The sequence below is a fragment of the Papaver somniferum genome, chromosome 3 (assembly GCF_003573695.1).
Source record: "Papaver somniferum cultivar HN1 chromosome 3, ASM357369v1, whole genome shotgun sequence".
Taxonomy (NCBI): domain Eukaryota; kingdom Viridiplantae; phylum Streptophyta; class Magnoliopsida; order Ranunculales; family Papaveraceae; genus Papaver; species Papaver somniferum.
The window spans coordinates 65839841-65911929 of NC_039360.1; the positions used below are offsets into that span (position 1 = coordinate 65839841).

General features: G+C 37.3%; 1 protein-coding gene across 1 annotated transcript; it reads right to left on the reverse strand.

Annotated features, from left to right (window-relative positions):
- Positions 1–19003: 19003 nt before the first annotated feature.
- On the reverse strand, positions 19004–36408 carry LOC113359531. The gene is made up of 47 exons (XM_026603146.1): positions 35928–36408; positions 35681–35752; positions 35525–35593; positions 35354–35425; positions 35192–35263; positions 34605–34676; positions 34392–34463; positions 34228–34299; positions 34023–34094; positions 33839–33913; positions 32874–32942; positions 32655–32720; positions 32497–32556; positions 32360–32398; positions 32231–32280; positions 31742–32103; positions 31427–31622; positions 31195–31332; positions 30606–30721; positions 30257–30467; positions 29887–30124; positions 29172–29325; positions 28628–29037; positions 28098–28190; positions 27629–27789; positions 26746–26824; positions 26551–26619; positions 26380–26451; positions 26204–26275; positions 25547–25618; positions 25375–25446; positions 25190–25261; positions 24968–25039; positions 24791–24865; positions 23891–23959; positions 23669–23734; positions 23520–23579; positions 23389–23427; positions 23257–23306; positions 22764–23134; positions 22432–22627; positions 22172–22324; positions 21611–21720; positions 21256–21466; positions 20889–21126; positions 20118–20268; positions 19004–19608 (listed from the first exon to the last, which is right to left on the reverse strand). The coding sequence occupies exons 1-47, from the start codon at positions 36002–36004 to the stop codon at positions 19198–19200; spliced, it is 5868 nt and encodes a 1955-aa protein (XP_026458931.1). The 5' UTR covers positions 36005–36408; the 3' UTR covers positions 19004–19197.
- Between the last annotated feature and the right edge of the window lie 35681 nt (positions 36409–72089).

The following is a 72089-nucleotide window of genomic DNA, read 5'->3' on the forward strand; positions in this document are numbered from 1 at the left end:
CATACCAAAAATGCCTCCTAAAGCTGTCAACTTTGTCAAGTGTCTCGGAAATACCTAAGAGGGTCACTCCTTAGATGATTCTTCCGAATCCCGAGGTAAGAAGATTGTTCCATCCTGTGTTGGTCATTCTTCCTCCAATGAGACATTGGACATAATGGCAAAGGCTGAAAAGGATCTCACCAGAATTTCAATTTTTTTTACAGAGTTTGTTGATTTCAAGGATCATGTACAACTCATTGATGAATTTGAAAAGTCTATTGATTGTGAACAGGTACTCTATAACATTATAGGGTCATTCTCTAAGGAAATTGAGAAACTTCTTCAAGAAAACAATCTACAACGTGAAAAGATTTTTGATCTTGAAAAGCTGATTAAAGAAGGCTCAATTAGAGAAAAATGTTTGATCAAGACGCATTCATCTGATCTAGACAGACTTCGTGAAGAGAAGGAGAAACTTGAAGCGTCACTTTCTCTAGCCCATAGACAGTGCAAATCCTTGGAAAAGGAAAACTCTGTTTTAAAGAAAAAAATTTCTGCACAAACTAATTCTCATGAGTTACCGTACAGAATGAAATTTTCTCCAGATGAAGACTGTGTCAAGAAAAGTTTTCATAACTTACAATCTTCTCCGGTGGATTTAAACAAGTACCAGTTGTTGCTTCTCCTCCACGAATCTGTACCTTATGTGGAAAAGGAAATCACTATGCTAGCCATTGTTTTGCCAGAAATAAGCAAATTTCTAAACTTCGTAATTCGCTTCTATCCACCGTCAATGGAACAAATAGTCAATCGACTACCGCAGTGAACCAAATACCCACAGAAAACCAAGATTCTTATAAACATGAATCTCTTCCTAGAAGTTGTCACAGGACACAGGTACATTCTAACCAAATAAACTCTCATGTTACTGATGAATGTACTCCATATGTTTATAAGAATGCTTTTGGTAAATCTAAATCTAGAAAATGGATTCCCATCCATTGTGATCCACTTGAACCAATTACAAGAGGTCCCAGATTTAATCCTTAGAGAAACCCTTCAAAAGGATATGCAAAACAAGCTATGTCTTATTCTTCTAAATTGAGTGATAATCAAAGAAGGAAGGCTAAACAAAAGCAATGTCCATTTAATGAGCTGAATGCTCATACTTGTGCTAATTAATCACAAGGTTGATATCTCACCCACCAAAAATCCTAGTTGTGTGAGAATTGAATAGGTATACTCTGTGCAAAGTAACTGTGATTATCTAGCTATTTTCTTATCGTTCTTAGATAGATAATCAGTCGCATACTTTTACATGAGTATTTTATCATTTCTATTGTATTGTTTTTTGTTTGTCTTGACTTTCAAAAACTACATGTTTTGTGTTGGGCCCTCGTAAGGGTACATGTACGGTTTTGGACTTAGTCCCATATACCTACCTTTAAACCCTAATTCCCTCAAAATGTTTATATACCTTTCCTATTGAGTTAAAACTTACACTATAGGTATCTTATCAATGGTTTCTTCTTCATGGGATTTGCCTGAAGACTTTGTTGATAATGATATATATTTTGAGTTTGATAAAGAGAAGGGAACTCTTGTTGAAGTTGAAGGATCTTTTCCTCAATCTCCTGTTTCTTACTCAGATATTGGGGAGAAGATTCCAACAAAGGTGATCATTAATTTTCAGCAACTTGTTGGAACAATAAAGTGTCTTGATGCTGTAAAAACTGAGTTAAAAAAAGGTTAACTGCAACCTTGTTAAAGAACCTCTCAAAAAGAATGTTTCCTCAAAAGTTGACGAGGTTGCTGTCGCTCATAAGCTCGATGATCACAAAACTCATGAATCCCCAGAACCGTCCATCTGATTGTTAGTGTCTGGGTTTTGGCCTAAGAGTCTGTTTTTTGATTTAGACACCTAGTAAATCTTCTTTTTGATTAGTTGGAAGAATAACTAGCGTTTTGAATAGCGAAGATTGTGACCACACATAACTATTTTTGTTTTCATCTTCTTATATTATTTTTTAGGTTTATTGGTTTTTAAATTCTAAAAATATTTGGAGGATGATATTATTGCAGTATTAATCTGTTTTGAAGTATTGCAATATTTTTATGGGATATGTATTGTTTGCGTCCGTGAACTTGGAGGTCCCATATTGTGTCAAAAGTAAAGTCGATCATAAATTGATATTCGTATTGATGAAAGGACGAATGGACTTTTGACAATTACAAAACTTATGCCTATGCAATCATTTATTTGATGGAAAATAAGATGAAATCTTTTGTTCGACAAGGATAAAGTCTATTATGTCGTTATGCAAATAGTGATGGAAAATAAAATAGATCCTTGTATGTTATCCACGATATTGATCTTCATTGATCCATTTTGTTATGTTTTACCCTGAAGGCTCCATTGTGTATCTTATGTTGAGCACCTTACAACTATGTCGATTAATATTGAAAGCCCGAGTGATACAAAGAGTTAGGACACTCTATCTCTCGCAGAATGAGCCGCTTCCTACGGAAACAGAGTACATGATTCTTACCTCTGGCATTATTAATGAGTAATGGGAGGTTCCAGAGCCTTGTTGGTTGTTCCATGAGATGCTATATGTTGAGCATTTTTGAACTAAATTAATCATCTTGATTGGTTATTTAGTTATTTGCTCCAAAAGTCTTCTTTTGTCGAGCAAAATCTTTTGACAATTAAATTGATTGCTTCGGTGATTAGTTTGGTTGTGTATTCCAATTATATTGATTATAGGTTCTCTTGTAATTAATCCAGTTGAGTTTTTCATATATTTCACAAGTTCTTGTGTTGAGTATATGAACGGCTATACTAATCATGTTCTATTGGTTGATGTAGTCGTATATTCCGTAAGGTTTTCCTTATGTTGAGTATTTGAACGATTAAGGTAGTCATCTCCGTGTGGTTATCTTAGTCGTAGCTCCGTGAGTTTTCTTATGTTGAGCACAATCAATTAAATTGATCACTTTTGTGGTTGATTTAGTTGTGTATTCCAATTAAATTAATGGGTTTACTTGTGATTAATTTGATTGAGTTTTGGATATAAAAAATCATTTCCATGGTTTTTGGTGTCCAATTAAAAAAAAATCTTTCTTTTCTTTCGAAATTAAGGTCGCTCTTGTTATTCTTTCGGGAATGACATCAAATGGGGGAGAGTTCTTTTGAACTTGTGCTTAATGGTAATATCTTGCGGGGTGTGTGGCTGTGGAATTTTATAGGGGTTATCTTGTATCTTAAAACTCCTTTATGAATGCATTTAGCTTCGGCTTTATGATTGCATCTAAATTAAGTTGGTATGTATTTTTTCTTTCAGTCTATGAAATGTTTCTTGTGGAAATTTCATTATGATCCCGTTATTTTACCTTTGCCAATTTTTATTGACAAAAAGGGGGAGAAATAATGAAGTTCACACTACAAATACATATGGTTTTCGGATCATCGTGTAAGGGGGAGTGGTTTCCATGATCGAGATGGAGTATTGACTAAGGGGGAGTGATACATATCACCATAGTATTATTGTTATAGTCGTGATGCAACTGGACTTTGATGTTACATAATGATACTATGACACTGTATAATAATGATCGAGAATCTCGATTTCTCTCATTGTTATAGATACGGATCTTCAACAACGGTGGTGCTAAACTTACAACCTTTGGGATCATTGGAGTACCTGAAAGGACGAAGATTTCAAGGAACATTGAAGATTAGACTATGGAATATGAGCCACTAAAGTTTATCTTTTTTGTATTCCATATGTATTAATAGTTTTGTCACTAAAATTGACAAAGGGGGAGATTGTTAGATCATATCTCGGTGGACCTCGCATGCGTTGCTATATCAAGCATGTTTGTCAATGTTAGTGATCAAAACTATGAGTCTTGATTTCTAGTCTATTATAGCTAAGTCTCGGACTAGGATAGAAAAGTGTAGTTGAGCTCAAGGACTTCATGGAGATTCATCATACAACGACGAAGATCTACTCAAGGAACCGTGTAACTTCATCAACAAAAAGGTATGCGGAGACTTGAACTTATCTATCACTCAAAAGTCTATCTATTTTATCTCCTACTTCTTATGAGACAAAAAGTCATATGTTATATAGACTGGAAATTACACATTTGACATTTCGATCTGAGTATTCACTACTTATATTTTTCTCAAAATCGTGTGTTGGTAAAGCATTTCGCTTTGATCAAGTTTATCTTCACCTAGTGACAAAAGTCATGAAAAGTTTCAATTACTTTGAGAATTGCTCTGACGTGAAACATTTTGTGAATAACGGCTATATAACGTCCTCTGAGAATGTCTCAATGATTGGAATGAGAGTTTAGATTACATAAACATGTATTCCTTAATCCGAAGTTTTCGAACTTTGTTGATTGAGAGAAACCGGAGGAATTGGCTTTGCCAAGTCCGCGAACTCAGTTTGCGAACTCAGTCCGCGAACTCAGTTTGCGAACTCAGTCCACGAACTGACGGAAATTCTCTTGCCGAGAATTTCTGCTGGGATTTTCCAAAAACTCGTTTGCGTGTTTAGTCCGCGAACCTAGTCCGCGAACTGGCGGAAGTCTCTTTGCCGAGAATTTCTGCTGAGTTTGGAAAAATTTGCCAGTTGCCTTAAGTCCGCGAACTTGTTTGTGAGCTTAAGTGGTTATGATCTAAAAATATGCTCTGAACATGAAACTTAAATTACTAAGGAATGCTTTATGCAAATCGTGGCTATAAAGTTCATGAGCCGATTCATCGAATTGAATCATCTTTGTTTCAATTTTTTCTTGTATAATTACATAAGATCTCATAGCAATTGAACAACTCTCTAACTAGTTCATTTGAGTCAATTGAACTAGTTATGGTGAAGAAGAACTAGGTTAATATAAATTGCTCATATGGTTGACCTTTTGGGTTACTATGTTGAACCAACATACACGTACACGTTTGGGCATGGTTTTCACAAACCCAGTAAACGTCTACCCAAGTGTGTGTGACAAGCTAAGTTTTCGATCTGACGGTTGAGAAATATTAGCTTGAATCTAAATCAGGTTCATCTAAAGGTGAATATGGATTGATTTGTAACTAAGACAAAACCCTGATTTGAAGGCTATATAAAGGAGACATCTAGCATTGTGCAAAACTAATCCCCACACGTCTGTGTGATGCTAGTGCGCTCGCTAGAGTCGATTCTCCTTTAACCTTTAGTATTCTTCTCTAAAACCAGGTTAACGACTTAAAGACTTCATTGGGATTGTGAAGCCAGATCGACACTACTTTTATCGTAGTTGTGTGATCTGATCTTGCATCTTCTATCGTACGAGTACAATCTTTGATTGGCTTGAGATCGTGAGAGTTCTCCGATAGGCAAGATAAAGAAGTCACAAACATCTTCGTCTCACTGTTTGTGATTCCTCGACAAACCGCTTGTGTATTCAAGAAGGATTGTTGAGAGGTGATTGATTAATCTAGGCTGTTCTTCGGGAATATAAGACCGGATTATCAATTGGTTCCTATTCACCTTGATTTTATATCTTAAGACGGAACAAAACCTAGGGTTTTTCTGTGGGAGACAGATTTATCCTTTGATAGACTATTCTGTGTGATATAGATTTGTTTGTTATCAAGTCTGCGATTTTGGGTTGCAGAAACTCTTAGTTATGGGTGAGATCAGCTAAGGGAATCAAGTGCGCAGTATCCTGCTGGGATCAGAGGCGTAGGAGTACAACTGTACCTTTAATTAGTGGGAGACTGCATGGGTTCAACTATAATCCAGTCCGAAGTTAGTTTGGAGTAGGCTAGTGTCTGTAGCGGCTTAATACAGTGTGTATTCAATCTGGACTAGGTCCCGGGGTTTTTCTGCATTTGCGGTTTCCTTGTTAACAAAACTTCTGGTGTCTGTGTTATTTCTTTTCCGCATTATATTTATATAATTTAAATAATACAGGTTGGCGTTAAAGATCATCAATTGGAAATCCAACCTTTGGTTGTTGATTGATATTGATTGATCCTTGGACATTGATCTTTCGTACCGTCCAAGTTATCTCGCTTTGATACTCGCAGATTTCCGTTTGCTTGAGTAAAGACCAAATAGAGAGATTGAGATATAAACTCTTTGATATATCTTTTTATTGATTGAGTCTAACTGTCTAGTTGATTCTCATAAAAAGTATATTGGAGTTTGTCCATACATATTGCTAAGCGAAATATTGGGTGGTGTTGTTAGACCCCCGCTTTTTCACTCTGAACTTCTGCAAGCGTCTTGAGATATATACTCTCCAACAGAGATTCATAATCCGTGCCTTCGTTCTTATTCTGCGGGTATTGCGACATCCCTGGCGAGTCTGTCTCCCTGTGAAACTGCTTCGGCCCCTCATCGCTGGTCAAGTTTCGTTGATTGTTTCCTTTCGGCTCGTATCCGATGTGGTTACCTGTCCTGTCTGTACCACCGTTGCCGAAAGTACAGATCTCACATAAAGACCCGATATCATATTTATCGTTAATGGTGTTCTCCTGAGTGTTAGCCGTCTCCTTCCACAACCGGCTTATCATGCTTCTCAAAAGACAAAGCATCTCGTTCTGACGTTTGGCGATATCAGCCTGACTTGTGAGGACATCTTTTAACACCCTAGATATGTCTTCCGCGGTGACTGCGCTTCGATCATTCATGGCTTTCGAAGGGCTTGGATGACAAGGATGTATCATGGAGTGGAAGCTGATATTTGGGGTTTGAAATGAAATCGGATTAACGAATGTGTTTAGACCTAAAATCCACCCTGAGAAGATTGATATGAAATTGAAATTTTTTTTTGCAACCGAGAGATTAATCTCCCACTATGGTCGCAATTGTTTATGGGTAAAAACTGATTCTGATGTTTTTGGTAATTTGGGTTGTGTTGAATGAGAAACGAATCTAAACACTAAACAAATGCACTGCACGGGAATGCTTTTAGGTTGGAGAAATCAATCTGTAAGACTCTGGCCTAAACCAAGAAATGACTATTCCAGATTCAATTCGATCACAAGGCGAAGGAGAAGGGTTGATCTTAGGGAGGGAAGCGGAGAAGGTGTTTGAGATCAGAGTGTTGAATTATGAAGGTGTGGTTGTTTATGACTTATGTATCAGAAAATAATTTCTGGCTACTTGTGTTGATAACACTTTAGTTCTTATTTGAATAGGTTGAAAACCTATTTATACAAGATATTTGAGCGCAACCCTGATCTCGTAGGAAGTAGAGAAAGTTAAGTGGTGGAGTAATGGAGTTGTGTAAGAGGTGGTGAACATTGCGTGATCACACCTTCATTCACTACTCCATCATTGTTAACCGTTCGTCTTTTCCTAACACGTTCTCGTAACGAGCGCGTTGCACGCTGCACGCTGTAAACCGCCAGACCAATACCCAGTAAGCATCCGCCAGTTTGTGATATGTTTGATGTCTCGAATAAGTGGGTCAAGTCGTGGGACCCACCGCGGAGAATAGCATGGTGCTATTAGGTGAAACAACTAAGTTGTTTATGAGGCCAAAATAAAATATGTATGTATTCGACGCATATAAAGCAGCCCAAATTAATCGATGTGTATGAAGCATCATTGTTTTTGAGATTGATTGAATAAGTCGCGAATATGCGTCTTAAAAGTGGAAGCGTGATCGATCTCATTTGGGCGATCTTTTGGTGGCTCTAGGGGCCCGCCATTACTTGGCTAATCGCCTCATGTGGAAGAAGGATGGTCGGTCTTTACAATGTTGCTTTGCTTGTTTTCTAAAAATAGATCTATACCATCCAACTAGGCTGGCGAAGTTGGATGGTCGTGATCGTTTGCGGCAGTTTCATACTGTCGTTGACGCAACTCTAGGGTATAAGGAGCCGTGTGGCCCACCCCTCTTTGGGCGGTGTTTCAAAATTTGCGCGTTCGTCCTACTTTGGGTGAATGATTCTATGTGTTCCAAGCTTTCTATAAGCAAGTCAATCGACCAACGATGGAGTTGGGTCGACGGTGAACACGTTAACATCTTGTTGGTTGTCTAAAATCGGATCTGGGTCATTCAACTAGGCTGGCAAAGATGGACAACCATGATTGATTTGCGGTAGTAATGCATTGTCGCAAACACCGATTAGGGTTTTAGAGCATCCACGTCCAAGCTACTTTGGGCAAACGATTTAGTATGCTCTGGTTTGTCCATGGAGAGGTCGATCGACCAAGGGAGAAGTTGGGCCAACGGTGAACACGTTGGCACTTCTTTGGTTGCTCGAGGTACGATCAAAGTCGTCTAACTAAGCCGGTAAAGTTGGACGGACACGATTGATTTGCGACAGTTGTAAACTTCCACAACCCAAATTTAGGGTTTTGAATGCAGCGTGCCTGCTCGAGTTTGGGTGATCGATTTAGTGCCCTATAGGTTGCCGCCGGCAAGTCGCGTTCAGGGGGATAGCGGGGCTGCTAATGATCATGCTGATGCTTATTTAATCATTTGTGGGAAGATTTAAGCCGTCCAACTAGGCTGGCAAAGTTGGACGGTCGTGATGCATATTGAGACTCTTCTTAACAGTCTCGGCTCGTTCGAGCTATTTTTGTACAGCGTGATTACCCATATTTGGGAGTTGGCGTTTAAAGCGCTTGTGGCTGATGGAGTGGAACTCGACCGACTAGGGCACTAGTGGGCCCGCCGGTGGTCATTGCGGTGATCGCCTAATTCTGTTAGGAGTAAGCTATGCTTGTTAAATCGTGCGTTCAAGTTGTATGGCCGTGATTGTTTTCTGAGACTGAAATTAATAGTCTAGATTTTCTTTAAGAAAATTAAACGTGTTCGATTGTCTTTAATTAAAAGTGTGTTAATACGAGATTCTTGTAGCCTATGCGGGTATTTTGTGCAGATCTCAACTCCGGCACTTCGGGAGATTCATGCTACTCTGCTGAGAGTGAACACTTATCGTCATGTATTGTCAATTATGAGAGTTCGGATGAGAACATAGCACGGAAAATACTGGGCGAATTATGCATTAATTATTAATGCGATATGTTGAAATTTATAGGGTATCTGGGATTGATGCACCGATAAACTTCATAAACGTATCGAATTGCTCAACACATGTATATATATAAGTAAAGAGGTTTGAAAACTCATTACTTTCTAAATGGCCTTTACTCCTTTGCAGGATAACAACGCATTAAATAAGGGATTTTACAGTTTTGACCCTAAATTGAAAACCACCGTCAACAGTCATTTACTTTACTTTTCCGCATTATAAATATTTTACTATAATTAAAGTAAATTGCACTTAGATGTTAATTCCTAATCACTTGATATTGATCATATAGTAAATCAAGTTGACCATAACTATTATCAAGTGAATATCAAGTTGTCGTATTGTCTCGACTTTGTCCATAGACGATCATACTTGGTATCGGACTTGTAGGTTGAAACAAAAATATTGTGGTGTATTTGGGTACCCTCGTCTTTTCAATTGGTATCAGGGTAGGAAAACACGAAAAGATCTAACAATCTGTGTTTGGTGCGATCAAACCTATAAGTAATGAATTCGAGTTCTCACGAATCGATTTTGGTTAACGTACCTCAAATATTTGACGGAACAAACTATCTATGGTGGAAATATGCTATGAAATATTTTCTTCAATCGTGCAATTTTAATACTTGTCTATTAGTCATTCATGGTTATAATCTCCCGAAAATTGAAGGTTCGGAAACCGAGTTTAAACGCTTAGTGGATTATACAGGCGAAAAAAAAGGCATTTGCAAAGCAGAACTCAGATGGTTTGAATGCTATTATACATGCTGTAAGCCGTGACATACAACATCATGTATCCACATGCCGAACTTCATAGGAAGCTTGGAATAATCTTCAGATCGTATTTGAAGGTAACACATCAGAAAAGGAAGCTAGACTTCAAAGTCTTACTTCTGATTGGGAAAACCTTCGAAAGGATGAAAACGATACTTTTGAAGAGTTTCATATTAAACTCTTTGAGATAATTAATGCTTCTTTCTCACTTGGAAAGACTATTTCTAAAAAAGACATAGTATGCAAGATTCTCAGATCGTTTCCATCTAGATAAGAATCTAAGAAGCATGCAATCATGGAGGCAAATGATCTTTCAACTTTCTCTCGAAGCACACTTGTTGGGAAGTTAAAGATCTTTGATCATGAATCACAATCTATTCAAGCTAAAGGAATCACTTTTAAAGCTGAAAATTTTCCAAAAGCTCATGTGGAGAAAAATAGATTGTTAGATGATTCTGATGAATTGATTGCAGAAGATTATGATAATGATGTAGAACTAAAATTATCACTGATTACAAGACAATTTCGGGATCTCTTAAGGAAAAGTAATAAGAGATTTGTAAAAGATAATCATCGTACTTCTCTCCCTCATGATCGAGTTCCAATCAAGAACAAAAAGTATCAAGAAGAAGATGATGAATATCAGCCTAAATGCTTCAAGTGTAAAGGTTTTGGTCATTTGGCTAAAGACTGTCTGAATCTAAGGAAATACACTGGAAGCAAGGCATTAGCTGTAACTCTAGATGAGACCTCTGATTCATACAACTCTGAGGAAGAGGAAACAACTAATATTGCACTAGTTGTTAATTTAACTCCCTCGTATTTCATTATTGATTTAACCATTTTAAAAACGGGCATGTCTTCCGATGATGAAAAATCATCTAATGGTGCAAGGAAAAATAAGACAAAGTGCAAAACTGTCTCAAAAACAAGGATTGCTAAGAAGTGCATATGCAATTCCAACCAATCTCCGGAAACTTCGTTAAATCGAGGTACCAAGAGAAGCTATTTGAATCATACATCACTAGATCAAGAACATCTTGTTGGTTCTGCTAAATCCCATGATGAGAGAAAATCTTATACCAATACCACCTAATCGGTATTAGATTGCATCCTCACCTTGTGTGCCGACTATGTGTGTGAGGAAACAAAAATCAAGGAACTTATGTGTAGATTATGGGAATAAATCTAGTAATTGAAAATATATTTTAAGATATTCGTATTTATAGGAATATTATATTTTCGGTAGTATGAAAAATATCTTTCAAGATTTCAAAAGGATTCTTCTTATCCTCTGGTTATTACTTGTCTGAACCATGAGTAAGGATCCAATGTCTTCTCTTGCAATGGTGCTTGATCTAAAAGAGTTCTTTAAGAATAAGTCGGCACCATCTCTTGATGCAGATAAACCGAAGAGAAAGATCAAAAAGAGAGATTGGCTTAGCAAGAAGGAAAGAGAGAATATACTGAAGAAAGATCAATGTATTGAAACAGATTCTTCCTTTGTTGTTTGGAATATGATCCAAAGGCCTTTCTATTCACGTGCGTGACTCTAGAAGACGAAGACGTTGGGATACTGAGGGAACTAAGTAGCTAGGGGTAGTCTTCTTGGTCTCAACTATACGAATTTTGTTTAGATTATGTATAAAGGATTAATTCTGAGAGTATTCAAAACTGGACTAGGTCCCGAGGTTTTTCTGCATTTGCGGTTTCCTCGTTAACAAAATCTTAATGTTCCATTTACTTTAATTTTTCGCATTACAATTGTTTTATTATAACTAAAGTAAATTACACTTATACGTTAATTCCTAATCACTTGATATTGATCCTATAGTAAATCGATTTCGGACCGTAACTATTATCAAGTGAATATCAAGTTGTCGTATTGTCTCGACTTTTTCCATAGACGATTACACTTGGTATCGGACTTATAGGTTGAAACAAAACGATTGTGGTGTATTTAGGTACCCTCGTCTTTTCATGTAGCATTACCAGTGTACTTGTTAAATGATTCATCATATAACAACTTCAATGAACCAACAAGTGGTGCCCGAGTACATGTACCTGAGAAAGAAAAGAAACTTTTTAGGGACTTTTGCAATACTCATTAGTTTTTCTTTTCAATCTTTATAATGTTATGTAAAAGAAAAAAACTTAAATAAACTTAATTTAAGAAACTTATAAACCAAATCTTTAATTTTTTGTTTTTACCTAATTTCACTTTACTAAATCTTTTTAAATAAACTTAAACCGTTAAAAGGGGTATGTATTTCCTTAAAAAACTTATACTTGATAGGGGTCCGGTGGTGATATCCAGTTTGTATCTTCCATAAATCTTGAGTCACAAGAGGAGGAAGATATGCATAGATCGAGTAAAGATATCGTTTACTTAATAGTGCATTAGTAAAGATATTAGAACTTCGTCACATTGACTTCTATAACGAGCGACATATGTTAACCGAAGATAACTAAAACCTGGATTTGCTGGGTTTCTGTATAATCTTGGAAATTGATGTCCTGGATACACTTCTGGAAAGTTATTGTTATTGTGTCTAAACAGAGTATCCATCTATAAAAGAATAAATATTACCACATTAGTATTTCATAAAAAAACAACAACAAAAAAGACAAATAGAGGATTGGTGTTTTTCAAAATAGAAACCATCGTAAAAACAAACAAAAACAGAGGATTGTTGTGTTTCAAAATAGAAGCACAAACATAGAACAAGGAGCTTACGTGATAAAGGAGCTTACTTGATTTCTTGATATCTAAAGGAGCTTACCCAGTCTGTTTTAAACGGGGAATTATGGCTCATTTTGTTTAGTTGATATCAAAAAAAGCCCACTTAGTTTGTTTTAGAAGGGGAATCATGGCTCATTTTGTTTAATTGATATCTAAAGACATGTGATTAATTACCTCAAACACCTCTTCCTCAAAAAAAAGAAAAAAAACTCAAAAAAAACTCAAAAAAAACTGAAGATATATCTCATTTAATAGTGCATTAGGAGTGTTTGGTTCACTAATATCCAGAACTTCGTCACATTGGCTTCTAAGACGAATGACATATGTTAACCGAAGATAACTAAAACCTGGATTTGATGGGTTTCTGTATAATCTTGGAAATTGATGTCTTTAGATACCGAATAAACAAAATAACTAAATAATATGAGCCATGATTCCTCATCTAAAACAAACTGAGTAAGCTCCTTTAAATATCAAGTAAACAAAATGAGCCATAATTCTCCTTCTAAAAAAACTGAGTAAGATCCTTTAGATATCAAGAAATCAAGTAAGCTCCTTGATATGTATGTGTGTGTTTCTGCTTTGAAACACAACAATCCTCTGTTTTTGTTCGTTTTTACGATGATTTTTATTTTGAAAAACACTAGTCCTCCGGTTTTTGTTTGCTTTTAGGATCCTCTATTTTTTTTTAAAGTACTAATGTGGTAATGTTTTTTCTTTTACAGATGGATACCATGTTTAGATATCTTTACTCGATCCATGCATCTATTTCTCCTCTTGTGACTCGAGAGTTATGGAAGATACAAATTGGACATCACCACCCCTATCAGGTATATAAGTTTTCTAAGAAAATAAGTACATCTTTTAACAGTTTAAATTTATTTAAAAAGATTTGGTAAAGTGATATCAGGTAAAATATAAGATTAAATATTTTGTTTATAAGTTTTTTTGAAATTACGTAAAAAGAAAGATTAAAGATTTGGTTTATAAGTTTGTTAAATTAAGTTTATTTAAGTTTTTTTTCTTCTTTTACAATAAATTAAAAAGATTGAAAAGAAAACTACTGAGTATTGCAAAAGTACCTAAAAAGTCTCTCTTCTTTTCTTTCTCAAGTGCGTGTTCGGGCTCCATCCGCTGGTTCATTGAAGTTTTTTTGCGATAGAGCGTTTAACAAGTACACTGGTAGTGCCACATATGCTTTCAATTTAAGAGATTAACCTCTTAGAGTCTTAGTAGCTGCTGGTATTGATTCAGCAGTAACCGTGAGTGCACAACACCACGAACTTGAAGGTCAATACTATGGATGTGAAAGAACCGTTGCAAGAGGATTCTCAAACAGACACATTATCATATGCAGTGATAGTAGATATATAATAGAAATGTTAAAAAAGTCCATGAACCCTATTTACCGTTTATCGATACATGAAAGGTTAAAAGTTATTGGGAAAGCGAGTATGCAACTGTTTAAAAAGTTGGTTTCTTACATTAGGTTGAAATACATATCCTAGATGTAGATAAAAGTTTGTGTTTCAACCGTGAAGAACAAACACATACCCTAGATGTAAATAAATCCGGCATAGCCGTTCTGGGTTTGTTTTTTAGTTACGAAGAACAAACACATTTTCTAACCATGGATGAATTAATCAAGTCGTATATGGATTTTTTTTTTCTTCAATTATGAAGACAAACACATATTCTAGATGTAGATAGATATTTCCTAGCCGTAAATGCATTCGACCAAGCTGTAGATGGGTATGTTCTTCAATTAGAAAGAAAAAATGCATTTCCTAGTCGTAGATAAATACTTCATAGGCATACAATCTCCAGTCTTCAATCTCCGACGGTGTTCGGTGATTTCTAATACTCAACTATACACTTCCAATCCTAGTCCGAAATTGGATTAAGTAGACTAGAAATCAAGATATAATTTTGATCAACTAAATTTGACAACAAGCTTGAGATAACAAAACTTGCGAGTTCGACCGAACAACGTTCTAACAGCTACTATCTTTAGCGGTTTAATACAGTTTGGTGTTCATATCTGGACTAGGTCCCGATGTTTTTCTGCAGGTGCAGTTTTCCCCGTTAAGAAAATTTTTAGTGTCTTGTGTTTTGCCTTTTCCGTATCATATTGTTTTGTCTTTATAATAGGAATAACATAAGTAGTACTTAATCAATCTAGTTAAGTTAAGTCCTTATTAATTGAGATAAAAAAATAAGGCATGTTGAATTTGTATCTTGAAAGATAGATTGCAAGTTTCATATTTTCTAGATTTCGGATCCTCTTGATTTGGATACGACTAGATTGAAATTGGATATTTGTTTTTGATATCATCCAAGAACTCTTCCACACAATCAGGTTCACGGATTTTTAAGTCTAAACATTTTGGTTATGGAAGAGAAAGATAAAAACCTTATACATATACACATATTGTTCAAGGATATTTTCTTTAGATCTACTTGTAATTTCATTAGGTTTTGTCCATACATGTCGCCAAACGAAAAAGTTGGTAGCGTATTTCGTATCATCTCCTTTTCACAATGTTCAAAAAAAAAATGTCGAGAAACCGAGGTTACTTTCATCTCGAACCAGCATGTTTCCTTAGAAGTCAATTCCATGAAATATCCTACTTTAGATAACTTAGATTGAATAATTTACTCTTACATCTCCAGATTAGCGTGATTGATAATATTAACACGATTATATAATTAATATACGATAATAAACAGTCACACACGACAAAAAAAAAAGATTACGTGATTCACCTACCTTTTGTAGGATACGCATCCATGGCCAAAACCACCTCGAGAATCTTTCAGTATCATAACAAGTTATTACATCGATACACATCATATAATGAAGTAGTTACATAACCCATTAACGATAAACAACTTAGAAACAATAAGACAGATTACGATGAGTTTACCTCTTCCATAAACCTCCACCACCATGGTTTCTTCGACTTTAGATAAGAACCATGACGAACATCATGAATTATATCTTCTCCCATATGAATCCTAGATTACTCACGTACTTGTTTCTTTCTGCAAGCCACTCTTTGCACATAGATTTTTCCTCATCACCAACCATTGTAGGACACAACGATTATGACTCTCACCGCTTGTCAAGAGGATTGAAAAGACGAGGGTACCCAAATATACCTCAATCTAAAACTTTTTCACCAATAAGTCCTTTCTCCGAAAGTGATTGTTTATGGACTGAGTCGAGACAATACAACGAATCGGTTCACACTTCGTGTGATATATACTAGTCGTAGATGGATCCACCAAGCCATAGATAGGTCATGGGTTTGTTCTTCCAAACAAAAAAAAGTTATAGATCGATTTTTTTCAACAAAAAAAAATGATAATAAAAGTTGTTAATCGATTTTTGTCAAAATAAAATAAAATAAAATAAAGTTATTAACCGACATAAGTTAACAACATGGTTGAAGGGTGATACGGGTATGTTCTTCAATTAGAAAGAAAAATACATTTCCTAGTCGTAGATAAATACTTCATAGGCATAGGTTGATATATACTAGTCGTAGATGGATTGACCGAGCCATAGATAAGTCATGGGTTTATTCTTCCAAAAGAAAAAAAAGTTATAGATCGATTTTTTTCAACAAAAAAAATGATACTAAAAGTTGTTAATCGATTTCTGTCAAAATAAAATAAAATAAAGTTATTAATCGATATAAGTTAACAGCATGGTTGAAGGGGTGATATGGTAATGCAATTTATTCAAGGTTAACTTAATCATTTACTATATGCTAAGACAACCCTTATCCCACTACCTATACAAAATAATCCTCTTGCAACCCCTTCAAAATTTCTGGTTTTGGAGTTGCTTTCTAAGCCTTTCAATAATATGGTTTGGAAATGAAAAATGTGGGTAAATACAAGTTCAATCCACTGAACATGGTAAAAATTGATAAGGCGTATATTATATTAGCATGAGATGAGAGGTGACTTCTGAGTGGAGTCGTTGAAAATTTGCATCCCATAACTGGGTCCAACCCCCCTAAGAAAAACTAGCCAAATTGACCAATTTCATTGTTGAATCAACTGTTATCCCCAATACCAAAGTCCATCTCGGTTCCATCCATACTTGATATCTGAGAAAATGGGGAATCCAGTGCTTCTGAAAGAAGATATGTAGATCAGAGAAACTCTTGATGAAGTAACCCTAAATTCTTCACAAGATGGAAATAAAAATGTTAATCGATCTTGTATCTACTGATAAATTGCGCTTTCAATATTAAAATCGAGTGAAAACGCTTTGAAGTGTGGTTCAGGAGATATAATCGAGTTAAAATGCTAACTATTATTGAAAAAAGTGGAAATCATCCAGTTGTTGTAACTTTCTCTAGTATCCTCTGTAGGCAGCTCACAGTTGTCTTGTTTGAAGCTTTGAATCTTCATGAGAAGGTTCTTTGGAATGGTGACTATTCAACGCGCTGGTTCATTGTGAAGCAAACAAAATATAACGCTGGACTTTTCCATCATGTTCTATGCTCGTTTGCTAACCACATCTCTGAGACGAGATCATTTTTCATAAAGGCTGGCAATGACTTTATATGGTTCAAGCTTGCTTGCGTCATTGATGATACTGTAACCATGTTAAAAAGAGACAAATTTTATCAAATATTTTCTTTCATCTTTGAAAACCTTAACCCTACCTGCAAATCCTCACCTCTAAGCTACATTCTCTAAGTCAATCTCAACCGATTCTACCACTTCCTTCTTCTTAGTCGATTCTACAATTCCCTGCACATATGTCTTCTAAGCCATTCTACCTACTCCTCCTTTCTTTCCATTAAACCAACCACAGGAACATTCTGCGAATCTTTCCTTCATTTTCTCCAATTCCTCAAGCCCTGGCATACCTATTTTTTTCATTATTTTGCTTCTCTCTTCTATTATGGATCGCGTCACATTTCTTGTTCATCTCTTCTTCACTCCGAACTCTTTTAACCCATCTTCAGTTAATGTCAGGAAATAATTTAGAACTGCTAAGCCTTTGCTTCCCAAACCTTTCTCTCCCTCTACCACTCAGAGAACCAATCCAGGACCATTGCAAAACTCACAAATTAAAATTAGTGTGATGCCTAAGCTTCCAAAGTTTTTGTGAAAAATATGGAGGGGTTTATATAAAAATGTTAACATACACCTTGACTCTATGGGTGACTATGGACATTCAAATAAATATTTTGTGCTCACCTCCTCTACGAATCTAGTTGATGGGCAAAGGTTGACAAAACTATCAACATATTTTTTGATATCACCGATCGACGTCTTTGATATAGCTCTTTTGGATCACTGTAGTGTCATCATCTTCTTAGATTTCACCCTTGTGTCTTATGTTGAGCACGATACAACCAAGTTGATTATTTTTTATTAGTTTTGTTATTTGTTCCGTAAGGTACTTTATGTTGAGCATTTTGAACTAAATTAATCATCTTGTTTGGTTATTTAGTTATTGCTCCGTAAGTTTTCTTATGTCGAGCAAAACAATTGACAATTAAATTGATTACTTTCGTAATTAGTTTGGTTGTGTATTCCAATTAGATTAATTATAGGTTCTCTTGTAATTAATCTAGTTGAGTATTTTTGTGTCTCCATGAGTTTTCTTATGTTGAGCACAAACAACTGAATTGATCACTTTTTGTGTTTAATTTGATTGTGTATACCAATTAAATTAGTCACGGGTTTTACTCGTGATTAATTTGATTGAGTTTTTGGATATAAAAAAAATCATTCTTATGGTTTTTGGTGTCAAATAAAATCCTTCTTTTTTTTTGAAATTAAGGTCGCTCTTGTTGTTCTTTCGGGAATGACATCAAATGGGGGAGAGTTCTTTTGAACTTGTGCTTCATGGTCATATCTTGAGGGGTGTGCGGTTGTGGAATTTTAGAGAGGTTATCTTATATCTTTAAACTCCTTGATGAATGCTATTAGCTTCGGCTATATGATTGCATCTAAATAAGATGATGTGTGTTCTTTCTTTTTAGTCATGAAATGTCTCTTACGGAAATTCCATTATGATCCCGTTCTTGTACCTTTGCCAATTTTATTGAAAAAAAGGGGGAGAATTAATATGTAGTTCACACTACAAATACATATATAGTTCTTGTACCTTTGCCAATTTTATTAAAAAGAGGGGGAGAATTAATATGTAGTTCACACTACAAATACATATGGTATTCGGGTCATTATGTAAGGGGGAGTGGTTTCCATGCCCCTTTCGGAGAGCTGCGCCCAATACAGAGTTCCGGGACAAAAAAAAAAGGCCCTGGAATATAGACGGAGCCAGCAAGGACAGTTTGTCTGATGCTTCAACATTTCTCTCTTCTGCTCACTAATGTTAATGGAATACAGTATGTTTTGTTTAGTTATTGCGTCTTTAGCTTTGAGATTAACCAAAATGCACATGGTTCAACTACCTACAGAAATTATGATAGATGGTAATCAGTATTTTGGTGTTTGATTCCAAAGAGGAAAAAATGAAACACGTTATTAATATTTTCTAAAAATAAATGGGGACATTTCCTAAAAATCTTCACAATACAAGCCTATGATTGTTGTTTTATGGGGATAATCTCCCCCCTTATACCTGTTTAAATGAATAAATATTTAAACGAGATCTTTAGCCGCTTGAGTGTTCTCTAATTTCTTCTTCCTCTTCTTTTTTCATACTGTAGTAAGTCGAAAGTGTAACCTGCCTTGGATCCTCCACTGATGAATTACTCATCTCTAGTAGAGTACTCCCTCGAGAAGAGGTTGATGTATGTGTTCGGCTATCATAAGAGGTTCCTTCAGAGGCACTGGACCTCGAATTGTCTGTCCTCGGACCACGCACCACACATGATTCTCGGACCGGCAGTCGACCATCGAGCATGGCCACAACGGTAGACATCTTTGGTCTAAGAACAGCAGATGGGTTAGTGCATAAGATACCTATATTTAGCACTCTCAAAACTTCGCTCTTTGAATAGTTGGACTCCAGAATGGGGTCAATCAGATCCAGGAGACGTCCTTGCTCTTTTAGTACATTTGCCTGCAGTTAACACAAGAAGAAAGTTAGCTGTCATGGTCTCTTTTTTTTCCCCATAAAACCAAATGTGTTCATCATGAATATGAATATATACATGTCTTCCAACTATTCAAGAAGCAATATTGGTAATTCAAATGTATGTGTTGTCAAATCTTTGTAAGCTCCACTGGTGATTATCTGATATATTTCATTCTTTTGCATTTAGGATGAGACCACAAAAGTATCCTCACAAGGTTTAGTTTGGACTCTGATGCAAGCCCTGACTCCCTCTGTCCCTCACATAGTCACATGCATTGCACAGAGAACACGATTACAAGTATACAACCTTTTTAACTCCTTTAGGTCTCCTAACCGAATTGACTAATAAAGTAAATTGAATTGTTTAGAGCTGATCCAAGGAGCAAAAGGTGTGGAACAAATAAGTTATGTTCCAGTGAGAAAAGGCATGGAACAAATATACATGCATTGTAATAGATGGAGTAGTAAAATTATAAGGTTAATAATTACTTTACCCAGTCAAGAAGACAGGTGCACTCATCATTTGGCCTGTATTTTGTGTTCTTCTTTCCACTGACAATCTCTAACACAACAACTCCGAAGCTGTAAATGTCTGCCTTGTAAGTCAAGTGACCACTGATTGCATATTCTGGAGCCATGTAACCTCTGCAAGTAACATTAAGGTCAATATCGTGGGAAAAAGGGCAATTCTGCTCTATAATTTTTGTGGACGTCGAAGCAGATGTTTATACTTGGTGGAATTCCATGTAAATTATATTTTACAGCACACATAGCGGAAACATAAGTCGGTTGAATACTCATAAAGCTGAGTTTTAGACATAAAAGGAAAATAAATTATCACTTCGAAACTCAATTAGACAATTGTTGAACTACTATACTGCATACCAATTAATTTATTTTCGAAAAATTACTGCATACCGAAAATTATAACCTAAAGAACAAGTGCAATTCCAAATAGTTAGAAATTGTTATATAACACGTTTCCAAGATAGTAACAACTAGCTAGTGTTTGTGAAGGAAGAGGGTGAGCTTATCAAGAGTTTTATGTGTTTTAAAGTAAAATCTATCTTGCTATACCCTTTGAAATGATAAAAGGGAATTGAAAGTGTGAAACATATTGCACCATATTAGACTTCCGATAATGTAAAAACACCATATCTGCAAAAAACCTATCCTATTCTCCAGTTATAGCCGCTTTGGCCATGTCTGAAATCACTAAAGTACATGCTGGAAAATGAAGATGGGAAGAAATCAAATTTACTCACAGTGTTCCTGCTACACGTGTGCTGATGTGGGTGTTCTCCTCCACATCAAGTTTAGCTAAACCAAAATCAGATATCCTTGCAGTAAAATACTTATCCAGGAGAACATTAGTTGCCTTTATGTCTCTGTGCACAATTTTCAGCCTTGATTCTTCATGAAGATAAGCTAAACCTTCGGCAATGTCCGAACAAATCCTAAGCCTTGTAGGCCAGTTCAAGTTCAGTCGTTCCCCTGCTTTACCTAAAACAATGACCTCTGACTATTTTTAGAAGGCTAAAAACGTTGACTTGAATAAACGGACACCAAAACTGATACTACTGATTCATGAGTCTTGTAATAAGCTAAACATTGAGGCAAGGTGGTGATTACCATATAGAGCACGGGCAAGACTATTGTTTTCCATATATTCATAAATTACCAGAAGCTGGTTTTCTTCAACACAACAACCGAAAAGCTTCACGAGATTAGGGTGCTGTAAACCAGAAATAATGCCAATTTCATTCACGAATTCGCGGCTGCCTTGATTTGACATGGCAGAGAGTTGCTTGACAGCAATTTGTGATCCATCTGGCAGTTGGCCCTGATGTAACCAAATAGAGACCGAGTTTAGAAGTACATAAGATAGAAAGTCACCCCGAACTAATAAAATGGTTCGAAATTTTAAATGATGATTAAGCAATTTAAGCTACAACGAAAACAAAACACCAATAAGAACACAAATTACCTTGTAAACCGGACCAAACCCACCTTCACCAATTTTATATGCAAAATTCCAGGTTGCGGTTTCAATTTCTCGTAAAGTAAAGCCACCTCTCTGTGATAGCTCTCTAAGTTCTGCGAAGAGCGAAAATGAGCAACATATATTTTGACTTGGAAAGCATTATAAGCTAGACCTTGCCATGTGACAAAAAATAAAGATGTTGAGAAACTCGTTCGCACATTATTTTCTTACCGCAAGAAACACCAGGTGATTCCTATTGAAAGACACTTATTGTTCAGGAGTAGGAAAACTAAAATCCGCTGGGCATTACCATTTTATCACACACCATGACTTTTGTTGATGAAAGTCAACTTAGTACAAAACACAAATTATTGTAAATATTTCAATTTGCTCCAATTGTGGAGGTAACGCCCAGGCCAAACCAATATGAATGAGCCAGGGTCTTTTAAGAGAGTTTAATTGTATAATGTGTTCTCTTTCGAGATCAAAGTATGTTTTCCTGTTCGATAGGGTCTCCTTAACCACCCACCGACGCCCAAGAATTAGGAAAGTTACTTTACTAACCTTTGTTCTTTTTCCCAAGGCAACCTTTCTTCCAAAGAATTGCCAGAATCAATAAGATTAGAACACATGAAGCAGCTACAGTGCCGACAAGTACTCCAACTGATATGTGACCCCTGTTAGGTTCAGAGTCGGCTTTAATTTGACCGATAAAGTCTGAACAACAAAATGGAAAGAGAACATATCATAATATGAAAAAGAATAATACGAAGAAAATATCAAGTAATATAATGAAGAAAAGTGAACTGAACGGATCAACTCACTTGGTGTGACTGCTATAGCTGAAATAAGAGGTCCGTAAGCAAAGTCAGACGGAATGAAATTAGTTCCTTTCCCCGCCCAGTATAAGTGAATCTCTAGAGTGCTATTAGTAACATCAACATCATACTCTTTAATGATGCTCTTCCCAACACCTTTTGCTTCTTCTTCAATATTAAAATCCTTCAAATATCTTTTACCCTGCAAAGAATCATACATGCGTTATGACAAAAACCAGTAAAATTGCATCCAAAATCCAAAAGAAGCAATCCAGATAAAAGTACACGGTACTGTAGTCTTAGGAATCTCAAACGATAACATTTGTCCAGTCACTCACTTGAATTGATACATCGAATAAGCGTGTCCCAATGCCGGCAGCTGTTTTGCCAATAGGGAACATTATTTCAGCAAAGTGAAGCTTCACTTTATAATTTCCTGGATGTAAACAGATGCCATAGTACTTGAGTGAGAGTGGTGAAATACGAGCCGTCATGTATAAGCCTGTAACTGTTATGTTTGGACTCGCTTGAGTAAGATAGTTAGGTTTGCCTTTAAGTAAGGGTACGATAAAATCCCCCGTAGTACTGCAAGCCCATTTATCATTGTAGGAGTAAAATGACGACGGGCCCATTGGTGATACATCGGCGTCATACTTGTTGTCTCCAATAGCCATCTCCGAGCCACCACAATTAATGAAAAAGGAATAATCTGCAAATGTCATGGTCATCAAATCGCATACATGGTTATACACAAAAAAATCCGGCATTGTTGAACTGTCAGTATCTGGTTATATAAAACTATGACCTTCAATGAAAAGTTCAAATATTTACATTTGGATTTTGTGCCGCAGGGTAGATCCTTTTTCAAGCACCAAGCAATTCTACATAAGATTTTTGTTCAGTTCATATAGTGCTAAAATTATTATGTGCTGAAAGATGCAGCCAAATTTTCAGGGAACTTACGACCGGTCCTCATCAGATGTATAACTCGATATTTTGTTCCTGTTGGTAGTCAGACAAAGTGAGGTTCATATAAGAATAAGACCATCATATGAACAATAAAAAAAAACATGTTCTAAAAATCCACAACTCACAAATTTGAATCCTGACAACCAGACTGAGATGGTCCAGTAAAATTGTTGTATGACAGGTCACTGCAAGACAGAATAACAAAATTAAGTCGAGAAAAGCCAAGATTAGCATTAGAAAATAAAATAAAAATATATACATAATTAAGTCGTACAAGTTCTGCTTAGTGTTTGTTATCCATAGCGGGATTTGTCCAGTCAGTTGGTTGTTGGTGAGATACCTATATCCAATCGATACTTCATATTAATCCTCCGAGTAGTAATAAGTGTGGAAACCGTAATAACATGAAAACAAATCAATAAGAACTTTCAATGTAAACATAATGATTCATGCACAAGTTTTGATGGTATAGTTGTTGAATTGCTATTTTACTTACAGGTGTTTTAGATTTGGAATTTCTTGTAGGCTATGAATGTCCCCTGTAAGTATATTGAAGCTCAGGTCTCTAAATGGAAAAGGTTATGAAAAAAAAAACACTAATTAATTACATAGAAATGTCGTTAGAATACCAACAATGGAAGAACAAAAACAAACTTTTAAAACCAAATTTTGTTTCAGTTGTCCGATTCTTAGAAAACTCAACAACATATTCAAATAGTCTACACTCAGGGGGAATGAAGTCAAAAGTATACCAAATCCTAGAGCAAAACTAAATCAGCATAAAAATAGAAGAGACGGGTTAGGCCATATAAGCAAACATGCCCTACACTTGAAAACACGAGATAAAGCCCCTGGGGAGTGTGTAGGGTGCACAGGGGCAGGGGAGAGAAACAGAGAGAGGTTTAGAGAATTTATCTAGCGCCAGGACAAGTGGGAGTTGAGTGGAATTATCATGGCCTCAGGGACGATAAGATATTCTCTATGAATCATATATATGAGGACATCTGTGCAAATGAAACATCCATAAAGTACACATATTTCGTGCATTCAATTGTTCAAGTGTGTATATCACTTTCAAGCTAAAGCAGCCGCCAAAATTTCCACAGAATAAGTTAGCGCATGTGAATTACAAGGATACGCAACAGCAACCTTAACAGCAGATGAAAACAAATGGCACTGAAATTTCTAGTTTCAGGTAAAAATGGTTATTTTTATGTAATATATATGCCAATGTTGATTACTTGTCAGTTCATAACTCTCTCTTCAGATTTTAATCCCTTGAGCTAAAGGAAGTAAGCAAACCCATACAGGCAATTAGAAAAGAGCAACCAAACCTGGAAAAGATTATTTGATTGATTCGACAGTACTGCACAAACATTCATCAAAAGAAACTTACAGTCTCGTTAGTCCAGGCATCATCTCTCCAATGTTTGATGGGATTAAACCTTTAATCAGGCAATTTCTCAGTTCCCTGTAGTACATCGATGATGCATAGTTTTCGTTAGCGAATAAACATTCAGGCAAGTGTAGGGAAAGACAATACAGGGAGCCATAACCATATGATTATACTCACAGTTCGGACATTCTATTCATATCCTGGAAATCTGGGAAGGGCGTGTTTTGTCCCTTTAAGTCTGACACCCTCCTGAAACAAAATATCTAATGCATATGAAAGTTTAATACTAGCTGGTTTGGGTTAGAAAGTTTTACTTCATGTGATGCCTTATAAATTGGGGAATTTGTATTATGAGCAATTGTGAAGTAATCAGTAGACAAGAGAGCAAAGTGGTCTAACAGTTTTGTTAAATTCTTCAGGTGGAATATGGTGGAAGGGATAGGCCCCTCCATTGATGTACCCCGTATATCCCTGCAAAGATAAATAACTTTTAGATATTGTCATGAAGTGGGTTTTTCAAATTTATGTTCAATTGATTAAGGTATGGAGAAACGTTAGAGGGAAGTTTTGAGTCCGATACTCACAGGTCAATAAGTTGCGTCCAATTCCCAAAGAAATCGGGTATTTTCCCAGAGATACTAGTCCCAGCTATCCTGCTGCAAATAGTAGCAAAACCAAAAATTGCTTACTGTAAAAATGACAGGTATATATGTCAAGTATCATTGTTAATGTTTTTTTCATAAAAGCATCACATACAAATCTGCCATGTTCTTCAGATTAGCAAATGTTTCAGGTAAAACTCCAGTGAAATTGTTCCCAGAAAGAGCTCTGCATGGGTATCAAAACAACATAATGATCAGCCTTCGAAAAAAATCTTCAATAATGATAATGCAAAATGATGTTGGCGATTTATTGTTTTCATATAATATGCTCTATTATCTAGGCCTTGTAAAATCAGCTCCTATAATAACTATATCCATAAGTCTTCATTATCCATATCACTAAGGAAATTCTAGACGGTCCAAATCCCGGACTCAAGATTGTTAGAACACTAAGAACACAAATATTTGTTAGGCTTTTATATATATTTCACTGTTTGAACATGAAGTACAACACACTACAGACACAACAATAGAAACTGATTCCTGTAAGCACATAGAATAACTGACTCTTACATAATACAGCGACTCCTAACTGATAGGAGTTACAAATATCACATATATTCGACAAGGATGTTATCTTTTATGTGAGAGCTGAAAGTGCTGAACATTTAAGACTATGTCTCGATCATACTGTTTGCTCCACTTGTTCCCTAGCATAATGCTAACACCCTTGCTCAAGGACAAGCATTTACTTCAGATGACTTATTTGGGTAAATAAGCTTAATTTTTTTAACGCATATAATAATCTTACAATTGTGTCAATCTGGTAAGCTTGCCAAGCTCTGGAGGAAGGGGACCTTCAAACTGATTATCTTGCAACACCCTGCAATAGACAATTGTACAAGTACAACAACAACAACAAAAAAAAAACATCAGAAACTGTTACATTTTGATATGAACCAAAAACAAGAATCTACCGCATCTTACAAATGTTGTAAAGTAACAATTTCAGCAATTTCTTTTGGAATTGATCCCCCAATGTTATTTGCCAGCATAGCCCTGCAAATGACAAAGCAATGTATTACTATTTACTTTTAATTCGACGCAAATAACTTCTTTTATTTGTCGAAGCAACAAATAAAGTAAAGAATTACTTACAGATTGACCAGTGGAAGAGTTTTCCAAGCTTTAGGAATAGACCCACTGAGATAGTTGACATTTAAATCTCTGTTTTTTTAACCAAAAATAATCAAATGAACAAATTTATGTGTTTATTGGTACTAGTCAATTGGCCAGAGCCCAAACTCAGTGGGGCATATTATCAAACAGAAGAGAGGGAGATGGGTTACTTACATTTCTTGCAGATAAGGAAGATTTGCAAATTCGTCGGGTAATTCTCCAGTTAAGTGTAGTTGTTTCAACTGACTGCATGTTCAACTGAATTGCGGTTTCGCTGGACACAACGTTGTGTGCACCGAGAGAAAATCCAACGGCAGAAAGATCACCCTCCCTGTATTGGGATAGGGGTGGGGCTCTCACACGGTACCGGCACAACAACGTTGTGTATGAATCATTTTCGTTTGAAATGAAATAGAAAGAAGGGAACAGCGCAAGTTATGATCAAAGTCACTAGTCAAGTGGTCCACTTACTATTTTTGTATTATAAGTCAAATAAAATTGGGAAATTAAATACTGAAGACCACCTGCAATTGGGACTGAACATAGCTACAATATCACGTACGTACGTACGTACAGATCATATAGGATTTACTCATTTTTATAATGCGAGAATCAGTGGTGGGCGATGGGAAATGCACTTTCTACTTCAGATCTTCTCTGGAGGATGCGTAAGATCCTAGCAATCAGGCAGCATCCTTTTCACCGGACTTGATTCCATTATAGAGATGCTCTTAGCGGCCCTAATCCTAACTTAGATTGATGAACGATAGAAGATTTATGATTGTTTGAAAGATTCTCAGCTATATATACCGTGCAATAAAATGAAGATCTTAACTACTGACGCAGAGATTAGTATACTAGATTAAATGTGAATTTCAGTGGTCAAGAACAAGGTTTTCTCTAAAGTTAGGAACACATTTATGGAGGTTTAGCTTTTACTACTGTGTATTAGCATTTAGCAAAGGCTAGTTTCGATTTTTGAAGAATATTTAACAACAAACAAAATGGCACTTAAGTAAAATTGGATCATTTGGAAGTATGTATGAATTTAACTGACCTTCATCTTCTGGTAGAATATAAGCATCCGAGATGAATTCTTCCAAGCAGTTCAACACAATAAACGACAGAAGAATTAGAAATGAGAAATGCTTGTTTGAGATGACATGAGATATTAGCTTCATATCCATGTATCTGCTTTCAATAACAACTACTCCACTCCTACACAAGAGGAGCAGACGTTTAGAAAGAGACGAGAATGGAAGGAGTGATTTGGTACGGTAAGGGGAAGGTACTAGCCTACTAAGGAGCTAGCACTAAATAAGATTGACTCGAGTACGGATTTTTACTTCCCAGGATAAAGATATCTTCATGTGCCTAGCCTACCAGCTAGTTAAACTATAATATAATATTCAAAGTTCCAGTTTGAGTAAATATGACATAAGTACTCACTTACCAAGTAACCGAGGACTCACGTTAATTAATTGATTGCAATACTCCATCAATTGATTTGTTAAAAATATTAATACTGTTGCCTCTTTTTGTTACAAAATCTACAGAGAAGCCAGATGCGAATCCACCAATGCAATATAGAAAGTGCAGAGCAAGCCGTATGCTCTGCACTAGGAAAGCAGTCAAGTGGGCAGTTAAAAAGATAAAGCATCCAAGAGTAATTTTCTAAGAGTTGTGGCTCTCTCAGCCATATAAATATATAATCACAGGCCAAAGAAACGGAGTTCATTAAAGAAACTCGCCAATTAGCAAATAATATAAGGCGCCACTTTGCTTTCGGAATACTAGAAGTGCAATTTCGTCCTTCAAAAATATAGTTGTCTGGTAGACAACTACCCTTCAAAAAATACAGTTGTCAAGAAGTGCAATTTCTTATCAGATTTGCTCTTAAGAAGGGCCGTACTTTCAAATGATATGACAACTACCTTTTATTTCTAATAATGCTTCCACGGTCATCATAGTATATCCAATACTAACAAGAGTTCTGAGTATATTAGATTAGGAAAAATTCAGGCACTTGGAGACTCAAGAGTGTCTTTTATGTGGCTATTCTTCTTCATCTCTACTTTGGTAAGACACTGTGGAATCGAACTGCCATGGATCTTCCATTGATGATTTACTTTCTAGTAAAACACTCTCTCGAGAAAAGGTTGACATCTGTGTTTGGTTCTCATACGAGATTCCGCCAGATGTCCAAGATCTCGTGTCATCAGCCCTTGGACCACCACTTATAACACGTGATTCTTGGACTGGTATTTTCGCAAGTGATTCGGGGACTGAAGTTCGACCTTCAAGCATGCTCACAACAGTAGACATTAATGGTCTGAGACTAGGAGATGGGTTTGTGCATAACAGAGCTATGTTTGACATACTCAAAACTTCTTCCAATGAATAGTTTGATTCGAGACTGGGATCAACGAGGTCAAGCAGATTTCCTTCCTCTTTTAGTACATAAGCCTGCAGTTGTACCAAGGAGAGTTAGTTTCCATGAACACTCTTCCAGTAAAATCAACAATCTGTTTATCACATGCACATTTACGCATGCATTCCAACTACTGAAGAAGGTCGATCATTAATTTGGGTTACTTTACCCAGTCAAGAAGACAGCTGACGAACTCGTCCTTCGGTATGTAACTTGAGTTGCTCTTTCCACTGACTATCTCTAATGCAACAACTCCAAAGCTGTAAACGTCTGCTTTGTAAGTCAAGCAACCCCTCATTACATATTCTGGGGCCATGTAACCTCTAAAAGTAATAACACAATAGATACCGTTAACATCATGGACCAAAAAGAGAATCCTCCTCTGTTATTTACCATGGACACGTCAAAGAAGTTTATACTAAATGTAGTTGCATGTAATCTGCACATAGTTTTAAATCCCATATAGCAGATGGTTAAATAATTTTGAAAACGCAGACACCTTAGGTTTAAGCAGAAGGCAAAATTTCATCATTTTCAACCAACTTAGACAGTTGATGAACTCAAATTCAGCAAACTAAGAGCCTAAGTCCAATAACTAGTAATTAGTTAGATTTCTTATATAACAATTTCCAAGAGCTAGAGGTCTTAAAGAGTTAACTAGCTGTGATCGAATGAAGATGAGCTCGCAAAGAATTTTATGTGTGTTTTGAATAAGACGAGTCATGCATACCCTTTTGAGATAAAAGTGAACAAAAATTGAGTAAAATATTGCATCATATTAGACTTTCAACCTATCCTTCTTTCCAGATATAACCATGCTTCCATATAAATACTTACCTAAGTACATGCTGGCTAATGAAGGTGGGAAAATCAGATTCACTTACACAGTTCCGGCTATACGTGTGCTGATGTGGGTTTTCTCCTCCTCGTCAAGTTTAGCCAAACCAAAATCAGATATCCTCGCAGTAAAATCTTTATCAAGAAGAACATTAGTTGCCTTTATGTCTCTGTGCACAATTTTGAGCCTTGATTCTTCATGAAGATAAGCTAAACCTTTGGCTATGTCCAAACAAATCCCATGCCTTGTTGGCCAGTTTAAGTTCAATCGTTGATCTGCACAACCTAAAACCATGACATCTCTGATTAATTTTAGGAGGCTAAGTCAGTCGACTTGAATAAATGGATATCTAAATTGCTAAAACTGATTCATGGAACCTCGTAATAAGCTAAATACTGAGGCGATGTGGAGTTTACCAAATAGAGCACGAGCAAGACTATTATTTTCCATATATTCGTAAATTACCAAAAGCTGGTTTCTTTCAACACAACAGCCAAAAAGTTTCACAAGATTACGGTGTTGTATAGCAGAAATCATGTTAATTTCATTTACAAATTCGCGATTTCCTTGCATTGACTTGGCAGAGAGTTGCTTGACAGCAATTACTGAACCATCTGGGCGAACGCCCTAATGTAAACAAATAGAGATCAAGGTTAGGAGTATGTACTTGCATAAAGAAAGTCATGCCCAATCGAAGTGGCTCGGAATCAAATGATGCTTGGACAACATCAGAAAACAAAATATCAAGAAGAAACCCGAAGTTACCTTGTAAACCGGACCAAACCCACCTTCACCTATTTTATTTGCAGAATCAAAATTACTGGTTGCTGCTTTAATTTCTCTCAGAGTGAAGTAACTCGTCTGCAATAGCTCCTTAAGTTCTGTCAAAAAGGGAAATGAGCAACAAATATTTGAACCTGTAAAGTAATGAAAGCAAGACCATGCCAAGTGACCACGAAACTAAATGTTAAATTCACAGTAAACCCGTGAGGAGATTGGAAATCATCGACAAACTCATTCCCAAGATTCAATCAGACATATTTTCACACTGTTAGAAACTAAAGATGCTAAACCTGACCCATGAGTTTTGTCGCCCGGGTATTACCATTTTATTATACAGCATGACTTTTTTATCAATTGTGTATGAATCACAGATCATTGTACATATACAATTTTAGCCCAATGTTGGATAGAATGCAGCAAGAGAATATCAATGTGCCAGAAGTTTGGAAAGAGTTTCACTGCAGATTGTATCATCTTTCAAGCTCAACGTTTCTTATTTCTGTTAAGTAAAGTCTCCTTAACCACCCCCAATGTACAAGAATTAAAGGATTGTTTGTTTCCATTTACTAACCTTTGTCCTCGAGATTATTTTTTCCAATGAAACCTTTCTTCCAAAGAATTGCCAGAATCAATAAAATTAGAAAACATGAAGCAGCTATAACGCCAGCAATTATTCCAACAGATACGCGACCCTTGTTAGGATCGAAGTCTAACAAAAAGGAAAAAGATTATATCATGATATGAATAAGAAGAAGAAAATAAGAGATATAATCAAGAAAATAAAATTATATGGATCAACTGACTTGGTGTGACTGCGATAGCTGAAATAAGAGGTCCATATGCAATGTCCGAGGGGATGAGAGTAGTTCCTTTCCCCGCCCAGTATAAGTGAATCTCAAGAGTGCTATTTGTAACATCTACATCATATTCTTTAATAACACTCTTCCCAACACCTTTTGCTGCTACTTCAATATTAAAATCCTTCAATACTTTTTTACCCTACAAGGTGAAGGAGAAGTATTGGTACGTCAAAATAGTTTACCGCATATAAATCAGATAAACGTATACGATGTGTTACTTTTACAAACACCGAGGACCACAGTTATATAGTCACTCACTTGGATTGATACATCAAATACCCGTGTTCCAATGCCGTCAGCCGTTTGGTCAATTGGGAACATTATTTCAGCAAAGTGAAGCTTCACTTTATAATTTCCCGGACGTAAGCAAAGGCCGTAGTACTTAAGTGAGAGAGGAGAAATACGAGCTGTCGAGTATAAGCCTGTCACTGACATGTTCGTACTCGCTTGAGTAAAATAGTTAGCTCTGGTGGATCCAACAAAATCTCCTGTATTACTACAAGCCCAATTGTCATTGTAAAAGAAGAATGATGATGGTCCCATCGGTGATAAATCTGCATCATACTTCTCACCTCCGACAGTCATCTCCAAGCCACCACAATTAATGAAAAAGGAATAATCTGCAAATGTCATGGTTATCAAATCTCCATACATGGTTTCATGGAGAATCGGTTGCTATTGAACTATAAGCCTTATTACGCGTATAAAACACTATGATTCGCTTAACCAAAAAGCTAAGATAGTTACATTGGGATTTTGTGAAGCAGGGTAGATCCTTCTTCAAGCACCAGCTAACTCTACACGAGATTTTTGTTTAGTTCATCTGTTTTAGACTATTATGTGGAGAAAGATGCAACCAAGTTTCAAAGAACTTACGAGTGGTCTTCTGCTGATGAATAACTCGAGATTTTATTCCTGTTTAGCAATCAGAGATAGTAAGATTAAGATATATTTTAATAAAGAAAAGAAAACAGAAACGGAATAAGATAATTTACAAGTTAAGTGACACTTACAAGTTTGAATCCTGGCAACCTGATTGAGATGGCCCAGTAAAATTGTTGTATGATAGGTCACTGCAAGGCAGAATAACAACAATAGAGTCATGCTCATGAATTGTAGAAAGCTTAAGGGTTCGCATGGGAAGGAAAATAATTAAACGTGTAAGACATACAAGTTCCGTTTAGCATTTGTTATCCATGCTGGTGTCTGTCCAGTCAATGAGTTGTTAGTGAGATACCTATATCCAGAAGTACGTCATTAATCTTTTAAATGATGATAATCAAACTAATGAAAATAGAAGAATACAAAATAACCAGAATTTAGAGGGTACGCGAAAAAATTCATAACACAAGTTTTCGCGTTGCAATTTCTGAACTGCTGATTCGCTTACATGTTTTGTAGGGATGGTATTTCTTGGAGGCTTTGAATGTCACCAGTCAGTCCATTGAAGCTCAAGTCTCTGCAATGAAAAGGTTAAGAATAAAAAGTAATTACAAAGAAAATTGTTTCCAAAATAAAAATATTTTTGGTCTTACGACGAAAAAAGAAAAGTCACCAAATCCTTTCTCGATTGTCCAGAGCTTAACTTTGAATATCAAAGCAGTGTCCTTGAGATTGGTTTCATTTAGGCTACTTGTTTCACAGTTTCTTAACATAATTCCTTCCAGAATTCGAGATATTTAGCCGAAGGGGTGCTAATCGAAGTATTTCATGTCATCTAGCAAGATGGTCAAACACAATGTAAAATGGAGGACAGCTAGAGCTATAGCTTGAGGACCCATAGGGGTTATACGCGAATATGCACATAATACACTTGCGTGAGAGAGAGTTTGCACTGTTCAAGGGAAAACTACATATTATCTATAGACCACATATATGTGTATATTCATGCAAATAAACGTCCATATAGGCACGTATACACACAATCGGATCAACATTATCATTATCAAATTAAAGCATAACAGCCCATCACAGATGCACTTCACAAAAGGCATCCATTAATCTCATCTTGAGTAGAATTAGTCTATTAAATACGGGCACAGCCAACTTTTTCACATACTAGTAAGAGCATTAAACATAGATGGACATACTAGAGCAACCTCGACAGCAAATTGAAAGCAGTAGCATCGGAAGTTTCGGCAGCAAATATTTTTAGTTGTAAGGGAATCACAAAGGGATGGTTGTAAGAATATACTAAAGTTGATCACTTGGCAATTCATATATAGAGATGGTTACGTAGCAAGTACTGATCCCTTTAACCAAGAGAAGTAAACGAAATCATGTAGACAATCAACAAAGAGCAACCAAATTTCTGGAGAGGCTCTAATGCACAATTATTCATTGAAGGCAACTTACAGTTTCTTTAGTCCAGGCATGATCTCTACAATGTTTGATGGAATCGACCCATAAATCAAGCAATTTCTTAGCTCGCTGTGGTACATACATGAAACATAATTTTCATTAGTGAGTAAAATCAAAACTCACAAGCATACTTGTAGAGTTTCAAATTGCAGGGAATCATAATCATGACTCAACTCACAGTAGCTGCATACTGTTCATATCCCGCAAATCAGGGAAGGGCATGTTTGGTCCCTTTAAATCAGAAATTCTCCTGGAACAATATATAAAAAACATATGAACCTCGATTCTACCTTGTTTCCAATTTATAACCGAGTACACGAAAAACACTTAAATTTGGATGCAATAAATAGAAGTGTTTTAGTAAAATTGGAAGGTGGTCTAACAGCGTTGTTAAGTTCTTCAAGCGGAATATGGTGGAAGGGATTGGCCCCTCCATTGATGTGCCTCGCATATCTCTGAAAAGATTTGAAACATATTTACTCAGAAAGTTCAATCAAATTAGGATTGAAGAAATTTTAGAAGAGGGAACTTTGAGCATGATACTCACAGCCGAAGTAATTTTGTCCAATTCCCAATGAAATCAGGTATTTTCCCAGAGAAATTAGTCCCAGCTATCCTACTGAAAACAGTAAAAAACCAGAAAATGCTTATTCTAAATGAGTGACGACAGATATACTGATTTAGATGCCAAAAACCATCTGGGTAGAAATAGTATCAGAGTTAAGGTTTTTCTGAAAAACTAAAAATAAGCATCACGTACAAATCTATCATGTCCTTCAGATTAGCAAAGGTTGCAGGTAAAGTTCCTGTGAAATTGTTCCCAGAGAGAGCTCTGCATGAGTAAGAAAACACCTCTTAATAAATATCTCTTAAAGGTCAAACGAAGTTTCAGCACTAATAACGCTAACAAATCAGTATTAGTATGGTAATACCAAAATGGAGTTGACGATGATTGTTTTGTTTTAGCGTATGCTTCCTCTTTACAATATCACTTCCTTTCATTAATGCATGAGTAAATCTTTATCCATACAACTAGAAAACTGCCAAATGACCCAAAAATTGTACTAATTATATGATGTTTTAGCTGAATGAGGAGCACATTTAGCACTATGTCTTGATCGTATATTAGATTAAAGATGCCAAATCAGTTACAGTTAGGGCAGCATTGTTTTTTCAACTTGTGGAGGTCCCTAACATTAGCATATTGCCGACATCCTTGTCATCGACTATCATTTACTTGAGATAACACATGAGTCATGACTCAAGTTCTATAACTATACCATTTGGATTATGCAACTAATAAAAAAATATGAATAAATAAATTCAAATAATAGAAAACTAACTTACAATCCCTTCAATCTGGTCAGCTTGCCAAGCTCTGGAGGAATGGGTCCTTCAAGCTGATTATCTGTCAACAATCTGCAACAAACAATTGTACAAGTAAAACTGAATCATCGTGAATTCTTACATTTCGTAATGAGCCAAAAAGAAGAATTTGGCGTATCTTACAAATATTCTAACGTAATAATCTCAGCAATTTCATTTGGAATCATTCCCTTAACGTTGTTTGCCAAGAGAGACCTGCATTTAACAAGATTTTTTTTTTTTTGTGTTATTTCAAAAATAAAAAAATAAAATAGGAAGGCATTCAAAATTGCAGTAGAATAAAGAATAACTTACAGATTGACCAGTGGAAGAGTTTTCCAAGCCTTAGGAATAGACCCATAGAGATAGTTGACAGTTAAATCCCTGTTTAACCAAAAAAGGATCAAACGAAATCGCTTGGGCATATTATCAAACAGGTAAGAGACATAAACAGAGAGAGGCAACACATACAATTCTTGCAGGTAGGGAAGATTTGCAAATTCATCAGGTAATTCTCCACTCAAGTAGAGACGTTTCAGCTCACTGCATTATCCAAACAAAACACCCGCTTCCACAGTTAGTGCGAGGTATGCAAAATTGTAACTATTATGCGGTATCTTATTTAGAACAGGCGGATATTCTGATTGCCTAGAATCCTAATCATCATAGAAAAATATTGTAAATGAATCGTAAAAAGTCTAGAGAAGAGGTACGTTACATATTCGTGATATGGCAGATGGTAGATGAGTTGTAAGAACAGTTGCACACAACATTACTCACGCCATTGTTACTCATAGTCTCATTTATATCTTCACTTCTATTGCAAGAAGTATGGTCGATATTCTTCCAGTAAGGAATCTTTAACTTCGTTGATATTTGCTTAAGTGCTTCAACTGCATGGCATAAAATATCATATTAGTCTGTAAACATGCTTAAGTGCCCAACGTGCAGAGAGTAATATGACGTCAATGTATTTTTTTGGTTTGCGCTGTCCTATGAAATGTGGTGGACAGGCTAGCCCCCTGCCTCTAGAAGACTAGAACTGATTGAAATTTTCTTCAATTTACGGTGCCTTCAATTGAATCGCATAGGATTATTAATAAAACCGATGGTGGAACGTGTAATGAACTAAGTTGGGAATTAGCAGCGGGCGGCAGGAATTTTTCAAAATTTCTGTTTTAGGACGCGTAAGATCCTGGTCAGCCCGGAGCATCTTTTTCCTCGATATTATTTTCGTTAAGAAGCAATAGACAAGGGAATGCTAGTTACAGTTCTGTAATTCTCAAGATAGTTAAGAAGAAAAACTGTACGTCTAACCAGTTAGCTTTACACACCAATATATTAACTGTCGAAGTGCAAATATGAATTGGGTTAGAAAATGGTCCTACGACTTCTGGACAAGGCTCTAATCGCTTATGGCATGGCAGATCTACAATCTGAAGTACTACATTACGTACCATGGAAGTTTTTCTCTGCAAGTTGGAAAGATAATTTTCAAAACCTTGGCTTTCATTATGATTAGCAGCAAATACTACTAGAGATATTTGAATCAAATTTGACATGAAAATGAAATGGTACTTGAAGTAAAAACAGATGAGCTGCATATATTCAACTGACCTTCATCCTCTGGTAAAACTTGAGCTTCAAAACTGAATTCTTCCAAGTAATTCAACACAATTAACAACACAAGAATTATAACAGAGAACTTTCTGTTTGAGATGACATGAAGAGATAGTAACCTCATATCTGTGTTTCAACGTTCAACAACAACAACTACTAGTACACTTGCGGAAAAGGAGAAGACTCGTTGGAAACAAGATAAAGAGAGACGAGATTGAAAAGGATTGATATATAGCAAATATGGGAAAAGGGAGCAAAAATGATCTTTTCTGTTTTGACACAATCAGCAACTCATCACAACAAACACAGACAATGTCCCGACTAAGGGGAGAAGATTTGGCTTTTAAAGGAAAACATTAAAAGAAACACAAACACAGACTTAGTACGGATAAAAGATCCTTACAACCCAACAAGGAAATCAACGAATAAGTCCCAAGTGTTGAGTTTTTTGGACAAGTCTGAGAAAGAAATCCCAAGTGCAAACATTTTTTTTTTTGAGAATTCTAAGAACTATCTTCGTCTATCTATCTTGTGCTGACAATATCAATTTCAGCATACGCGCCGAAAATGTGATACCGTAAATAATAATTACCCCTCTCTCTTTGTGAGATATTGTCTGCAAGTGCAAGGTTTGAAAAACGGTTGTTTTCCCCCAAGAAAACGGACATTAAAACTGTTATGCCTATATAGCGTGCCATGAGGGTCACCGATGTTCGTGTCAAAATAACACTGCTAAGTAGGAAAAAACGGCGTTATTTAGACCCGTTATAACCGTTTTTATCCATGTGATAGTTGGTTTTGTAAAATTGGTTTTTCACATTTTTCTTCCCAAATATCATTTTTAGGGCTGAACATGGTTTCGGTTTTCCGCTGGAACCGGACCAAACCAGACCAATTAGGAAGAAACCAAACCGAACCATTTACTAATGGATTGGTTACGGTGTAGAAAGTGGAAAACCGATAGTGTTGGTTTTGGCTTGGTTTGACCTCTAAAACCGAACCAAAAACCATTGGAAAACCGAATAATTTTTAAACTTAGTTTCTACCGTCGATTTACAAGTATTAGATTCTACCCATTGATTTAGAGGATAAATAGAAACCCTAAATCTAATATTTCATTATGATACTCTCCCTCTTTCTCCTTCTCTCAGACGCCTCCCTTCTCCACCCCCAACTACAGCTGCTGCTACTCGACTTTTTTCTTCCCGTCTTCCTTCTTTTTTATTAGTCAATAACTAAATTAAAATATATTATATATCTTCTTTTGATCTCTAGAATTAGAGTAAGCTTTAACTATTCTTGATTTTTTTTTTGTCTGTATATTTGTGTAAACCAATACTATCGGCAACTACGATTTTTTTATCTGTAAATTTGTGTATTTTTTTTTGGTTTGACATAATTTTTGGTTAACCAAAAACCACTGGGACAAACCGAAACCAACTGGAACCATTTGGAAACCGAACCAATGGTTAATGGATTGGTTTGGTTTAGATTTTTAGAAACCAATTAGTATTGGTTTCGGTTTTGGTTTGGCTAGAAACCGAACCAAAACCGACCATGAACAACCCTAATCATTTTAACATAAATTTTTAGACCATTTTTTCGATTTTCACACCCGTCATATCTATTTTTTTAGAATGAACAAAAAATATTTTTTACCCAATTTTTATTTCTAAATTTTTTCTTATAAATGCACGGTTAAACCGAAAAATCATTTAGACAACATAAAACAGAAGTTCACACTGTGGATCTTATCAATTAATTCTGACCGGAGAGGCCGTTTTCCCCTGGGAGGCCATTCTACATGCTGTAAATCGTGTTCTGGAGGAAAAAGGGAATCAGGATAATCTTTCCATGTTGCCGGTGGATTTTTCTAATGCATTCAATCTCATTGATAGAACTACGATGATCGCAGATGTACGTAATTTATGTCCTTCTATATCCCGTTGGGTTGAGTTTTGCTATGATTCACCGGCGCGGCTATACTACATGGATCATGTACTTTTTCAGCTCAGGGAGTGCAACAAGGTGACCTTTTGGGACCGCTTTTGTTTGCTCTCACTCTCCACCCTCTAATCTTGAGCATAGCCAAACGGTGTGACTTGGAGTTGCAGGCCTGGTACCTTGATGATGGTACGGTGATTGGTGACACTATGATGGTCACAAAAGCACTTCAAATTATACAGGCGGAAGGTATCACTAGGGGACTGTTTTTAAACATCAAAAAGACAGAATTATTCTGGCCTTCTCCGGATCCTAGAGCAGCCATTGCAGGCGTTTTCCCACCAGACATTAGCAGGCCAGATAAAGGGGTTAAGCTTTTGGGAGCCCCTGTTAGCCTCGATGCCCAATTCATTGATGATATGGTTGTTAAAAGAGTGCATAAAACTGTGGAGCTTATCGATGCAGTTGAGAAACTTGAAGATCCACAGTGTGAACTTCTGTTGTTCAGAAATTATGTCGGGGTCTCACGTTTGTACTTTGCTCTTCGAACCACCGTGTCGGACTATTTATATCAGGCTCAAGACTTATTTGACTCTCGACTATATAAGTTTCTGCGTCATGTGGTCACGGGAGATGGGACGGGCTTTGGACCCATGCAACAACGACTTCCCACCTTGCCACTCCGATTGGGTGGCTTGGGGGTGTACTCGATGCAAGATACCGTGCATTACTGTTATTTAGCATCGTGTTTACAAACCCTCGAGCTTCAGTATGTTATCTTGAAACACACTGGTATTAGTAGGTTTAGCGATTACCTCGAGCGTGCTGCTTCTTCTTTTAACTCTGTGTGTAGTCCTGCTTCCCCTATATGCGTCGATAGCTCTGCTACTCATTCTACGAAAACTTTGGTAGTTGTTTATTTCGATGCAGTAAAGAGGGACCTGACTACCAATTTCAAGTTGTTTGAACGTGATTCGATGCTTTGGCAGAGTAACCAAGTGAAGCATGCTTTGGATTTCCTTTTGGCAATTCCTATATACGGTTTAAATCAACATATTGGTGCACGGCAGTTCAGCGCGGTGTTGTGTTACAGACTTAGCATCCCCCTTTTTGAGTTGGACAACAAATTCCCCTTTTGCAAGAGAGAGATGGACGTGTTTGGTGATCATGTTGTGCATTTTGTGAATGAAGTGGGTCTAAAATTTCGACATGACTTGGTTCGTGATACGATTGTAGACATGTGTTATCAGTCAGGGGTACTGGCACGTAAGGAGGTGGACCTAGGGCTCTTGGCCAATAATGACACTTCTCTGAGACCTGCGGACATTCTGGTACACAATTGGGATAATGACCATGATGTTTGTTTGGATGTGACGATTGTTTCACCCTTTGCAGGAGGTAGTGGTCGTACTTTGGATTTGGGACAAGCTCTCAAGGATGCTGTTATTCGTAAGAACACCAAGTATTTGGAAAAACGCACATCCCAGTGTTATGGGTTTGAGGCTTTGGCTTTTACCACTCTTGGCGAGCTTGGGGTTGAAATGACAGCCTTTATTAAACGTTTGCGCAATTTTATGGCTAGCCATGATGCTAATGTTCGTGTAGGGTATTTCCTTTTTCATAGGTTAAGTGTTGTGGTGCAGAAAGGGTTTGGAGCCCAGCTTGTTGCTAGGCTACCGACAAGTTTCTTGCCCGATGAGGATCCTTTTGAGTAGTGTAAAAGCGTTATTATTTTTATTAAAAAAAATCAAAATAAATGAATGAATAAATAAAATAGAAAAACGTAATAACAACGTTATTTAGACCCGTTATAACCGTTTTTCACGCATGTTAAAACTGTTAAATAGGAAAATCAAATCATAATTTATTTTGTTTTTCTATTTAATCGTTGTCATACCCATTATTCTATAGAAATAAAAAATTTCTCTAAACAATGCGTTTCTTGCCTGAAACGTGTTCACACCCGTCAAAACACGTTATACAGCCTGAAAATTAAAATATTAAAATATCTGATTACAATTTTCTTTTTATTATGTTCTGTGATATATAGTTTTACTAAAGGTTTGAAAAAACGGTTACAGTTCAGGTCATGGGCACTATGTGTGACCGTTATAATGCGTTTTGAAGGGTGTGAGCAAGTTTCTGGCGAAAAACGCATTATTTAAAAGAAAAACGCCTTTTTTGTAAGTTTTTTTAAAATACAGGCGTTATAATTGTTAAATAGAAAATAAATAAAAAAATGATTTGAAATTTCTATGTAACGGTTATAACGTGTGTGAGGACGTTATAACAAGTCTAAAAAACGTTGTTACTAAGTTTTTATTTTTATTTTATTTTATTTTTAACTATTCATTTTTAAATTTTGATCCACTAATAGATGATTTGTATCGTTAAAAAAAAGAGATATTTCTAAAACTACACTTTTAATTGATTACTATAAATATAAGAAATATGTATAATTTGATAGTCATGTTTATATCACTTACATAGGTGTTTTAAAATATTTTTCAATGATATAAAGTTTACGAATATCCATGGTATAGTTTGAGAGATAAATTATTTATAAATTTTACTAATTATTATCCATAAAGGTTATAATTGTGAAAAATAGTTATAAATATTCATATCTCCTCTTTGCCTTTAAGAATTGTGCAAACTTGAGATAATTTAATAATCTTATATTTGAATGAAAAATGAGAAATACATGAGTAGTTCGAAAAAAAGGTGGTGGTCGTGTTAGTTTGGGTAACTTTTTAAATGATGAACACTAGTTTCCCTGTATTATTTTCAAATTCTAGTTATAAGTTTTCAGCTTTTAATCCATAGAAGAAAAAAAAAGAACGCGAGATTGGGGATAGTTAAACTAATTGGGGGATAGAGGAAAAAGACAAAAATGGAATTTAAATATCAAATCAGAGTCATCCCTTATCCACATTTTAAATAATTCCTAATCTACCCTCACTAATCAGATTTAGTGTTTAATTATAATTAGGAAATTATAAGATTAATTGATAAATGATTAGAGCGTATTATTATTTGAGTGAGGTGAGAGTAGAAGGAGGAAAAAAATTTGAGAGAATTTTTTTTGGTGAAAATGGTGGATGATAGTGAAGAGAGAATTGTTGCTGAATCTTTAGCTCAACTACAACAAGGAGCATATCTTGAATCTTCTGATAATAACAACAATTCACTATTGCAATTATTTGTGGAACCAACACCCTTAGATCATGAATTTTATGAGCATGAAGTATTTCGTGCAGAACCAACCCAAGAAAGTAAACAAGTTCAACATGCAATCATTCCCAATACTCAGGTACAAGTGCTAGTGTGTTGAAAATTTTATTTATTTTCTTTGAATTCACCATTTCTGTCGCTGAAAAAGCTCAGTGTCGGCATGGACGTAGTATGAATACAACATCGGCAGCACCCGTACCGGCATAGTATTCATACTACATCCATGTCGGCCTATAATTTCCCCCATTTTGAAATGCACGCCGACATTATATTCAACCAAAAATATTATGTCGGTAACAAAATTAAATTTTACCTACCACAGAATATTCTACGTAATATGCTACCGGCATGGTTCAATAATAACGTTACCATGCCGGCGCTTCAAAAAAACATACAAGAATTAGTGACTTCGAAAGTTAAATATAAGCATGGTTAATTAATTATCGACTACGCCGGCGTCGTGTACCGGCGTGGCATCTTAGGTAATGAGCATGCCGGCACACTGGCTTCCTGCATTGATTTCCACTGAAATTATTATGTCGGAAGAGTTTCTAATTTGGTCTTCAGTTTCGATTCAGTTCGAGCATACCGGAACTGTGGTCCGACATAGTATTTTTAATTTTTTTGGGAACTAATTTAATTTTCTTTTCATTCGTTCTTTAGATTGTGACATATATTGATCTAGCAAATGCAAGACCGCTTGGTCGAGATATGTCGGAATACTATAAAATTCCTCCGGTATGTTATCAAAGAATAATTTTCACCTAGTATTTTGAACTTTACTTAGGGATCACTTATAATGAACCTTACATGGTTGTCCTTATGTAGGGAATAACATTTAAACCGGAAGCAATCGATTGGGATAAAAAGACGGTTAATAAGAACATGTGTGTGCTGGTGAGGAATACCCAAGGTTCAGATTTTCGGTTCGAGATGGTTTGTGAGAGAAGTGGGCCGTACAAGAAGAAGAATAGTCACAAGAGAAAGGATTATGTATATCCAAAGAAGACTAATAAGGTATACAAGATACATACGAGGAAGGATAATTTTCCCTTTAAGCTTGTATTCAATTTAAGATACAAGTACAAGGGATGGGAATGTGCGGTGTGGTTTTCCGGCCATAACCACGAGGATCCGAAAAGTTTTGTTGGCCACTCATTAGTTGTGAAGCTAAAACCTCATGAAATGGAGGATGTGAAGAAATTGACCAAAGCATGTATTAGACCAAGATAAATTTTCAGAGGCTTCAAGGAAAAGGATAAGACGAACGTTTCTTCTCTAGTACAATTTATAGCGCACAAGCAACTATTAGAAGGGTGGAATGGGAAGGTAGGACGGTCATGCAAGAATTTAAGAAGTGTGACTACTATTTTTCCCATAGCCTACGTAATATGAGCAACTCAGATGATCATATACTAAGTAGTATGGATACCTCAGTTGAACTGATACTGCTGAGTAAATAAAAGGTATGTTCGAAATGAGATCTGCTCGGAAGATCATATTGAAAATACGAGGGTACCCAAATATACCTCAATCTAAAAAATTTCCACATATAAGTCCTTTCTCCGAAAGTGATTATCTATGGACTGAGTCAAGACAATACAACAAATCGGTTCACACTTCGTATGATCGTCTATGGATACGAGATCGAGACAATACGACAACAAGATAACTTGCATGATTGACTATGGATACAAGATTGATACAATACTACAACGAAGTATGATTACTTGATAATAGGTTCGGACTTAACCAAACACTATAGGATTGCTATCAAGTAATTAGGAATAACGTTTGTGTATTTTACTTCTAATTATAATAAATCAATTATAATTGCGGAAATAGAAAAATAAAAGACACATAAAGATTTTGTTAACGAGGAAACTGCAAATGCAGAAAAACCCCGGGACCTTGTCCAGAATTGAATACTCTCATAATTCAGCCAATATACAAAATATAAACCAACTTCGTATAGTTGAGACCAAGCAACTAAACCTATAGTTCACCTAGTTCCCTCAATATCCCTACTCCTCCAACTTGCAATAAGTCACACACTTGGAACAATTCCTTTGGTTCGTATTCCAAACAGTAAAGGAACAACAAATCTGTTCGGTAACAACTCTTTTCAAATAACGTGATATCAGATTGACAAAAGGCTCTTTATTTTATCCCAATACCCTTCTTTGTCGGGTTCTTAGATCAATCTATTCAACAACTACAGAAGTAATTGTTTAGACCATGCAATCAATAATAAGATATGATATAGATACTAAATACCGATGCCGATCTACACAACTAATCAATCCAATTTATCAAAAGATAAACTGATTATAGTTGGATCCCCAGCCGATCAAGTTTTGTGCACACCAAAGATTATGAACTCAAATAAGAAATCTTCTTTGTCTTCAAATATTCTTAGATCTTCAATAAACACCTGCACACAAACAACCTGAATCTCTTGTGATCAATCACACACAGAACGGAGTCTGTTAACGATGGATTATTACAAGACGTCTTTAGATCTACAAACAGTTTAAAGATCCCCGTCATACTTCGATCTAGTTTGAGTGAATCTTATATCAGAAAAGAAGATTCTCAAGCATAAACAAACTAGGTGTAATCAAAGTTCAACAACCGTTAGTCAATAAAATCAATCGAAAACTAATAATAAACTGCAATTATCTAGTTTTCCACCAATGGTACTCGTAGAGCTTCTCAATCCCAAAGAAGTCTTTAAAACGAGCGGTCGTAAGAGATTTCGCCTAATTAGGTTACTTTCCTCTCCGAATAGACAGCTCCACCAGTAACAACACAACTAGGTAGTTTTGCTGGCTCTGAGGACTAGTTTGCTCGAAATGCAAACTTCAATATTTATAGACCAAGGAAGTTTGGACACCAAGGAATTTCCAAAACCGAATATATTCTCAAAGATATGCAATAAAGCCAATATTGGCTTTCATAATTCCTGGAAGTGCTCTGTCCAAATATTGACCGAAATCTCAATAGAAAATCTCCAATTAGTAAATCCACATTACCAATTTTTTATTTTTTAAAGATATGCATTTAATTGCTGGAAATTAAAAGCATATAAAACTAAAAACCTTAATTAAAAGATTCTCAATTTATTTCGATCCGGGATTCTCCTTTAGTTATTAAGAAATATCTTTGAACAATAATAGATAAGAATTACTGCACATGTTCAAAGTATGTCAACATCTTTACTTTGTAAATCATTTTTCATATTTACAATCTTGGAACTGATTTCCCACACTTCCAAACGAGTTTAGAATTGGTTCATGTGCTTTCCAAGAACTATGTTATTGATCAAAAAAATTCAATCACCATTCATGGGTTTAACGGTTCTACCAAACACAAGTTCGGTTCTACCTCCAAGTGGCTACTAGGATCTGTCGCAATAATTTCCAAAACTTTGTTAACTAAGTACCAGGATCGGTTACCACTTATTTATGGTACTTACTTGTGATCGGTTGCACAAGTTATAGGATCAGTTACACCAATTACTAAAACTTGTTAACCTACTACAAGGATTGATTACACATCTTGTGATTAGTCCCACCAAGTTCTAGGATCGATTACCCAATGACTAGGAATGGTTACACCAATTACAAATATCAATCATACCATCTCAGGTGATTACTTAAGATTGGTTTCACTAATAAAAGTCATACCGATACATAAGTCAGGCATTGTGGATAGTTTTACCAAGATACATAAATAAGTTATGAGCGGTTATACTAAACACACATATTGGTAATCCAAAGATTTTCAATGAATAACAATACCAATAAGCCTAGCGATTTCCCTTTCGATTAACAAAACAAGTTTATGAATGTACTTCCTTTAGATGAATGTAAAACATTGTTTCCTAGGAAGAAATCTTCACCCATACCCATACATAATCACAATAGAGTTCATACGATTATGTCGATGTGTTATATACGAAGATCGAAAGATAGGTGTTATACTTTGTATTATAATTCCTTAATACTACGTCTAACTAGAGTATAATCATTCACAACTTCGCAGTTATGTTTTCAATATAGCACGACTTGAAAGATACGTTAGGAATGAAACAGTTCAAGTAAAAATATTACTAACCTCAAGAGGAAGGATGACGTTGTCGTTGTAGCTCTTTACTTCTTCACATTCTTCAAGTCTTCGAGTAATACTTGTATGTCTCATATCCTAATAATTTTCTAGCTAACCTATACGAAATTGACTCTAGTAAATAATCAAGCGTCTCTTTAAATGAGTTTTGGATCACTAAAATATGACAACCAAACTTGACATACCAACGCTTGGTGGGTTCAACCGAGCAATGCTCTAAAAATCTCCCTCTTTGTCAATTTTAGTGACAAAACTCTTACATCATATGGATAAACAAATTACAAGAATTCATTATACATACGCTTGATTCCAAGTTTCAACAGCACAATAACCTGTATACATTCAATCCACAAATTCCGTTGTTGACATTATAATAACAAAGCTAATACTCCCCCTAAAGGCAAGATAGGTAGATTTTCAATCCGCACGTCTTTGTTTCCCTTTGTAGTTAAGATAACCACAAGTATCAATATAATATGTTACTCCTCCTTAGTTTATGCTTTACTCTTTCGTTAGGTATAATGTTTAAGCACCATTATCCTTTCCTTAGTGATACCAAATCACTTGTTTACTCCATATATTTCTCCCCCTTTTTGTCACAAAATGACAAAGGTACGAGCAAATAAAGAACAAACCGAAAGGATTTTACAAATCTTAAAAGACTTGCAACCTATAAGAGTTAAGCACGACGGTTCCACACACCATTTTAGATAACCAATATCAAAAACCGAAATTACAAAGTAATTTTATTTTGATATATTACCAAGGAAACAATTGTCCGAAGCAATTTTCCCTAATAGTTTAGCAAATTAAAAATTGACTAAGCACCTTAGTTCTTTTGCTAAACCGATTGTGCAAATACAGTCGCTTGTTTGATAAGATCAGAATTAACTTTATTTTTCTCATCAGGTTCTAATTATTCGAACAATAACTTAGGCCTTTCACTTTAAACAAGACAAGTACTAGGTTAGTTAACTAGTATTTCTTGTTAAGGCATTCGATTAGACTTGAATAACCGAATCCTCCACTTTGATAAGTCTAACTAAGATCAGAATTAACTTAGTTTCTCTTATCCGGAATCGAATTGGACTAAACAAATGATCCCGAAAACCTTTTTTTTTTAAGCCATAAACAATTCATACAAACCAAATAAATCAACTTGCATAATTATTTATCTCAACCGGAAGCAATTGAAACAAACATAGACATTATAGCACCGCAATTGCACCAAAATTTTGTTAAGACTAAACAATTGATACCAAACAATAAAGAAAGATAACAATAGTTTTTATTAACCGGAAACAATTGAATCACACACACACATCCATACACACATAATGGAATAAACATCAATTGCACCGAAATTTTGTTAAGCAAAAGCAAAATATATGAAATAAAATCAGGATTTTCTTAATCAGGAAAACGATTAACTAACAAATTAGTTTACCTCAAGCTCCGCATCCTCTTCACCTTTTCTTTGCATCTTTCCGAGGAGGAATATCACTATGTTTTCATCCTCTTGCAGGAGAAAAGAACAACAAAAAACACCAACCTTTACCAGAGAAATGTTGAAAATTGGTTTTAACTAATGCATAGAAAAAGTTGAAAACCCGAAACACATATATGCTTTTATGCTAAACAAAAAACGATTCAACATATTATGACTTTTTCACACATGGGTTTCAATCGGAACCCCTTATGATTCTTTGATAAAGCCTACCAACATGGGCAAGAACTCAATCCCACTAAACCAAAAAGTCACCCAAACCATAAGGGTTCACACAATATGAGATCGAATATTAAGGTTATGAAAACCGAAATCAATTATCCCATAAACACATAGAAATAATATAAAGCATTCAATCACATGCTATGTAATCGAAAACTATCAAAGAAAAACTATAAAATAATAATTTTATTCATAAATAATAGATAGTCTTATTCAGAATAGACCTTATACAATTATTGAAAGAAATCAAAAACTGATGTCTATTTTTCTAGATTAATCCTTCATCTCAATGGTAGAGGAAGGTAGATTATTACTTTCAGTTTTCAACTTTTGAAATTATTCAAGTAGATAACCTTGTTGTTTGACCAAATTTTCTTGCAGTTGAGAAATTTTCGTGAAGGATTCTGCAAGAACATGTAATTCTGTCTTTGATTGAACACAGAAGTGTGTCAATGCTTCAATACACTGATCTTTCTTCAGCATATTCTCTCTTTCCTTCTTGCTAAGACAATCTCTCTTTTTGATTTTTCTCTTTGATTTTTCTATATCAAGAGAAGATGCAGACTTATTCTTAAAGTGATCTTTCTGATCTAGCATCTTATCAAGAGAAGACATTGGATCCAGACTCATAGTTTGGACAAGGAATGACCAAAGAAGGAGAAGGATCTTTTTATAATTTTCATACTTCCGAAAATATAATATTCCTAAAAATACTAATATCTCAAATATTTTCAACTACTAGGTTTTATTCCATAATCTACACATAAGTGCCTTGATCTTTCTTCTTCATCACAAAAATTTGGCACACGAGGTGAGGAAAGAATTCTAATATCGATCAGGTGGTATTAGTATGAGATTTTCTCTCATTATGGAATTTTGAACAACTAGAGTGTCCTTGATCTAGTATCGTATGAAAAAGTCTCTTTTTGTTACCTCGAACCAACGAAGTATCTCGAGATTGACTGGAGTTGCATGTGCAACTTTTAACAATTATGTTTTTGAGACAATTTTTGCATCTTGTCTTATTTTTCCATTTACCATTAGATGTTTTAATAACATCGGAAGACATGTCCATTCTTAATATGGTTAAATCACTAACGGAGGAGGAAGTAATAAGATTTACAACTAATGCAATATTAGTTGTTTCCTATTCTTCAGAATCATATGAATCAGAGGTCTCATCTAGAGTTACAGCCAGAGCCTTGCTTCCGGTGTATTTCTTAAGATTGGGACAGTCTTTAGCAGTATGACCAAACCCTTTACACTTAAAGCACTGAGGCTGATATTCATCATCTTCTTCCTGATCCTTTTTGACAGGAACTCGATCATGTAGATGAGAAGATCGATGAGTATCCTTTATGAATCTCTTATTTATTTTCTTTAAGAGATCTCGAAAATGTCTAGTAATCAATGATAATGATTGTTCAATTTCATCATCAGAGTTTCCTTCAATCTGTTCATCTGAATCATCCATCTGTCTATTTTTCTCCATTGGAGCTTTTTGCAGCTTTAAAAGCAATTCCTTTAGTTTGAATAGACTGTGATTCATGATCAAAGATCTTTAACTTTACAACGAGTGTGCTTCGTGAGAGTGTTGAAAGATCATTTGCTTCTATGATTGCATGGTTCTTAGATTCGTATCTAGATGACAACGATCTGAGAATTTTGCACACGATATCCTTTTCAGAAATAGTCTTTCCAAGTGAGAAAAAAACATTAGTTATCTAAGAGAGTTTAATATGAAACTCTTCGAAAGTATCGTTGTCATCCATTCGAAGGTTTTCCCAATCGGACGTAAGAGTTTGAAGTCTAGCTTCTTTTGATGATGTGTTTCCTTCGAATACGATCTGAAGATTATCCCAAGCTTTTTTCGAAGTTTGACATGTTGATACATGATGTTGTAGATCACGACTTACAACATGTATAATAGTATTCAAACCATCTGAATTTTTCTTAGCAAAAGCCATTTCTTCATTTGAAAAATCCACTAAGCGTTTAAACTCAGTTTTCGAATTTTCTACTTTCGGGAGATTATAACCATCGACGACTAATAACCATGTATTAAAGTCTTGTGATTGAAGAAAAGATCTCATAGCATATTTCCACCATAGATAGTGTTCCGTCAAATCTTGGCGGTACGTTAATTGAAGTCGATTCATGAGAATTCGAGTTCATTCTTATAGGTTGGATCGCACCAAACACAGATTGTTAGATCTTTTCGTGTTTGCTTGCTCTGATACCAATTGAAAAAACGAGGGTACCCAAATATACCTCAATCTAACACTTTTCCACCTATAAGTCCTTTCTCCGAAAGCGATTGTTTATGGACTGAGTCGAGACAATACAACAAATCGGTTCACACTTCGTGTGATCGTCTATGGATACGAGATCGAGACAATATGACAACAAGATAACTTGCGTGATTGACTTTGGATACAAGATCGAGACAATGCAACAACGAAGTATATTACTTGATAATAGGTTCGTACTTAACCAAACACTATAGGATTGCTATCAAGTAATTAGGAATTAACGTTTGTGTATTTTAATTCTAATTATAATTAATCAATTATAATTGCGTAAATAGAAAAGTAAAAGACACAAAAAGATTTTGTTAACGAGGAAACTGCAAATGCAGAAACCCCGGGACCTTGTCCAGAATTGAATACTCTCAGAATTAAGCCAATATACAAAATATAAACCAACTTCGTATAGTTGAGACCAAGCAACTAAACATATAGTTCACCTAGTTCCCTCAATATCCCTACTCCTCCAACTTGCAATAAGTCACACACTTGGAACAATTCCTTTGGTTCGTATTCCAAACAGTAAAGGAACAACAAATCTTTTCGGTAACAACTCTTTTCAAACAACGTGATATGAGTTTGACAAAAGTCTCTTCCATTTATCCCAATAAACTCCTTTGTCGGGTTCTTAGATCAATCTATTCAATAACTGCCAAAGTAATTGTTTAGACTGTGCAATCAATAATAGGATCTGATCAAGATACCAAATACTGATGCCGATCTACACAACTAATTAACCTAATTTATAAAAAGATAAACCGATTATAATTGGATCCCCAGTCGATCAAGTTTTGTGCACATCAAAGATTATAAACTCAAATAAGAAATCTTATTTGTCTTCAAATCTTCTTAGACCTTCAATAAACACATGCACACAAACAACTTGAATCTCTTGTGATCAATCACACACAGTGCGGAGTCTGTTAACGATGGATTATCACAAGACGTCTTTAGATATACCATTCTAAAGATCCCCGTCGATACTTCGATCTAGTTTGAGTGAATCTTATATCAGAAGAGAAGATTCTCAAGCATAAACAAACTAGGTGCAATCAAAGTTCAACAACCGTTAGTCAATAAGATAATAATAAACTGCCATTATCTAGTTTCCCACCAACGGTACTCGTAGAGCTTCTCAATCCCAAAGAAGTCTTTAAAACGAGCGGTCGTAAGAGATTTCTCCTAATTAGGTTGCTTTCCTCTCCGAATAGACGGCTCCACCAGTAACAACACAACTAGGTAGTTTTGCTGGCTCTGAGGATTAGTTTGCTCGAAATGAAAACTTCAATATTTATAGACCAAGGAATTTTGGACATCAAGGAATTTCCAAAACCGAATATTCTCAAAGATATGCAACAAAGCCAAAATTGGTTTTCATAATTCCTGGAAATGCTCTGTCCATATATTGACCAAAATCTCAGTAGAAAATATCCAATTAGTAGATGCACATTACCATGTTTTATCTTCTAAAGATATGCATTTAATTGTAGGAAATTAAAAGCATATAAAACTAAAAACCTTAATTAAAAAATTCTCAATTTATTTCGATCCGGGATTCTCCTTTAGTTATTAAGGAATATCTTTGAACAATAATAGATAAAAATTACTGCACATGTTCAAAGTATGTCGACATCTTGGAACCGATTTGCCACACTTCCAAACGAGTTTAGAATTGGTTCATCTGATTTCCAAGAACTATGTGCTTGATCAAAAACATTCAATCACCATTCATGGGTTTAACGGTTCTGCCAAACACAAGTTAGGTTCCACCTCCAAGTGGATACTAGGATCGGTCACAATAGTTACCAAAACTTTGTTAACTAAGTACCAGGATCGGTTACCACTTATTTATGGTACTTACTTGTGATCGGTTGCACAAGTTATAGGATCGGTTACAACAATTACTAAAACTTGTTAACCTACTATAAGGATTGAGTACACATCTTGTGATTAGTCCCACCAAGTTCTAGGATGAGTTACTCAATGACTAGGAATGGTCACACCAATTACAAATATCGATCATACCATCTCGGGTGATTACTTAAGATTGGTTTCACTAATAAAACTCATACCGATACATAAGTCAGGCATTATGAATAGTTTTACCAAGATACATAAACAAGTTATGAGCGGTTATACTAAACACACATATTGGCAATCCAAATATTTGAAATGAATAAAAATACCAATATGCCTAGTGATTTCCCTTTCGATTCACAAAACAAGTTTATGAATGTACTTCCTTTAAACGAATGTAAAACATTATTTTCTAGGATGAAATATTCACCATACCCATACATATTCACAATAGCATTCATACGATTATGTCGATGTCTTATATACAAAGTTCAAAAGATAGGCGTTATACTTCGTATTATAATTCCTTAATACTACGTCTAACTACAGTACAATCATTCACATCGTCGCAGTTATGTTTTCAATATAGCACGACTTGAAAGATACTTTAGGAATGAAACATTTCAAGTCAAAATATTACTAACCTTAAGAGGAAGGATGATGTCATCGTTGTAGCTCTTTACTTCTTCACATTCTTCAAGTCTTCGAGTAATACTTGTATGTCTCATATCCTAATAAATTTCTAGCTAACCAATACGAAGTTGACTCTAGTAAATAATCAAGCGACTCTTTAAATGAGTTTTGGTTTACTAAAATATGACAACCAAACTTGATATACCAACGCTTGGTTGGTTCAACCGAGCAATGCTCTAACACATATACTAAGTAAGTAAAGATACTTCGTAAGAGCAGATGCTAAGAAAAAAAAGGTACGTTTGTAAAACAGAGACGAGTAAGCAAATAAGCTAAATAAAGAGATATCTCAGATGAAAAAATAACTCAGGAAACAAAGATAACTCAGAGAACAAAGATAACTCAGAAGACAGAGATAACTCAGAGAACAAAGATAATGCAAGTGCAAATAAGTAGATAAATCACACAGGAGATTACGTGGTTCGGTTAATCTTAACCTACGTGAAAAAGCGGGGGTCTAACAACCACACCCAATATTTTCGATTAGCAATCTGTATGGACTAACTCCAATATACTTTCTAGAGAATCAACTAGACAGTCAGACTCAATCTAGAGAAAAGTATATCGAGGAGTTAATATCTCTCTCTTGAAATGATTTTACCCAGGCACATAGAAATCTGCGAGTCTTTATCAAATACAAGGTTAATAAACTTGGGTGGTACCAGACCAATATCCAAGGATCAATCAATTTCCAATCAACAACCAAAGGTTGTATTTCACAATTGATCGATACAAACACACAACCTGTGATATTTCAATTATATAACAAAATATAATGCAGAATAGAAATAACACAGACACCAGAAATTTTGTTAACGAGGAAACCGCAAATGCGGAAAACCCCGGGACCTAGTCCAGTTGAACACCACACTGTATTAAGCCGCTACAGACACTAGCCTACTACAAACTAACTTCTGTCTGGACTGTAGTTGAACCCTAATCAATATCACACTGATTCAAGGCACAATTGCGCTCCTTACGTCTCTGATCCCAGCAGGATACTACGCACTTGATTCCCTTAGATGATCTCACCCACAACCAAGAGTTGCTACAACCCAAAGTCGAAGAATTTAATAAAAAAATCTGTATCACACAGAAAAGTCTACGATAATAAATAAATATATCTCCCACAGATAAACCTACAAGTTTTGTTTCGTGTTTTGATAAAGTCAAGGTGAACAAGAACCAATCGATAACCCGGACTTATATTCCCGAAGAACAGCCTAGAATTATCAATCACCTCACAATAATCTAAATCGTATGGTAGCGAAACTAGATATTGCGGAATCACAAACGATGAGACGAAGATGTTTGTGATTTCTTTTTATCTTGCCCTATCGGAGATATAATCTCAAGCCAATCTTATAATTGAACTCGTACGATAGAAAATGGCAAGATCAGATCGCTCAACTACAAGAGAAGTAGTTTCGTCTGGCTTCACAATCCCAATGAAGTCTTTAAGTCGTTAACCGATAGGGTATCGAGAAGAAACCTACGGTTAAAGGAGAATCGACTCTAGCAAACCAACTAGTATCACACAGGAGGTGTGGGGATTATTTTTTCTAGTTTCTAGACGTCTCTCTTATATATTTTTCAAGTCAGGGTTTGCAATCCAAGTTACCTTGGCAACAAAGCATTCAATATTCATCGTTAGATGAAAAAACTGATTTATCCAAGCTAATATCTTTCAACCGTTAGATCGAAACTTAGATTGTCACACACAAATGAAATGTATTTATTTAGGTTTGAGTAACCATACCTAAACGTGTACACTTAGTTGGTTCACAAATAGTTAACCAATGGTTAGCCATATGAGCACTTTCATATTAACCGTATTCATCTTTCTCATAACTAGTTCAAATGACTCAAAAGAACTAGTTCAAGAGTTGTTCAATTGCTTAGATCTTTATACATAGACACAATTGAAACAAAATTGGTTTGATTCACTTGAGTCAATTCATGAACAATATAGCCACGGTTTGCAAAGATTGCATTCCTTATTGATTTATTGTTTAAGTTCATGAAAATACCGATTTGAGAAATATAACCAACTTAGGTACGCGTACGGGTACGTGTACCATAGCAACCGGACTTTGAGTTTGAAAACTCAACAAAAAGTTTTGGTTTAAAATCTTTCGTGGGTACGCGTACGGGTACGCATACCTAGGTGACTGGTTTTCAGTTTGCAAACTTTACAAACTACATCAGAAATTTTCGGTATGAAAACTTCCGCCAGTACGCGTACCTAACCTGTCTCCTTCACCAATACCGCATGGACACACATGCACGCACTTGGTTTTCGGCACATGGATTTATACACTAATGTGCAAACACACTATATATTCTTATATCCATAGTTGGTTACGTAATTTCAACTGTACATTTCAATCATTGAAACATTCTTCTATAATGTTATAATAGTCGTTAGACGTAAAGAATCGACTATCGTCATCAAAGTTATTTTCAAGATTGAAACGTCAGCATGACTTTCGTCACGGGTAAAGATGAAAATGGTTAAAGGAAAAGCTTACCAACACATATTTAGAGAAAAAGATAGGCGAGTAAACTCGGCTCGAAATAGCAAATGTGTATGTATGAAAACTATCATACTTATACAACTTTTGTCTCAAGAGTAGGAGATAGAGTAGATAGACTTTTGAGTGACAGATGAGTTCAAGTATCCACATACCTTTTGGTCGGATGAAGTTCCACTGGTTCCTTGAGTAGTTCTTCATCTTCGTAAGATAATCGCCATGGAGTCTGGAGCTCAACTATTCCTAACTATCCTAGACCGAGACTTAGTCATAAGTATACTAGAAATCAAGACATATAGTTTTTATCACTAACATTGACAAACATGCTTGAGATAGCAACACATGCGAGTTCGACCGAGCAATGCTCTAACAATCTCCCCCTTTGTCAATTTTAGTGACAAAACTATCAATACATATGGATTACAAAATAGATAAAACTTTGTAGCTTCTCGTCCACATGCTTGATCTCCTTGGTGCTTCAACATTACTCGAAAACTTCGTCTTTTCCAAGTACTCCCATGATTCCATAGATGTTCAATTCAGCATCATAGTAGTTGAAGTTCCGTAGCCATAAAAATAAGAAAACAAAATCTCTCGATCATTGTTATACAGTGTCATAGTATTATTACACAACATCTAAGTTCTTATATCACAACTTCGACAACAATACTATGGTGATATGTATCACTCCCCCTTAGTCAATACTTTCGTCTCAATATGAAAACCACCCCCCCTTACATAATGTCCCGTAAAACACGTAAATCATATGTATTTGTAGTGTGAACTACATATTAATTCTCCCCCTTTTTGTCAATAAAATTGGCAAAGGTACGAAAACGGGATCCTAATGAAATTTCCACGAAGACGCTTCAAGACCAAAGAAAAGTACATATCAACTTATTTAGATGCAATCATAAAGCTGAAGCTAAATGAATTCATCAAGGAGTTTATAAAGATACAAGATAACCCCTAAATAATTCCACAGCCGCACTCCCCACAAAGATATGGAAATTAAGCGCAAGTTCAAAAGAACTCCCCCCCCATTTGATGTCATTCTCGAGAGAACAACAAGAGAGACCTTACTTTTACAAGAAAAGAAGGATTTTATTGGACACCAAAAACCATAATGAAATGATTTTCTATATCCAAAATTCTCAATTAAACTAACCAAAAGTAAACCCATGATCAATTTAATCAGAATACACAACCAAATTAAACACAAAAGTGATCAATTTAATTGAACATGCTCAACATAAGAGATCTTACGGAGCTACGACTATGTTAACCATAAAAGAATGATTAACTCAATCGTTTTATGCTCAACACAAGAAAACCTTATGGAGCATTGCAATATACACATAAGATATGGATCAGGGAAAGATCAATACTGTGGAATATACAAAGATTCATTCTATTTTCATCACTATTTGCATAACGACATATAATAGACATAATCTTTGTAAACAAAAGATTTTAACCTATCTTCCATCAAAAATTGACATAATAGGCTTAACTTTTGTTTGTCAGAAGTTCATCGATCTTGTATCAATACTTGTATGTCGACATATAAAAGAGATAATTTTTGACATCGTATGGGACAATAATAGTTCACGGACGCAAACACACATATCCCATAACATATTGCAATATATAAAACCATAAATATTAAAATTGCAATCATCATCTTCCAAAACAACTTTAGAATTTAAATAAATAAATCTTAAAACATGAAGATGAAAACGTTGGACATAGCTATGTGTACTCACAATAATGGCTATTCCAAACTCTAGTTATTCTTCTAAAAACACAAGAATAGAATTCTTATAAGAATATTTACTAGACATTATAGAGCTCTATCTAAGGCTTGCTATAAGGTTGCGAACACAAATTAGATCTTCATTAGCTTCCTTCATCTTGATCTTCACAAACTCGAGATTCTTTTTCGCGATCACGAACTGTTTACGTAGAATTTCAAAATCTTGAAGAAGATTTCCAACCAGTTGCTGTGATAATTGAACTAGTTTCTTGTCTACATAATCAATTGCATGATAGCAATTTATAAGAACAGGGTTCTCATAAAACTCAGCAATGTTGTTTCTTTTGATCTCATCATCCTCTTTGCACCCTTCCCTAGTTTGCATCATTATCTCTTGAGAGACTATTCCGATTCCGAGCTTGTATATACCAAGAAAATCTTCATGATATATATATATATATATATATATATATATATGTATATGTATATGTACGAAATACATATAAGAAAACCCTAAGATTACCCCCTTAAAAGTCGGTAATGGGCCAGGTATGCAAACGCTCACAGTTATGAACTAAGTTCTAAACCGCCACAGCAGAGGAGCCTTATAGGAGGCTTTGTCAAGGTGCAACAAGAGAGAGAGAGAGAGCACTGAAAAGTTCAGTGTTTCAACAAAGCATGATTTTATCAAGAGTTTTTATGGATCAGCTATGCTTCAATATGAAAGGAAGGCTAGAGTAGGATTCTACTTAGAAGGAATTATACAACAACCATTTTTGTCAAGACGAGTTGCATCTTGAACTTTATGTGCATCCTCATGAGGATGAAACGAGGATGCACAAAAAGACTGGTCAAGTTGTAGATAGAGCACGTAGATCATCATCGTTTTCCTTCTCTGAGTCAACAAGAGGATTAATTTCAAGAGAATTATTACAATGAGAATAATACACACCTAAAGATGCTTTCTTCCTTAATTTTTTGATTTTCCGCTTGAGATTATTTATACTGGTTTTTAAATCGGAAGCATTGTTGATGTGAACGTGATTGAAACCTGATATTTTTGACTCAGTGTGATCCTTGCCACCAGATGACATTCCTTTCTTCCTTTGACGTTTTTTTCTATTTACTGGGACATCAATCTTCTTAACTTTCCGTATGACATTCTTTCCTCTACGTATGTCAAAAGAGTCAGTGTCATACATATAACTAAGAGAGGAATTATCATAGTACTCCTCTGAATTCGAGACTATGTTGTTCTCAACACGGGGAGAGACCGTCTTGATTACTTCCTTTGACATCCATATAAGAATGTTATAAAGTTTTTCATTCCTTATCCGAAAACGACATTTTCGTTCAATGTGACCCTTGTTTCCACAATAGTAACAGTTGAAAGAAATGTTTTTAACGGCTCTCCTATGCCTTGTCTTTGAAGAATGACAATCTTTGTCTACCGGAACATCAGATGTAATAGGTGATTTTTCACACGACACGTTGTTATTGGCACAAACAAAATTGATCTTCCCAGTGTTAGGAGCGTCTATTCCTTTATAGCCAAGACCACGTGTATCACGATGATCTTTACATGCTCCTAACATGAAAGATAATTTTGTAGATCTAGTGTTGAATCTTCTCATATTTTCTTCTAGCGATTTTGCCTTGTTAACAGCTGTAGAGAGATAATTCTTCAGTTTTTTTTCTTTGGCAAGAAAAAGGCTTTCTCTGTCGTTATAGTATTTCTGTTGAGAGTCATACTTTGCCTCAGATTCATCAAATCTTTCTTTCAACACACACAAAATCTTCTGAAGGTTTTCACATTCAGTAATCTTTGAATGGACTTCTTCATCACGATCTTTAAGGATGGATTGTAGAAGTTTATAACCACTGTCATATCCTTTAAAGAGTTTTTTTTAGTTTTCTATTTTCACGACAGAGAGGAAACAAATATTCTGCCAGTTAGGCAGTTGATCCTTTTTTTTCTATGATATCGTCAAAGAGTATAATATACTGTGAGACTTCTTCATCAATACTTGGTCCCTCGTCTAAGTCACTTTCATCTAAAAGTTCATCCAATTGTTCATCTAAGAGATTCTCCCAGTTGACATTGGTTTCTGACAGAGGGAAAGATATGATAGATTTCTTGGAAGTCTCAAAACTCTTATCGTCATCAAGAGGATCTTGATCTGGTTTTGCGAAGACAGAGATATCACTACCGTCCATAGAGTCAGATCGCTAGAAACACAGACTGGAACGTGTTTTCCTGCTCTGATACCAATTGAAAAAGCGGGGGTCTAACAACCACACCCAATATTTTCGATTAGCAATCTGTATGGACTAACTCCAATATACTTTCTAGAGAATCAGCTAGACAGTCAGACTCAATTTAGAGAAAAGTATATCGAGGAGTTAATATCTCTCTCTTGATTTGATTTTACTCAAGCAAATAGAAATCTGCGAGTCTTTATAAAATACAAGGATAATAAACTTGGATGGTACCAAATACCAATATCCAAGGATCAATCAATTTCCAATCAACAACCAAAAGTTGGATTTCGCAATTGATCGATACAAACGCACAACCTGTGATATTTCAATTATATAACAAAATATAATGCGGAATATAAATAACACAGATACCAGAAATTTTGTTAACGAGGAAACCGCAAATGCAGAAAAACCCCGGGACCTAGTCCAGATTGAACACCACACTGTATTAAGCCGCTACAGATACTAGCCTACTACAAACTAACTTCTGTCTGGACTGTAGTTGAACCCTAATCAATATCACACTGATTCAAGGTACAATTGCGCTCCTTACGCCTCTGATCCTAGCAGGATACTACACACTTGATTCCCTTAGCTGATCTCACCCACAACTATGAGTTGCTACGACCCAAAGTCGAAGACTTTAATAAACAAATCTGTATCACACAGAAAAGTCTACGATAATAGATAAATCTGTCTCCCACAGATAAACCTACAAGTTTTGTTCCGTCTTTTGATAAAATCAAGGTGAACAAAAACCAATCGATAACCCGGACTTATATTCCCGAAGAACAGCCTAGAATTATCAATTACCTCACAATAATCTAAATCATATGGTAGCGAAACTAGATATTGCGGAATCACAAACGATGAGACGAAGATGTTTGTGATTTCTTTTTATCTTGCCATATCGGAGATATAATCTCAAGCCATTCTTACAATTGAACTCGTACGATGGAAAATGGAAAGATTAGATCGCTCAACTACAAGAGAAGTAGTTTCGTCTGGCTTCACAATCCCAATGAAGTCTTTAAGTCGTTAACCGACAAGGTCTCGAGAAGAAACCTACGGTTAAAGGAGAATCGACTCTAGCAAACCAACTAGTATCACACAGGAGGTGTGGGAATTAGTTTTTCCAATTGCTAGACGTCTCCCTTATATAATTTTCAAATCAGGGTTTGGAATCCAAGTTACCTTGGTAACAAAGCATTCAATATTCACCATTAGATGAAAAACCTGATTTATCCAAGCTAATATCTTTCAACCGTTAGATCGAAACTTAGATTGTCACACACAAATGAAATGTATTTATTTAGGTTTGAGTAACCGTACCTAAATGTGTACACCTAGTTGGTTCAAAAATAGTTAACCATTTGTTAGCCATATGAGCAGTTTCATATTAACCGTATTCATCTTTCTCATAACTAGTTCAAATGACTCATAAGAACTAGTCCAAGAGTTGTTCAATTACTTAGGTCTTTATACATAGACACAATTGAAACAAAATCGGTTTGATTCACTTGAATCAATTCATGAACAATATAGCCACGGTTTGCAAAGATTGCATTCCTTATTGATCTATTGTTTAAGTTCATGAAACTACCGATTTGAGAAATATAACCAGCTGTTGATGGTGGTTTTTAGTTTAGGGTTAAAATCGTAAAACCATACATCTGACATGACGTCACTATGACCACTAGAGCATTTATTGAATCAATCAGCATGCCTACGTAAGAATTACCAGGGTACCTTTTTTTATACATGTGTCATGTTCCACGGCAGAACCCTTAGTATTGACCGACATCATCTTCGTACATACCAAACCCTAATTCTCACACCACCATGCCAATGGAAAACCATGCCAGCCACATCTCCGCGCCAAGGCATGCCAACCATGCCAGCCGCACCACCATGCCAATGGAAAACCATGCCAGCCACGTCTCCGCACCAAGGCATGCCAACCATGTCAGCCGCACCACTGTGCCAATGACATGCCATGCCAGCCACATCACCGCGCCAAGGCATGCCAACCATGCCATCTGCACCACTGTGCCAATGGAAAACCATGACAGCCACATCTTCGCGCCAAGGCATGCCAACCATGCCAGCCGCACCACTGTGCCAATGACTAATCATGTCAGCCACGTTTACCGCGCCAAGGCATGCCAGCCATGCTGGCCGCGCCATGCGCCAATGGCATGCCAAACCCTTGGCCCTACCATGCCAAGCCATCCGCACCATTTTGCCTTGGCCCCACCATGCCAAGCCATCCGCACCATTCTTCCTTGGCCCCACTATGCCAAGTCGTCTGCACCATTCTGCCTTGGCCCCACTATGCCAAGCCGTCCGCACCATTCTGCCTTGTCCCCACTATTCCAAGTCGTTCGCACCATTCTGCCTTTGCCCCACCATGCCAAGCCGTCCAAACCCTTGGCCCCACTATGACAAGCCGTCCGCGCCATTTGCCTTGGCCCTACCATGCCGGCCTTCCCTATGCGGCTACCAAAACGAAGACGTGCGATGATCAACGACCACCCTTCAATCCTAGATGCAAATCCTAGCCGTCCAAGGTCGCCAGACAATGCATGGTAACCTTAGGCCCAAAACCCTATTTTTGGCCACGCCAAACCGCGCCAAGGCATGCCATGCCACATGTGCCAATGGCATGCCAACCACCTTGCCGCGCCATACCATGCCAGCCTTCCCTATGAGGCTACCAAAACGAAGGCGTGCGACGATCAAAGACCACCCTTCAATCCTAGATGCAAATCCTAGCCGTCAAAGGTTTCCAAATAACGCACGGTAACCTTTGGCCCCAAACCCTAGATTTGGCCACGCCAAACCGTGCCAAGGAATGCCATGCCACATGTGCCAATGGCATGCCAACCACCTTGTCGCGCCACGCCATACCGGCCTTCCCTATTCAGATGCCAAAACAAAGGCCTGCAACGATCAACAACCACCTTTTCATCTAAGATGCAGATCTTAGCCGTCCAAGGTTACCAGCTAACACATGACAACTTTTGGCCTTAGTTTGGTCGCGCCTAAACAAAGCCAAAACCCTAACTTTTGGCCGCGCCTAAACCAGGACATATTAAAGCCATACCGAGCATGCTTTCATGCCACTGGCTACCAAACGAAGGGTTGCAATAATCAACGACTACCTTTCCTCTTAAGATGCAAAATCACGACCGTCGAAGGTCACCGAGCCGGTAAGTCTCCCAAGCTCGACTTGCCAGACGACAACAACATGCTACATGTTTTCCACGAAAACACTCGAGACATCAACACATATCACAAACTGTGGGATGCTCATTGGGTATTGGTTTGGCGGTTTACAGCGTGCGGCGTACACTACGCCCGTTATAAGAAAGTGTCATAAGGATGAGGCGGTTAGTAAATACATGGAGTAATGGTGAAACGTTTTCTTTTATGGAACATCAATTCCAGGCGTTACCGGTTACCACCTCCTCCCATTTACTCACCCGTTTTCCATTTTTTAATGAGACCAGAGTACGTTTCACTTCGACTTGTATAAATAGGTATTACCTATTTCCACCGAACAACGAGTTCAGGTCAGGACCATACAACACTCAGAAAATATTTGATAGCTTTCCATCTGTTAGCTTCCCACTTTCTGATACAATTCGTGAAACAACTAATCTTCCAGAATAAACTATTCTGGTCTCAACACTCTCTTCGCTTCCCTCCCTAAAACCAACCCTTCTCCTTCACTTTGTGATCGAAGCAAGTCTGGAATGGACATTTCTTGGTTTAGGCCGGATTTGTACAGATTGATCTCTCGAATCTAAAGTACTCCCTTGCAGTACATTGTTTAGGGTTTAAACTCGTTTCTCACCCACACACCCGAAATTACCAAAATCAGCAGAAATCGTTTTCACCCTCAAACAATTGGCGGCCACAGTGGGAGATTGATCATTCGGTTGCAATGTCAATTTTCAATCATTGATCTCATACTTCGACCCAGACGTCAGGACGGTAGAGGCAAACGATCCGCTCAGGTATCGACGACTCAGCTACCAGACGGCCCGATACAATCCGCTCAGGGATCGATGACTCATCTACCAGACGACCCGATACGATCCGCTCAGGGATCGACGACTCAGTTACCAGACGACCCGATTACCAGTCATGATACCTCAAGGGGTGACTGGGGACTTCCCAGAGGTTAAAAGCAAACGATCCGCCCAGGGATCGACGACTCGATTATCAAGTGACTCAGGGACGACTTGGGACTTTCCACAATCGCGGTGCTTCCCACAAAACTCGGACTTGCACCTGAATCATTTTTCGTTAGCACATCCAAAAAACCGAGTAAGTCTTTCCTAGACAAAATACATGGTTTACTATTTCAAGTTTTCACGGGAATGATGAAACCGATAGCCATGTTATGCTTCATCCCATGCCATCTACCGACACACAACTTTCAAGGTTCCATATCTTCACTGGGATGTTTGTGTCAGTTACAATCATAACCAAAAAAAGCATCATCCTAAAACAGTTCATCCCGAATGATAATCCAAAACCCTCATAGGTAACACTTGTCTATCAACCCAAAAATCCATAAAATCAAACCATAAACCAGGCGCTTTGTTTGACTTACAAAAAAAAAAGGAAAACCCTAACGCCCGGTTCTTCGTGGAATCAATCACCTACCCGAACGTACCCACTTTGTATAATAATGATTACCCGTCACTATTCATGAGGTAGACGACGCTACTACGGTGATATTCGAAGAGGAATTGTTTACGATGAATTATTTATACAAGCTTACGAAAGGCATCCCTACGGCTAGGGTTTACACCAGTTCAGAAGAACAATATTTCTACAGATTTATGGAAGGCATACCTATGGATAAGGTTTGCACCAACACAAGAAAAACAAGAAAAAAAATTGAAAGAGAAACGCTGGAGTACATACCTGAATATGATTTCCCACTTTATTGCTACCGCGCCACGCCAAGCCAGCGCCATGCCAAGTTAGCGCCTTGCCAAGCCAGCGTCCACGCCAAGCCAGCGCCCACGCCAAGCCAGCGCCCATTCCAAGCCGATCTAGCGCTAACAACTTGCATCCATCCAGCGCTAAAAACTTTCATCTTTCCAGCGCCAGCAACTTTCATCTCTTCCAGCACTGACAGCTTGCATCCTTCCAGCGCTAACAACTTGCATCTTCCCAGCGCCAGCAGCTTGCATCTTCCCAGCGCCAGCAGCTTGCATCCTTCCGGCGTTGCTCTTGAACGCTCAGTAGAAGGGAATCAGCAATCCAATTTCATCACACGTAGATATCAGGAATGACTTCTCCAAAATCGAGGAAAAGAGATCAACAACCCCCCTGAGTTCACAAAGACTCTCTTCCCGTCAGGAGATGCATGATTTCGAGAGGCTTCGCCCAAAAAATTGTGCAGTCTATGGTGGAACATTTATGAGAGATTTTATATTTTACCAAGGCGCAACGTCAAGACATATTTGCATCCCTCAACGCACTGTGTCAGGAAAACATCTATTTCCATCCAAGAAGTTGTTCCCAAAAACATCTATTTCCAGCCAAGAAGCCGTTCCCAAACCACCTACCTCTCTTGGAAAGCACGATAGATGGAACTGGGGACTCTTAACCACTGTTCGCTTGAAGGGTGTCCAGTTTGACAACATACTGATTGACGCAGCCTCTCCGCTTCAACGTCCTCCAGCAGCGGCTCCGCTTCAACGTTCACTTCAGCAGCCGCTCCGCTTCAGCATTCTCTCCATAAGCTGCTCCAAGATCGAAGCCGAAGCTTCAGCGTTTGTCTTCTTAAGTTTCAACATCCTCTCCAAGAGTCGAAGCCGCCTCAACGTCGCTTCCTCCTTCCAAGGATCGTACCGGGGCCGTCACTACTTCCTGCAAAGGGTCGTACATCCACGCTCCCCATGTCAAGGATCATGATCGCAGCCAGCCAATCTTCGTAGTCATGACCGCCTTTTGATCCATCCCGCCAAAACTCATGATCATGGACAGTTTGCTCGCTTACGCATCCAACCAATCCTTTTACTTCCATGGATGCGCATACAATTCCAGCCAACCTACTTTGTTACCACGACAATGTAGTCTCTTCTGAATACATCTGCTACCAAGAACTGTTACCACTCATTTGTTGATACCAGCCAGAGCTTCATCACAGCAGCAATCACTACAAAGATGAAAACATGTAAACCATACTTAGGGACTGAGGATATACACAGAATCCCTTCACTGTCAAAGCTCAGAAGACACAGTCAACCAAAAGGCCATAGCCACAACAAGGTCATCTACTCTTCAAGGGTGCAGCGCAAGAATATCATCACCTCTCTGTCTAGAAGTCGCCTTCAACACTTTGCGAGGCCGCGGAGGATCATAAGCCTGCTTAGAGGAAAACAACTCCAAAAACTAAAGAAAAATGCGACTGGGGACTGCTCATCGCACTCGACAACCATCAAAAACTCATGAGATAACTCCAGAGACGCGGCTGAAACATTTTCTTGAAGAAATAAAGGAAGCCACGATAAACAACATAACTCTCTCATTTCTACCTCTTCGCTATCCAGAATATTTCGTCCATGTGATATTCTGAGCATCCCAGCGTCGCATCCAAAAGAATACAATAAGCTTGTATCAAACCCCGTGGACGTGGAGTCAAGACGATGCAATGAAAGTAGGCTACACATGGGGACTACCAGCATGGGACCCTTTCACTCCCCTCAACCAGGTTATTTCTGATTTCAACATCATCATTGTCGAAGTTTTACGAGCCACAGGAATTTCTCAACACAAAGCCGTAAATGTGCATCGAAGACTCCAAAAGCATGCCACAGAGATACATTCACATGTTCGGCCGTGACATTGGATCTAACAGAAATATAACTGGGGACTGCTCACCGCATCTCATTCCATAAGATAGTCCAAGATTTAGAAGATGGTTCGAAGGATGTCTCTTGGAACAAATCCTTGAAGACTTGATAGCAGCACGTCGGTAACAAAACGTCTCCCAACTCATCTATTTCATCCAGTGGCTCCAGAAGATTTCAACCATACAAGCATCCACAACATACTGTCATCGCGATCAGAAGGTCCAGGGATGAAAAACCTAAAATCAAGGATGGACCGACAACGCAACCACATCCATCCGTCTCAAGAATGCAATGGAGTTTGGTAAATTTTGGAATCCACTGGAGAGACACTGCAGACGAAAGAACGGATCCGTACGAGCGACGGAAAAAAGAAGAAGGTCAATACCTCTTTTCATACGGACGGAGTTTCTAGAGTTTGCACAGAATAAAGTTTCCTTCTTGCTCCATGAATGGGAATAGATGACTCGGCGCGACTATCTTACCCCGGGTCCGCAACATCCCTCCTGAATTCTTCCTAAGTTTCACTATCGGGACGCTTTGACCTCCTAAACGAGCTCAAAACCTAAATATTCCAGCGTTGGGAGATAGGAAATTCTTTTCCGGTCAGATGGAGAGGCGGACCGTCAAAATCCGAGTTCGTACGAGAATTCTATAACGATTTTAGTAAGGAGCGCTAATTAGGGTTTCGGCATGCCAAACCCTAATTTAGACAAAGTTGCCATGCGCCATCACTACCATTTGATAACCAAAGTTCCAGCGTCATCACCATCGTTTGGTAGCCGAAGTTCCGAAACCAGTTTACACCATTCTGCGGACTGAAGACAGTTTCCACCATTCCTCGGACCGAAGCCAGATTCCTCCCATTCCAAGCCGACCGACGCCTGCGGCTCCCATTCCAAGTCGACCGACTCCTGCGGCTCCCATTCCAAGCCGACCGACGCGTGCGGCTCCCATGCCAAGCCGACCGACGCCTGCGGCTCCCATTCCAAGCCGATCGACGCCTGCGGCTCCCATTCCAAGCTGACAATCTATATCTCACCACTTCACGGTCTAGCCAGAATCACCACAAGTAGAATCTATGCAAGGCCTCCAACACAATAATCACGAACTCTCCTTACCTCTCGAAAAAAGGTTAGCCGGGTCTTCTTGACCATTTTTTCATGACTTGTCATTTCGATTTTGTCCTAAGCCTGTCACCATCTTATGCTTACCTCGCAACAATGCTCCTGTTCCGAGCTAAGCATGGGACTTAATGTTGATGGTGGTTTTTAGCTTAGGGTTAAACTCGTAAAACCATACATCTGACATGACGTCACTATGACCACCAGCGCATTTATTGAGTCAATCAGCATGCCTACGTAAGAATTACCAGGGTACCTTTTTTTATACATGTGTCATGTTCCACGGCAGAACCCTTAGTATTGACCGACATCATCTTCATACATACCAAACCCTAATTCTCACGCCACCGTGCCAATGGAAAACCATGCCAGCCACGTCTCCGCGCTAAGGCATGCCAACCATGCCAGCCGCACCACCGTGCCAAAGGCAAACCATGCCAGCCACGTCTCCGCGCCAAGGCATGCCAACCATGTCAGTCGCACCACTGTGCCAATGGCATGCCATGCCAGCCACATCACCGCGCTAAGGCATGCCAACCATGCCAGCCGCACCACTGTGCCAATGGAAAACCATGCTAGCCACATCTTCACGCCAAGGCATGCCAACCATGCCAGCCGCACCACTGTGCCAATGGAAAACCATGCCAACCACGTTTACCACGCCAAGGCATGCTAGCCATGCTGGCCGCACCATGTGCCAATGGCATGCCAAACCCTTGGCCCTAACCATGCGCCAATGGCATGCCAAACCCTTGGCCCTACCATGCCAAGCCATCCGCACCATTCTGCCTTGGCCTCACTATGCCAAGCCGTCCGCACCATTCTGCCTTGGCCCCACTATGCCAAGCCGTTCGCACCATTCTGCCTTTCCCCCACTATGCCAAGCCGCTCGCACCATTCTGCCTTGTCCCCACTATGCCAAGCCACCCGCACCATTATTCCTTGGCCCCACTATGCCAAGCCGTCCAGATCATTCTGCCTTGGCCCCACTATGCCATGTCGTTCGCACCATTCTTCCTTGGCCCCACTATGCCAAGCCGCCCGTACCATTCTTCCTTGGCCCCACTATGCCAAGTCGTCCGCACCATTCTTCCTTGGCCCCACTATGCCAAGTCGTTCGCACCATTCTGCCTTGGACCCACCATGCCAAGCCGTCCAAACCCTTGGCCCCACTATGCCAAGCCGTCCGTGCCATTTGCCTTGGCCCTACCATGCCGGCCTTCCCTATGCGGCTACCAAAACGAAGACGTGCGACGATCAACAGCCACCCTTCAATCCTAGATGCAAATCCTAGCGCCAAACCGCGCCAAGGCATGCCATGCCACATGTGCCAATGGCATGCCAACCACCTTGTCGCGCCATACCATGCCAGCCTTCCCTATGCGGCTACCAAAACGAAGGCGTGCGATGATAAACGGCCACCCTTCAATCCTAGATACAAATCCTAGCCGTCTAAGGTTGCCAAACAACGCACGGTAACTTTTGGCCCCAAACCCTAGTTTTGGCCACGCCAAACCGTGCCAATGGCATGCCAACCACCTTGCCGCGCCACGCCATACCGTCCTCCCCTATGCGGATGCCAAAACGAAGGCCTGCAACGATCAACAACCACCTTTTCATCTAAGATGCAGATCTTAGCCGTCCAAGGTTACCAGCTAACGCATGGAAACTTTTGTCCCTAGTTTGGTTGCGCCTAAAAAAAGCCAAAACCCTAACTTTTGGCTGCGCCTAAACCAGGCCATATTAAAGCCATACTGAGCATGTTTTCATGCCACTGGCTACCAAATGAAGGGTTGCAATAATTAACGGCTATCTTTCCTCTTAAGATGCAAAATCTCGACCGTCGAAGGTCACCGAGCCGGCAAGTCTCCCAAGTTCGACTTGCCAGACGACAACAACATGCTACATGTTTTCCACGAAAACACTCGAGACATTAATGCATATCACAAACTGGGGGATGCTCATTGGGTATTGGTTTGGCGGTTTACAGCGTGCGGCTTATACTACGCCCGTTATAAGAAAGTGTCATAAGGATAAGGAGGTTAGTAAATACAGGGAGTAATGGTGAAACGCTTTCTTTTATGGAACATCAATTCCAGGAGTTACCGGTTACCACCTCCTCCCATTTACTCACCCGTTTTCCGTTTCTTAATGAGACCAGAGAACGTTTCACTTCGACTTGTATAAATAGGTATTACCTATTTCCACCGAACAACGAGTTCAGTTCAGGAGCATACAACACTCGGAAAATATTTGCTAGCTTTCCATCTGTTAGCTTCCCACTTTCTGATATAAGTCGTGAAACAACTACTCTTCCAGAATCAACTATTCTGGTCTCAACACTCTCTTCGCTTCCCTCCCTAAAACCAACCCTTCTCCTTCACTTTGTGACCGAAGCAAGTCTGGAACGACCATTTCTTGGTTTAGGCCGGATTTGTACAGATTGATCTCTCGAATCTAAAGTACTCCCTTGCAGTACATTGTTTAGGGTTTAAACTCGTTTCTCACTCACACACCCGAAATTACCAAAATCAGCAGAAATTGTTTTCACCCTCAAACACCAGCTTATGTACGCGTACGGGTACGTGTACCATAGCAATCGAACTTTGAGTTTGAAAACTCAGCAGAAATTTTCGGTTTAAAAACTTCGGTGGGTACGCATACGGGTACGCATACCTAGGTGACTGGTTTTCAGTTTTCAAACTTTACAAGTTACAGTAGAAATTTTCAATATGAAAACTTCCGCCAGTACGGGTACGCGTACCTAACCTGTCTCCTTCACCAATATTGCATGCACACATATGTACACACTTGGTTTCCGGCACATGAATTTATACACTAATGTGTGAACACACTATGTATGCTTATATCCATAGTTGGTCACGTAATCTCAACTCTACATTTCAATCATTGAAACATTCTTCTATAATGTTATAATAGTCGTTAGACATAAAGAATCGGCTATCGTCATCAAAGCTATTTTCAAGATTGAAACGTCATCATGACTTTCGTCACGGGTAAAGATGAAAATGGTTAAAGGAAAAACTTATCAACACATATTTCGAGAAAAAGATAGGCGAGTAAACTCGGCTCGAAATAGCAAATGTGTATGTATGAAAACTATCATACTTATACGACTTTTATCTAAAAAGTAGGAGATAGAGTAGATATACTTTTGAGTGACAGATGAGTTCAAGTCTCCACATACCTTTTGGTTGGATGAATTTCCACTGGTTCCTTGAGTAGTTCTTCGTCTTCGTAAGATAATCGGCATGGAGTCTGGAGCTCAACTATTCCTAACTATCCTAGACCGAGAATTAGTCATAAGTATATTAGAAATCAAGACATATAGTTTTGATCACTAACATTGAAAAACATGCTTGAGATAGCAACGCATGCGATTTCGACTGAGCAATGCTCTAACACTCCGTCCAGGGGTAAAGATGATAAGTTTATTATTGATCTTGTTACATTTAAGTGGAAGAAATCCATTGAAGAAAGTATGAAGCTCTAGAAGTAAAGAGTGGAGAGAGAGGGAGATCTTTTTCCCTAATTCCTAACCAACCCAAAAAATTTCCCATTCTCTTGAGATGAATATGGGTATTTATAGCTCCACATGCATCATGGATATCTTTGATGTCTTATGTTCCATCGAGATCTGATGGTCTTTGGTCAATCTAGTACCTTCGTTGGCCGCCCACCATCTCCAATCAGACAATGCTACCTTAGCTTCCTCCATGTGCCATCGTGAATTGTGAACCCTTCGTACAAGTTGTACCTTCGTTGGCCGTGTACCTTCCCAGTCGTAGGATAACACGTACTCTGAGCCCATGTGGTTGACAACTGCGCCTTCGTACTAAAGGCTGTGCAGACTGCTCAGCTACCTCGGACAGACAGACACACCCACGTGCCTATACTACAACCTATTGCTTAACAACTGAGCAATGTTGGTAGTGATTTGGTGTACTCTGTTGTAGCGTACTTTTCTACTCCCACCTTTAACATTGCACCACACGTTGATGTAGATAACTTCATAACTTAGCATCCTAAGGAGAGATGTGGAGTATGTTGTTGTAACATAATAAGTTGATCCACCTTTAATATTGTGCCACGTGGCATAGTAGATTTTTGGTTTCTACAAGAAGATAGCCTGGGATCACAACTACACGCGTATCATTAAAAGAGGACCGGACAACAAGCCCCTTCAAATATTCATTTCGGATCCTTTGATTGCACAATTGGCTCATAAATTCTTTGATGTTCTTATGATGGATTGCACCTACAAGACAAACAAATATAATATGTCGTTGTTCAACATTGTGGGGCAAACATCGGACAAGGTATCATTCACATTGGCTTATTGTTTAATAGAAAACGAGAAGGATTATAATTAGAATTGGTCATTGTGACAATTGAAATTACACTTTCAGGAAAATCATCTTCCGAGAGTCATCATAACCGATAACGATGACTCATTAATAAATGCAATATCCTACGTCTTCCCGGATACACAAAATTTCCTATGTACACATCATATACGTCAAAATGTGATAAAAACCTGTCATGCTTTATTTGAACCCACAAAGGGGGATATTAAGAAGAGAATGATTTCTCAACTTGATGAAGAAGTTCGTACGAAGAAACTATCACCGGAAGAAGAAGAAGAAGAAGAAGAAGAAATAGGATATATCAAAGAGAAACTGGACAGTGAAGCCAATGAAAATCATAAAAAGTGGTTGGAATTTGAAAGAGATTGGGAGAAAGTTTATTGGTCTCTTACCGAGGATACGTGCGAAAAGAATTTGGACAAGTTTA

Bases quoted from the DNA above. Each gene is read 5' to 3' on its own strand.
- LOC113359531 (XM_026603146.1), bottom strand. From the start codon at position 36,004: ATGAGTAACAATGGCGTGAGTAATGTTGTGTGCAACTGTTCTTACAAC. The intron at 32,721-32,873 runs GTAAGCGAATCA...TTCTGGATATAG, and splicing joins ATACCATCCCTACAAAACAT to GTATCTCACTAACAACTCAT. The intron at 19,609-20,117 runs GTAAAGTAATTA...TGTTAACTGCAG, and splicing joins GCACCTGTCTTCTTGACTGG to GCAAATGTACTAAAAGAGCA.